Consider the following 72089-nt stretch of genomic DNA (forward strand, 5'->3'; position numbering starts at 1 on the left):
CCTCTAACCCTAGCCTGCCGTCACAAATCCCCCTTGATTCATTGGATTTTCCTTCGGTTTCATGCCTTATCCAACCTCATCTCTCTATAAGTTGTATGATTTTCATGTTTCTTGATATGAATCTCAAAGACCCGAACCAAATCTGGTTCAAAGTCTCTCTTTTCTTGACTATTCCGTCTATGTTCACTCCGAAATTTGTAAGCACAAATGTATTGGTATTTTTATTGTTTTAAATCTCTGGTTCAAACCAGATTTGATTCGCTTCTGTCTATTTTCATGAACCTAGCTATTTTTGGTTGAATCTGTTTAGATCTCTTTAGATTTGGACTGATTTTGTGTTTGTTTTGTATTTTTCCCTTAAAGTTTTCTGCTTTTATTATTGTTGTTGACCGATTTTGTTTACTATAAAAAGCTAGGGTTTTGGTTCTAATGCATTTCTACAAAAAATGTTTTAAACAATTAAGTGTTTTCATTTCTAATTTTTATTTACTTCTTCGAATAATTTTTTTACTTAATTTAATTAAGCTCCATATATTTGTGTTTGTAGTTCCTAGGGTTCGATTATTTGGCCATTTATTCTACTGTTCTTGTCATTTACTTTAGCTCTATCAATTAAAGTGTTAATTGATTTATTTGCCTAAATTAGAGTTTGAATTTATTACTCGTATTTCCTTATCAAGTTCCTACCTTATTTGTGTACCTGTACTACTAGCTGATTTTGTGTTACTGACTCCTAATTGATTTCAAAATTAGTTATTACTTTATTAGACCTCATTCTTAGCTACTAATTGATTCTGTGTAAGATTTTTCATAATTTAAGTGGTACTTATTTGATTATGTCCTCTAAATTGATTCATGTGGACCTTAATTGATTGATTAATTGATTTTCATACCTTATTTGTGTGTAATTAATTTTCATACCTTATTTGTTTTACTCTATTGTATGCTAGCCCTTCCCTTGCCCTGATTTTAAACACGAACACACTTTAGAACCCATTGAGAAATAACTTCTTCACTGAACAATTTCACAACTTTAAAACTTTATGTTTCTTAAAAACTTAAGTTCTCTCTTTGTTTTACTGTTCTGGTTTCTACACTATTTGGCCGGCTGAAAGCCAAGGCCTAACTCTCTGGAATTTGGCTACTGTTGCATCCCTATTTGCTTTCTTCTCGACTGGTATGCCTTAACTCCTAGTATTCCATTCTGTTCTATATGTTTTATTCAATTAGTCTATTTAAAATTGCAGCATGATTTTGTTTGCTATGTGACTGCCTGATTTTACTTAGTGATGCTGTTAAGCTAAGCTATCTTCAATAATATGAAAATCTTCCTAATTCAGCTCATGTTCTGAACTTTTCTAGAAACATGTGATCAATGTGTGCCTAATTCATGTGTCCTATTTGTTTTCTAATTGTTTCTGTGCTTAAGCTATGCTTGTTTAATATTAGCATCTAGCCTAATCAAAAATGTAAACTTGTTCGAACTATATACTGAACATGAATTTTGTTTGTTCCTTGGTGTAGTTCTATTGCTATTCTGTATGTACTGATTTCTAAACTTGTCCCCCCTACCTCTATGTACTGGTTTACAAACTTCTACTCTTAGTTATTTAGGTTCATACCACCCCTAGTGTGAGCACTAACTAGGTTCCTTGAGACTCCTCCGAACTCTGAAACATTGGGGCTGGTCTTCCAATCTTTTATGAACTGTTTCTTTAAGTGTGGTCCTAGTGTGAGCATTGTCCGGGGTCCCTGAGGCCCTTGGGAACTTTGACACACTAGGAACCTACTCCTATGTGCCATGGAAAGATCCACCTTTGTGCTTTAAAGTTGATATGTTTGAAGGCCTGGTTCCCAGGTTTATATTGGGCCTGCTAAGGCTCCCTATAGTGTAATAGATACTGTTATGTAATTTATTCATCCTCAGCTGTAATAATCTCTGTAATAAACAGATTTGGGGCTTATTAGTAAAATCAGGGGGGTTTCCTTATATCTTTGTAAACTCGGTAGAAATCCTACCTATAGGTTTATTGTATTAATTTATTATGTGAATGTCATACTTGTATAGATCCTGCCTATTGGATTTTTTCTGAATGTTTGTGACTCTGTATTTCCATATTTGGCATAATAGAGATACTGCCTATAGGTCCTTTGTTAACTCTGCATTAGAAATCCTGTTCATAAGATCTACACATATTTCCAATACCAACGTGCATTAGTGATCATGTATATAGGATTCAATTTGTGTGAATTAACAAACTTTCCTAGCAACTTGCTTAAAAAAATTTGCCCACGTATGATTAATAGATACCATGCCTTTAGAAAATAAAAATCAGTTTCAACTTAGATACTATGCCTATAAGAAAAAAATGGATCAATTTCAAAACCTAGAAATCATGTCTATAGGATTTAAACTAATAGATGGCATGCTTATATGGTGAAATCGGTTTATGAACTTAGAGACCATGCTTGTAAAGGTTTAAATCAAGTCAACACTTAGAGATCATGTCTATAGGAGTTAAATCAATTCTGCAAATTAAAAAGCATTCTTATAGGATCTAAAAGGGATAAAAGTGTCTTTATGTGTTAAAATTAGTGTTACACTTAGAAATCATGCCTATAGGTCTGTCATTAACAAACTCGTAGAAATCAGGCATATAGGATCATGTTAGTCTATTCTGAATTCGAGCACTCTTATAAATAATTTATGCAACGTATCTACAGGACTCGCTATTGATTATAGGTTTAAAACTATGATATTTTACTGCCTGAAAATGCCCAGATTCAAAGCTTCATAAAATTAGTAGGCAAACCAATAGGTCCTGATGCTCGCCTTAATAAACTGCTTCTTTATATTCTATTATGCTCATCTAGATATCCTGCCTATAGGATACTAAATTAACGAAATCTGATGATTAAATTGCGTGCATTTGTTGTCTATTTATGAAGGTCAATGTGTGCCCCCCTATTTGTTCTTTACATGAAGTCCTATTTCAATTTTTGTTTGTTGCCTAGCTTTTCTCATTTTAAGCAACATAGGTTAGTCTAGAACCACCCTAAATAGAGGTCCCAAATACCTTCAGTACCATAAATAAGGGACGGATAGTGCACGCATAGGGTACGTTTTAGAATCAATTTGTGCGTTTAAGTAACAACTTAAAGATAGTAAATGGGTAGTAAAGGAAATGATAGCTCATGCGCTAATGCTATGAGTAAAACCCGACTTGAGGGAGTTGCAAAGCATTGCATGGAATGATCTTAAAGGATTAAAAAACTTAGAACCACCCACTATACTCCTATGTAAAAACACGTTGAATATTGTGTCTGTCCAAATTGTTTCCTTCCCTTTTAAGACTAATTCGCTTAATTTAAGTTCGGCCAGGACCCACCATTGTGGACCTCGAGTGGTGTCTAACACCTTTCCCTCAAGTTATTTCGAGCCCTTACCCAATCTCTGGTTATGTAAACTGGTTATATGAGTTAATTGCTCTAGGTTCCCTAACGCACTTTAATTTGTCAGGTGGCGACTCTTTCAAATCCAATTCCTTACCCTCACGGAAAGGAGTTGTCCCAGAAAATGTCGAAACCCGATTTCGCGAGAAAATGAGGGCGTGACAGCATGGCGACTCTACTGGCGATATCTTTAGGCACTTACCATAACGAACTTGTCTGTGAATTAGTCTTTAATAATGTCTTTATTATTCTATTAATACTTGCACACTCCTTCCCATTCTATGTGGATTTATTTGCCTATCCTTATTCATTTATGATTCCCTCCCCTGCTTTATCACTTTTACTAAACTGACTTGTCTCCTTATTTTTCTTTTCTTATATGTATTTACAATTATTATTAAATACTGCATTTTATCATTATTCATCATGCAAATACTTGACAACATGTTATTTTCTTTTGCATAACTCTATGCTTAACATCATATTCCACTCGTGCATACTAATACCATAGCAGAACTTGATGAGGGTCCGCGCTCTTCCTAAAATCACCCTTTAAATCTAGAAAGGCTTATTTGCAGTAAAACTGGTCGATCGGTGGTGCACTCAATGGTTCCGCGTCTTTCCCTCTAAAGTTGTCCTCTTGAGGGTACCGATTTAGATTTCTGTAGAAACCTTGCTCTAATAATAACTGTACATGCATTATGGTCAAACCTAGCTGGGGTTAATATGTTGTCCACATAATAACCCTCTAAGAAAGCCTTGTCCAAAGTCCTCCGGGATTTCAATAATCCCAATGGATGCAATCACGATATGTGCATTATTTGGAGAGATAAATGTCGACATGCTAGTTGTTAATGTGTAAGTAGTCGAATCCGAAGGGGAAAAGGGTCTAACTCTGTTTATTTTGTAGAAAATGAGGCATGACGTCCCCAGGTTCAGCATGGTCCGAAGTATACCACCGCTGTTGTTAGACTAGTGGGAAAATCTTTTACCAAGCGATAAAAATCACGTGAAAAGGGTTCTTGGAAATCTGCCTTCCTTATTGGATATCCAACCAAACAACATGGTGATCGAAGCTGCTACTATGTTCTGGGTCGGAGAAAGAGCTGTATTCCGTCTTGGTGACATAGAAATGGCTCCTCTCATGGAGGAAATTGGAGGGTTCGCTGGATTACCATGGGATAGTCCCGGTTTACTAGTACCAAAAAACAGCAATCCTAGGGGTTTCTGAAAATTATGGGACTGGGAAAGAATGAGGACTTGGAGTGCTGGAAGAAGTCTTACATACCCTTTGACTTCCTCTATGAACGATATGGATACAAAAAATCTTATCGTATCTTTCATGACGAATACTCCATCAATTCCCTAGGTTGGACTTATCGCAGGGTTTTTGTATTCATCGTCTGCTTTTTGGGTATGATAGTGTTCCCAAGCCAAGGGGATAGAATTCACACCAGGTTATCCATGGTAACCAAAGCTTTAAGTTAGGGAATTAAGGTACAAACCTATACTATTGTCCCGATGATTGTAGCAGACATATACTGGGCTCTGGATCGTTGCAAGAAAGGGTTCAAACACTTTGAGGGTTGTAACATGCTACTACAAATTTGGTTGTTAGAGCATCTTCAGAGGGGCCAATACCGCCAAGAGTTTCCACAAAGACCATTGAACCATCACATCACTTTCCACCATCCTAAAAGAATGACCTTTATCCCAAACAGATTTGCACAGCCAGAGAATGCTATAGAATGGGCACAGTTTTCAACAATTTGACCGAGGACTAGGTTTACTAGATGTTCGAGTGGTTCCTTACCAATGAATTCATCATCAGATTCAGGGATGTTCCATACTTAGTGTTGATTGGGTTAAGGGAATACATCCCTATGTTCCTATCAAGGTCATAAGGCAAGCCGGTAGAAAACACGTAATACCACGAGTCTCCAATTTGAGTCATTATAGAGCCGATTTTCAGGCTGACGTTGTTCCATACAAATATGAGGCTCAGCACATGTGGAACTTGTAGATTATCATGGAAAATGATACCAGTGAGCCAAACCAATATCACGCTGGTCATGTGTACTTCTACCCCTTATGGTTAGAAGATAACATAGCAGGAATATTCGAGCCAAGGGTTGGTCAAGGAAACAAGGTCATAGATGAAGTCGTTGAAGTACAAGTAAAGTATGAGAGGCTACGCAAGAGGGTCCTTCAATACGAAGCCAAGCACCTAGAGAAACACAAGTACAATATGGAATCACTCAATTAGTGGAAAGAAATGGCTACAAGGTCGGCAAAAAGGTTGGAGTACTTGGAGTAGGGTCTAATGGAACTAGAAGGGAAGATGAGAAAAAGGGTCGTAGCTTGTCAAAATGCAGAGGGTAACGAAGTAGGACATCTAGCAAGGGCATACCTGCTGCTAGACATGCACGACCTGGGGAATCTGATTGATGGAGCCAAGAGGTCCAAATATGAGGAAGGTCCCTCCAAGACCAAGTATATTAGGTTTATCTGTTTTGAGTCATTTTGGAATTCAAATATAATAAGGCAGATGCCACTAGTAACTCATTTATTTATCATCATTTTTAGGTTCGTCTTATTTATAACATTAATAAAATGAGGCATTTATTAGCATTAAATATCTTCAGATCTACTTGTCGCTAGGCCTACCTCGGGCACAACGAGTTTCCCCAAATTAGGATGCGAATTTACGTTTCCGTAATATGTGTTTAAATCCTGCAAATGTTTTTTAGAATCCTTACTGACGTTACTACCTTTTGCTTTTCTTTATTTTAATTACTCACATCCCCTAAGGTTGGTTCGCACATACTAGCATCATCAGCATATCACACCAAATCAAGAAGTCCTCCTCATCCTCCTCCTCAAAGTAATCCGAAAAGCAAGGGAAAGACTAAGATGGATTATATGAGTGGTATCCGAAAAGAAAATGATATACATGCTAAGAATGTTGAAACTTCAGATGGTCGGAGTACTCCAGCCTAGAATGATTTGGTCCTACGACTGGAACAGAAAATACTGGAGTTGCAAGGAGAACTTGAGAAGGTCCACAACTTGGCAAACCTCTCCCTCACCCTAAAAGTCCCAGACGTTAACCAATAAAATGCTCAAAACCCAGCACCTCATCAAAACACAGCAAACCAATGTCCACAACATCCTCCCACACCCCATCAGTATGCAACTCCTCCCCAAAATCCTAATCCTCCATCAATACCCACTCTGCCTCAGCACCAACATCTTCCTAGTCAATACCCACAAACCACTTACCATACTCCTGAAAATACCCCACAACCTATCCCCGATCCGCAAAACTCAACCAATGATCACCACTATACTCCAACGCCCGACACCCACCAAAACAATCCCATATAGGTGGAAACCTTACTTCACTCTACTCAGCCAATCCCATATACTCCAGAATTTGCCGAGAAGAACCTGATCATTAAGAACATGGCCGAAGAGCTCAAGAAGCTCCCAAGACGAGTCCAGGGTGTTGAAGGAGGTAAAGGAATTGAAGGATTGAATTATGAGGATTTGTGTATTCAGCCAGGCGTGGAATTGTCGGAGAGATACAAACCTCCTAAGTGCGAAATAGTTGACGTAACGGGTGACTCAGAGGTACAGTTGAGAACATACTGTGATAAGCTCATGGGAGTTGGGAAATATGAAAGGATTCAGATGAAGATGTTCATGAGGAGTCTCACTGGAGATGCCCTATCTCGGTATATCAGTCAGAATCCCAAGAAGTGGGTTAAATGGGTAAGCATGGCGTCATACTTCATGGATCGATTCAGGTTTAATATAGAGAATGCACCGGATGTCTTCTACATACAGAATCTAAGAAGAAACCAACATAGAGTTTCCGCAAGTATGTTACTCGATGGAGGTCAGAAGCTGCAAAAGTCAAACCGGCATTAGAGGAAGAGCAGATGAACAAATTCTTTGTCAGGGCTCAGGATCCACAATAATATAAAATGTTAATGGTAATCGAAAATCACAAGTTCTCCGACATCATCAAACTCGGTGAAATGATTGAAGAAAGGATCAGGAGTGGGATGATAACCAATTTCGAGGCATTGCAGGCCACGAACAAAGGATTGCAGTCAGAGGGTATATCAAAGAAGAAAGAAGTAGGTGCAGTAATGGTGGCCCAAGGTCCAAAATTTCCACTCACATACAAAACACCTCCACCTACATACCAACCATCACCTCCCAGATATTCTCAACCTGCTACTGCCTATCATACTTATAACACCCAGCCAGCATATTACCATTCACCTCCAACCTGTCAAAACTATCAAAAACACAAACCCAATTTTTATCGTAGGCCGCCCAGACAATACACCCCTATTGCTGAACCAATTGACCAGCTATATGAAAGACTAAAGGTTGTCAGATATGTCACCCTCATTCCTGCTGTTGCCATGGAAAACTCATCCCAATGGGTCAACCTAAACAAAATATGTGCATACCATTCCAGCATGAAAGGACATACTATTGATGAATTCTGCACTTTGAAAGACAAGATTCAAACCCTAATTGATACCAAAGTCATACAAGGGATGGAAGTCGTGCCAAATGTCCGCAACAATCCCCTCCCAGATCAGGAGTAAATGTGATAGAAACTACTGAAGAATGGGATCCTAAGGATTCGATTGGGCTTATTCGAGAAAGTGATGACCCTAAACCTGCAGTCATACTCACTCCGATTGTGGTACAAATACAGCCACCAATCAAAGTCGAAGTAGCCGCATCAGTCCCATTTGAAATTGAAGTAACAACACCTGTAACTACACCAGCTCCATTTGAAGTAGAAGTATCCACACCCTTCACTGTGATAGTAGCACTCACATCTCCTTTCAATTCCAACGGCATACCCTAGGATTCTGTTATCGAAGCTAGGAGAAAGGGAAACACAAAGATGGAAGAATCGGATGCCGCACAGGGGATGATTAGAACTGGAAGGATCTATACACCCGAAAATTCGGGAAGAACAAGCAAGGAAGCTGCTACCAAACAAACCATCATTGAAACTGGTTCAGACAATCTTTGGAGGAAAGTACAAACAAGAGAATACTCTGTCATTGATCATATGAACAAGACTCCCGCCCAGATATCTATCTTTTTGCTATTGCAAAATTCTAAGGTGCATAGGAGTGCTCTGATGAAGGTGTTTAATGAAGCTTATGTACCCAACAACATCACCAGTGGAGAGATGGCCAACCTGGTAATGCAAGTACTCGAGAGTCACAAGATCACCTTCCACAAAGATGAACTACCACCTGAAGGATTAAATCATAACAGGGCACTGCATATCACAATATAGTTTGAGGACAAATTCATTGCAGACTCTTAATAGATGGGGGTTCAAGCCTCAACATTTGTCTATTGACTACTCTGAAAAGGTTGGGCATTTGTCCATTGACTACTCTGAAAAGGTTAGGCAAATATTTCTATAAGATACGAGCAGGTAGTATGAACGTGGAGGCATTTGATGGGTCTCAAAGGGCCACGATTGGGGAGATTAACTTTTCTCTGCAGATGGGCCCCACTTGGTTCGATGTTAAGTTCCAAGTATTAGACATATCTACTACATACAATCTTCTATTGGAAAAACCTTGAATACATGCTGTTGGGGATGTGGCTTACATGCTACATTAGGTCGTGAAGTTCGAATGGAACCATCAGGAGGTAATCATTCATGAAGATGGAAGTAACCCTATTTACACTAGTCAAACTGCCTGGTTGTCAATAATAGAAGAAGGCCGGGTGGAGAAACTTATCACCGCATAGAGTATGTCAATGCAATTGAGAAAGATAAGTGGTGGAGTAACAAAATAGAAAGCATACTGGCATTGTATGGGTATGAACCCGGCAAAAGGCTTGGGAAGAAACTCCAGGGCATTACCAAACCGATATAGTTGAAATGCCACGGCACAACGTTTGGGCTTGGATATCCATACACCTGGAAAAAATATAATGATTGGTCGCCACCATGACATGGTCCTTATTACCCTCTCGAGAAGCCAGTGCCATATCTGAGTCAGACTTTTCACCAGGTCGACAAAATATTAGGATCTACAGAGGAAGAAGCTTTGGCTGGGTTAATGAATTTGTTTCTAGATGACGAGAATATGGATTGCAATGTGATTGTTAAGGAGGAGGAGGAAGAAGGTCTCACCATTCAGACCGTGGAAAGAGGAGCTTTTCTTAGGAATTGGATTGCCACACCATCCCGGGCCCGTCGAGTTCATGTGTAGCTTGACAATTAGCCTGACCTGCTTTAATAGCCATTTTAGGCATTTAAGGTGTTTTGAGTATTTTGTTTTAAAGAAGTATTTTGTTTCAAAATAATTGCTCGAGTCATCGAGCCGTACCTGTTTTGGATATTTTCAAAATTTAATTAATGCATTGTTATTTAGTATTTATTATTATCTTTTAAATTTTTCTTCTACAACATTATTATTACTTTTCCTGATGAACCGATGATTGTGACATGTAAATAGACAATGCAACATAAGGATAGTGACTCAGAAGAGGAAGATGAAATACCTGAGGAAGTTATCAGAGAAGTTGATAATTTTTAGAACAAACCTAAGTCCAACCTGGACGAAGCCGAGGTAATCAATTTGGGAGACACCAAAACCGTCAAGGAGACCCGCATAAGCATTCACCTATCACCGTCAGGAAAGGAGGAATATACTCGTTTCCTGAAAGAGTATGTGGATATTTTTGCATGGTCATATGATGATATGACGGACCTGAGCACATCCATAGTAGCTCATAAGTTTCCCACCAGTCCAATGTGTCCGCCAGTAAAAGTAGAAACTCAGAAAGTTCAAACCAGACATGAGCCTAAAAATCAAGAAAAAAGTCACTAAGTAGATCAAAGCCAAAGTTCTCAGGGTAGTTGAGCACCCAACCTGGTTAGCCAATATCATACCGGTTCCAAAGAATGATGGGAAATTTAGGGTATGTGTCGACTATCAGGATTTAAACAAAGAAAGTCCCAAGGACAATTTCTCACTGCCAAATATACATATTCTAATCAACAATTGCGCCAAGCATGAACTCCAATCCTTTGTAGATTACTTCGCGGGTTATCATCAGATCTGGATGGACGAAGAAGATGTAGAGAAAATAGCCTACATTACACCGTGGGGAGTGTACTACTACAAAATGATGACATTCGGTCTAAAGAATGTTGGGGTACCTGCATGAGAGCCATGATGACCATCTTCCATGATAAGATACACAACGAAATAGAGGTGTATGTTGAAAATGTCATCATCAGATCCAAGAGGGCCACATATCACATAGCAGACTTGAGGAAGTTCTTTGATAGGCTACAAAGGTATAATTTAAAACTGAACCCCGCAAAATGTGCATTCGGGGTTCTTGTAGGAAAATTACTGGGACTCATCGTCAGCCACAGAGGAATCGAGTTGGACCCATCAAAATGGAAAGTTATCCAAGAATTACCACCACCAAAGAGCAAGAAGGACATGATGAGCTTCCTGGGGCACCTCAACTACATCAGCCGCTTCATAGCACAGTCCACGATAATATGTGAACCTATCTTCAAAATGTTGAGAAAAGATGTTGAAACCAGTTGGACTAAAGATTGTCAAAGGGCTTTTGACCAAGTTAAGGAATATCTATCCACACCACCAGTCCTAATCCCGCCGAAATATGGAAGTCCTTTGCTACTCTATTTGTACGTACTAGATAGGGATTTTGGCTGTGTTCTGGGACAACATGACAAGATAGGGAGAAAGGAGCAAGCCATATGTTACTTGAGTAAGAAGTTCGCACCTACGAAGCATGGTATTCTCTGCTAGAACGTGCTTGTTGTGCTTTGACATGGACAGGTCAGAAATTAAGGCATTACTTCTGTGTCTATACCACATACCTCATATCTAGAATGGATCCTCTGAAGTACATCGTTCAGAAGCCCATGCCTATCGGGAAGTTAGCTAAATGGAAAATACTATTAAGTGAGTTCGATATCATTTGTATAACTGAGAAGGCAGTCAAAAAAAAGCATTGGTAGACCATCTTGCTAAAAATCTTGTGGGAGGAGAATACAAACCACTAAAAACGTATTTCCCTAACAAAGAAGTGTCATTCGTAGGAGAGGACATTGCTGAAGCCTATGACGGTTGGAGAATGTTCTTCGACGGAGCTGCCAATTTCAAAGGAGTGGGTGTTAGAGCGGTTTTGGTATCAGAAATAGGTCAACATTATCCGGTATCCACAAAGCTTAGGTTCCCGTGCACCAATAATATAGCAGAATATGAGGCTTGCATCATGGGGCTCAATTTGGCCATCGATATGAATATACAAGAGTTGCTGGTAATTAGCGATTCGAATATTCTGGTACATTAGGTTCAAGGAGAATGGGATACTAAAAACACCAAGATACTACCATACTTGTATCATGTGCAAGAATTGATGAAGAGGTTCACAAAGATAGAATTCAAACATGTGCCCAGAATTCAAAATGAATTTGTAGACACGTTGGCGACTTTGGCATCCATGATACATCATCTAGATAAGAATTTCATCGATCCCATTCTAGTAAGGATCTATAGTCAGCCAGCTTACTATGGACATGTTGAAGAAGAGACGGGTGGAAACCCATGGTTCCACAACATCAAGGAATATTTGGTAAAAGGAGAATACCCAGAACAAGCAAACCATACTCAGAAACGCACACTGCGTAGGCTATCCAATCATTTCTTCCAAAGAAGAGGAATTTTGCATAGGAGAACACCCGATCTAGTATTATTAAGGTGTGTTGATGCAAAAGAGGCTTCCAAATTACTCGAGGAGATACATGCCGGAACCTGCAGACCACATATGAACAATTTTGTTCTAGCCAAAAAGATACTCATAGAGGGATATTTTTGGATGACCATGGAAACAGATTGCATCCAGTATGTCCAGAAATACCACCAAGGCCAGATACATGCAGACATGATAAGGGTACCACCAAATAAACTCAATGCAACAAGTACACCTTAGTGGCAACTGATTACTTCACAAAATAGGTGGAGGCTGCATCTTAAAAAGCTATAACCAAGAAAGTTATCGCAGATTTTGTCAGGGATCGTATTATTTGTCGATTCGGGTTCCCGAGTCCATCATCACTGATAATGCTGCCAATCTCAACAGTGATCTAATGAAAGCCATGTGTGAAACCTTCAAAATCAAGCACAAAATAACTACATCATACTGGCCTCAAATGAACAGAGTTGTTGAAGCTGTCATCAAGGACATCAAGAAGATACTAAGGAAGATGGTAGAAAATCACAAATAATGGCACGAGAAGTTACCCTTTGCCATATTGGGGTACTGTAGCACAGTCCGCACATCAACTAGGGCAACTCCCTATTTATTGGTTTATGGTACCAAAGTTGTCATTCCGGCCGACGTAGAAATTCCTTCTTTAAGGATCATACAAGAAGCCGAACTCAGTGATGCAGAATGGATAAAGAGCTGATATGAGAAACTAGCACTCATAGACGGAAAAAGAATGAATGCAGTTTGTCACGGTCAGCTTTATCAGAATAGAATGTCCAAAGCTTTCAATAAAAGGGTCAAACCAAGACAATTCACATCGGGGCAGCTAGTGCTGAAGCAGATCTTCCCACATCAAGATGAAGCCAAAGGGAAATTTTCACCCAACTGGAAAGGTCCCTAAATGGTTCACAGGGTACTAACAGGAGGAGCACTCTTACTTGAAGAAATGGAAGGAGAAGTTTGGCTAAAACCTAACAGTTTAGATGCAGTCAAGAGATACTATATTTAGAATGTTTACATTTCCTCCACTAATGTAACTGAACTACGCTTGACCTGATTCCCGTTTAAGAGAGGATATGTAGGCAGACCTATGGGTTCAGACACATCTTAATAAAATCTTCATTTCCCCAGAACCAGAAATTGGGGAAGAATTTTGAGGAGGACCCTCAAAATTCCGGAACAAGTCCAGTCGATGCCATCATTTGCAAGACAATCAAAAATTGGTTAAGTCACTAAGGCAGAATTTTTAGGAGGACCCTTAAAATTCTAATGCAAGGAAGCTGTAGTGTCTCTAAAAGTGTTACAGTCAATAGGTCACCTAATTTACTTGATATTATATACCACTATATTTCATAAAATGATTTTATTTCATCAATAAATGCACATTTTCGAAAACTTTAGTTCTGTGACCGCCACTTGTTACCTATGGCAACTCGAACAGGGCCTTCAGAGTAAATCAAAGCAACATAAGCAGACAAAGGCATGAACCAACCTCCCCATAAAACTTATGGTCTTTCTTTGAATGTAGGGACAAGGAATAACCACAAGTACGCACGCCTTAAAACCATTACCTTTCATAACAATCGGACCGCCAAGGGAAAATATATCTCTAGCTAAGAAATATTCTACTCCTATTTGTTATTTGTTCACTGCATAAGGCTAAGCATTGACTTCTCTTTGCATGAGACTACGTGTTGTCTCGAATCCTACATGAGACTAAGCCTTGTCTCAAAATCTTGCATGAGGCTAAGTCTGCCTCCATATTTGCATGAGGCTAAGCATTGCCTTCTCTTGCATGAGACTAAGCCCTATCTCAAATCATGCGTGAGGCTAAGCCCTACCTCCATATTTGCATAAGGCTAAACGTTGTCTTCTCTCTGCAGGAGACTAAGCCTTGTCTTAAATCTTGCATGAGGCTAAGCCCTGCCTCCGTATTTGCATAAGGCTAAGCGTTGCCTTCTCTCTGCATGAGACTAAGCACTGTCTCGAATCTTGCATGAGGCTAAGCCCTGCCTCCTAAATTTGCATAAGGCTAAGAACTGCCTTCTCTTTGCATAAGACTAAGCCTTGTCTCAAACCATGCATGAGGCTAAGCCCCGCCTCCATATTTGAATAAGGCCAAGCATTTCCTTCTCTTTGCATAAGACTAAGCCCTGTCTCGAATCCTGCATAAAGCTAAACCTTGCCTCCCAAAGTTGAATAAGGCTAAGCATTGCCTTCTCTTTGTATGAGACCAAGCATTGTCTCAAACGTTGCATGAGTCTAAGCTGCCTCCATATTTGCATAAGGCTAAGCATTGCCTTCTCTTTGCTTGAGACTAAGCCCTGTCTCAAATCTTGCATGAGGCTAAGACTTGCCTCCATATTTGCATAAGGCTAAGCGTTACCTTCTCTTTGCATGAGACTAAGCCCTGTCTCAAATCATGCATGAGGCTAAGCCCTGCCTCCATATTTGCATAAGGCTCAGTGTTGCCTTCTCTTTGCATGAGACTAAGCTCTGTCTCGAATCCTGTGGAGGCTAAGCCCTGCCTCCCAAATTTGCATAAGGCTAAGCACTGCCTTCTCTTTTTATGAGACTAAGCCCTACCTCCCTATTTGCATAAGGCTAAGCAATGCCTTCTCTCTGCATAAGACTAAGAATTGTCTCTCTCTGCATTAAGTGTTTCCCTATTCTAACCTTTGCATTATATTCTTCTCTCGGGGTTAAGCTCTGTTGATACCCAATTTTTTCCTATATATTTTTGTATATACTCAAATACTTTCAAAATATTATATGTATGTATATATAAACATGCCCAAAGGTTTTGGTATTTTTCCTCAATTTTAAAGGGTCTTTAGAATTGATTTATTATCTATTTTAAACAGTAAAAAAACCAAAATTACTCCCAAATTATCAGGTTTTTTGGCAAATAACGTATTTCACTCTCATATTTGTAACAAAATATAATTAATATGACTTTTTTGCATATTTTTTACAAATTTATTTGGCATTCCTAAAGCTAAATTGTATATAATTGCAATTATAGCCTATGTTACAATTAACCGCATTTTATAATTATAAAATCATTTCTGGTATTTTTGGATTAATATTTATATATTATTAATTAGTTTTGTGTTTTTCAATTTATTTTTAAATCATTTTAGCAATTTTATTAATTAAAAAGGGAAAAATGACTATTTAAAAGTTGGCCCCTTTTATTTCAATTCTAGCCCAAATTGACCCCAATTTTAAACCCAATTGCAATCCCCAATTAGACGACCCAATTCCCATTTAACCCGACCCAAACCCAATTAATCTAACCCGCCCGCTTCCCTTCTTTAAATCCTGGCCGTTGATTGTTTTAATCAACAACCCTCGTTCTTTCTTTCCTTTTTAATTCTGCCCCAGCCCCTAACCCTAATCATTTCTCCAAAGTAGCCGCCCCTGAATTCTCTTATCCTCTCAAATGCTCTCTAACACTCGAAACCCTAGCCGCCTCTGTCGTCGTCTCCGACTAGTTCTCACCGGAGTCCATGGTTTCTCAGGCCATGGACGGCCTATACTCTCTTCCCTTCACTCCCAAACCATGATTATTCAAGGTTCTTCGAGGATTCGATCTTCAACAGGCTTGTTCAGGTCCTCCGCCGACCTGAGTTCCTTTGGTTTCTCCAGCTCCGTTCCGGCATGTTCGAGCTTTGACAAGGCTTAGCATGGCCCAGACTCGTTCAGGAACAGATCGTTCCAGACCTTCTCGTTTCTAAGGTTTCTGAGAAACCCTAAAGAACTTGTTCGAGGTTTTTCTTCCCTTGTTTTCTTAGATCTGTAACAGATCTGTGTTATACTCGATGTTTTAATGCTTTCCCTCAATTTTCCTTCTCAAAATTAGTCTGTTCAAAATTAGGGTTTTCAAAAATCCTAAAACGATTCTTCTTCTTTTCCTTTCTGTGAATCTGTGTGTCCGTGACATATCTTATGTGTTTTCGTTTGTTCTTATGATTTGCCGGTAATACACATGTATCTCTATCTTTACTCCGTTATTACTTCTATTGGTTTCTACAAGTGTGATTTACATGTTTACCTTGCATGTCCTATTACTGATTCTCCTACTAAGATTGTTTGCCTTTAATGGATTCATTTGGTTTCTAACTTGCTTCTTTTACTGATGTTCTATGGCATCTCTTTTCTCTTCTGACTTCACTTGAGTTCTGAGCTTTCTCTTAGGCTTGTCCTTTGCAATTTTGTCACTCTACTGCTTCTAACTTGCTACGTGTGTTTTGTATTTCCTCAGGGAACCCTGAAAGAGTTCCCTAGGCTTATTGTAAGGGCTTGCCTTCTCCTTTCTGTGTCCTACTCGGACTAAAGCCCTGTGTTTGTGATTTTTGCAAGCTTTTGGTTCTAGGGTTCTACTCTGGAAACCCTAGACTCTCAAACTCGTATTGAGTTTATAAATTGAGCTGAAATTTGCTTTTAGCTCGGGGTTTTGAACTCGTCTATGCCGATCTTTCTTTCTTGCTTGATACTAGTATGTTTATATACGAGGGTCTTTTCTCTTCTGGATTCTATTAATTTGTGATTGATTTCAATCTCCTTTTATTAAGGCTCGATTGATTTGGTACTGATTTTTACAACTTAACCCCTTCCCCTTTTTTCTAACTAAGTTCACTCAAAGACTTTTAAAATTTCTGGCTGTTTGATTACTGTATTTTCCTTATTCTCTCAAAACCGTGTACTGTGGGTTCCTTGCCTTAAATAGACTATATGAACTTACCCCTATTATGCTACTCTGAAAAGGTTTTCATTATTTTCCTTTCCTTAATTACTCATTCCAGTTTGAAATCAAATCCCTTTGACTAAGGGAGATTCTGTTTGATTGGCAAAAAGTTTATTTCCTTGCCTTTTTGTTTACTCGTTTTTGCGCTATAAAAAAGGACAACCTTTTCAACTCTAGACAGCTCTCTCTCGAACAGTTCTTTCTGCATCTTGGCAATACACTTCACACCTCAGAAAATCATAAATATTTCTTTTTCAATACTGAATAACAATTCCCTCTACTACTTCTTTCTCTACTACTACTGAGCATTCTGCTCCATTCTCTCCTACCGTTTGAATATTCTGGAGTTCCTCTGAACTCCCAAGTGCTTGCTGAGGTTTTCGAGTTGCTCCTGTTAACTGTCTGGCTGTTTACTTGCAGTTGTTTCTCTGTTGTGCTGGAATTGCAACTGGTATGTGTTTCTAGTTAAATAACCCTCTCCAACTATGTGTGTTCATTTCTCTTCTTCTACACATTCTTCACTATGTGCTTATATCCTATAACTGTGGCATGTTCTATTCTTTCTTCTATGTCCTTGCATCGTCAGTCTGCTATGCTTTCTTATATTTTCCTTAATGTCAGTATATTGTTTTTTGTATGAAAATCCCTTCCCTCTATTCCCTTTTTCATGCTAGTACTGTTCTGGACCATGGCAGCATCTTATGTTACTGTCTATGATCCAGAACTAGACTCTCATGAGTCTCTACTCAAATGCTTTCCCATTCCCTCTCCCCTTTATGCATTGAACTTTAACTTGGGTCTGGTAGTGTCCTAATCACCACTCAAACCCTAAGTTTGACTCCCCAGAGTCCGCTCTTATTTGTTTAACCTAAGCAGGGGGCCAGAGGTGTGCCAGCCTATGCCATGGCTGGATATGACCTCCCTCTGCTATGTTTCTTCTCTCACTTTGCACTCATTCCTAGTTTCCTAAGTTCTACCCCCTTTTGGTAAGCCATACTTTGGGACCCTGGAGTTCCCTCTGAACTTGGATGCTTGAAGGCTGGTAATTCCACACTTGCACTATTCTGTTATGACTGTGTCCAGAGTGTAAGCATTGCCTGGGGCTCCTAGAGGCTCCCTGGAACTTTGAAACACTCTAAACAAGAGAAGGCCTTGGAATCTGGAATCCGAATTTGGTGAAACACATGTTATCGGATATTAAGATTGAATTAGGCTGCTCGGATCTAGTTGTAGGCTGTGATGTATTTTTGTTTACTTTCTTTCCCCTGATTTTGTAATAACTTTGTAATAGGAACTCGGGGAAATATTAGTAAAGGGTGTGGGAGGAGTTTACTTTAATGCTAAAGGGTAGATACCATGCCTATAGGACCAATGCTGTTATTTATTCACTTAGATATCATGCCTATAGGTTCACGCTTTAAATCGTATAGAGATCATGTCTATAAGTTTCGCATTCTTTTTCATTCAATCATTTAGAAATCATATTTATAGGATTTAATGTTCAACCATGTTACTAATTGCATATAGAAATCATGCATATATGACCTACTAATCAACTAATTGCATATAGAAATCATGCCTATAGGGAATGCATGAAACGTTAGGCAAACCGTAGGGTAATCAAATACTCATTTCCTTAACGTTTAAAAACAGTAACGAGTCTTAAAAATCAAGGTATAGATATCCTGCCTATAGGGTTTCAAACACGCTTAAATCTGCGTAAGTGATAACCAGGCCATTGGCTTCAGCGTTTTCAAACAAAGCTCGTCCACTCTTGTCAGCAATTTTCCTAAACTTGCATTTTCTTTTTACTTTTTTTGAAACATTTTCAACTCTCTGCCTGAATTTTTATTCGTCTCATGAAGCTCTCTTTCAAAACAGGTTTCAAACTCACTCTTCTTTTAAAAGCATTCTTACTTCTGAAAACTTTACTTTACAATTTCACCGTACTTCTACTTAAACAATTCTACTGATTTTTCAAGTCATCTCTAAATTCCTACAATTTTCAAGCTTCTATCTTAAACTCTTCTGCATTAGGTGCTTAATCGGTAACTTGTTTAAAATACCTCAACTGCTGACAATTGGATTTGGGCTGCCTAATGTAGACTTTTTATCCAAATCTACGTGTTGAACCAATCTGTCCGTTGTTTAATTTTTTAAAGACTTAATCAGTACACGCAAGACATGGTAAACTAGTTGCTATGTGATTTATGGGGATTATATGAGCCTTTTGTGTGTTTGTTTCATTCCCTATTAATTTGCTATTTGTTTTGATTGACTCCCTAGTATTTTATCCTTTTGCAACTCCATATATGCCTATACTTCCCTTCCTCCTCCCCTTAGGATTAGAAGTCCTAAAACCCCAGGACTGATAGGTTGGGACGGGTATTAGCATGCAATAAGTAAACGAGACTAATCGCGTTTAATACCTTAATGGGGTGGGAAGGATAGAATATGGATATGATGACCGGTGCGCTAATATCTCGTGTGAGAATGATTGCTGGGTATTGTACCAAGGTGATCCATATTGTATTTAAACCTAGGACCTTTTTTCTTTATTTATGCGATGTGATGTATTCTTAAAAGGAATGTTTTCTTCAATCAATCTTTTCTTTCCAAAACCACTTATGTCTTTTTTTCTCTCTCTTTTCTTTTAAAACTTTCAACTTATTTGTATTCCTTATGTGCAAACATTGTCTATTACTTCTACTCTTCTTAAAGTCACAACTAAGTACGGCCGGGAACCACACTAGTGGATCTTTAAGGGTGCCTAACACCTTCCCCTCGAGATAATCTCAAGCCCTTACCTGAACTCTGGTTTCTCTTTCAAAAATCTTATTCTTTTCTTTAAAAGTGTCCTAATGCACTATAATCATTAGGTGGCGACTCTTCAAATTCCATAACCCAATTCCTCAAAAGGGAATAATAGTTGTTTTGTCCATAATGTCGCAAAACCCGAAATTGCCTTAGAAAAAGGGGGCGTCGACAGCATGGCGACTCTGCTGGGGAAACCTTTAAGGCTTTTACCATTACATGCTTTTGTGACTTTATTGCTTCCTTAATTGCATTTACCTTCTGTCTTTAATTATTTCATCAAAATACTAACTTGGTTCTTCATGTTTTTCTTTCCTTTTAATTTCTTCTTTTACTGCCTTATTATTTCAATTCTGTTGTAATTTCAGAGCATTTATTGTAATCTTTACTTTATGAACGTGAAAATACATGCAATTTGTCTCATTATTATAACTGCATTCCTCAACATCATATTCCACTCGTGCCAAAACAAATCCTATAGCAACGCTTATAATGAGTGGTTGCGCCCTTTCGATATTATAAACCCCCTAAATGTGGCAAAGGCATATTTGCGGTAAAGCCAGTCGATCAACGGTGTAATCGACAGTTCCGCGTCTTTCCCTCTTGAGTTGTCCGCTCAAGGGTACCTTGTCTAGCACTTCAAAAAAAAGAAACCTTACTCTGTTTAACTGTGCATGCATCATGGTCAAACCTAGCCGAGTCAGTTATGTTGTCCGCATAATGACTCATTAAGATAGCCTTGTCCAAAGTCCATCGGGTTTCCCTGAAACCCAAATGGACACCTACATGTTCTGTGCATTTATTTGGAGAACTAAATGCTTTTTATGCTGATTATTGGTATTAAATAGTCGAGTTCGGTGGGGGTGAGGTCTTAACCCTTTTGTTTTGCAGAAAATGAATGACAAAGTTCCTGACTTCGGTATGTTAAACATGCCTTCACTCTTGCAGACTTGGTGGAGAAACCTCCCGTCGAGCAACCAAATCAACGAGTGGAAGGAGAGAGTCACCAAGGCTAGTGAGAAGATAGAATACCTGGAGTACAGCTTGCTGGAATTGGAAGGGAAAGTGAGGAAAAGAGTCATCGACTGTCAAAATGTTGAGGAAGGCAAAGGAGAACGTCTGGCGATAGCATTTTTACTGGAAAATCTGCGCGAGCTAGAGGACTTGATCAACGGGAACATTCAACCTGAAGAAGGTCCTTCTGGGGCCAAGTAGTTAGGAGTCTTTCTTTTCGCTTTTAATGTAATAAGGCCAATAGCCATTAGTGACATTTTTACTTTCCGCTATTTTAGTGTCGTTTTGGGATTCGTCTTATTTTTATCAATAAAATGAGGCATTTAGCATTATAAGTTCTCCAAGTTAATTTGTCGCTAGGCCTACCTCAGGCACAACGAGGCACCCAAATTAGGACGCGATTTATATTCTTGCACAATGTGTTTAAATATTGCAACATTTTCTTCTCATAACCCGCACTAACTTCTTACCTTTTGTTTTTTTTATTTTTTATTCCCCTCCCCAAAGGTTAGTTTGTGCATTCTGGCACCATCAGTATACTCAACAAGATCCAAGGGTCCTCCACCTCCTCCTCCTCCGAGTCCTACCAGAAACAGGAACAAAGGCAAAATGGGAGATGCAAGCGCTAGAAAGGAACTTGAGGAAACTTCTCAGAATGCTGCAATCACCAAGGAGACTGCTGCTCATCTGGAGCAAACTTTGCTAAGATTCCGAGAGGAATTGGATCAAGTTAGAAACCTGGCAAGCCTGTCAATCACTCTTGCCGCTCCTGATGTTAACACCAGAACCCCGCACCTCCACAAAACAGCCACAACCTCCGATGCAACCCACTCATAATACTCCACTGCTCATTCCTGAACCACAAAAGACTATAACACTCCTATCTTTGTGGACACTAGACCGCACTACAGTCAGCCAATCACAAGTGCAGCCGAGTCAGATGACAAGAGTTCCCTCATTCGAAATTTGGTCGCTGAGATCAAGAAGTTGACTAGCCGGGTTCAAGGTTTCGAAGGTAACAAAGGTGTCGAAGGGTTGAATTACGAAGATCTTTGTGTTCAACCAGATGTTGAGCTCCCAGAGGGGTACAAACCCCCCAAGTTCGAGATGTTCAATGGTACAGGTGATCCCAGGGTCCACTTGAGAATGTATTGTGACAAGTTGGTAGGAGTTGGAAGGGACAAGAAAATCCGCATGAAGCTGTTCATGAGGAGTTTGAAGGGTAATGCTTTATCATGGTATATTATCCTGGATGCAAAGAAATGGACTAGTTGGGTGAACATGGCGTCTAACTTTATGGACCGGTTTAGGTTCAACACTGAGAACGCACCAGATGTGTTCTATATCCAGAATCTCAAGAAGAAGCCCACAGAGACCTTTCACGAATATGTTACTCGTTGGAGGTCAGAAGCTTCTAAGGTCAGACCGGCCTTGGAGAAAGAACAAATGAACAGGTTTTTCGTTCGTGCTCAGGATCCGCAATACTACGAGAGGCTGATGCTAATAGAGGGCCAAAAGTTCTCCGACATCATCAAGTTGGGAGAAAAAATTGAAGAAGGCATCAAAAACGGTATGGTCACTAACCTCGAGGCATTGCAAGCTACCAACAAGGCTTTACAGTCTGGTGGCTTGTCGAAGAAAAAGGATGTAAATTCCATAATGGTTGTGCAAAGGAACAAATCCCCTATAAAGTACCAAACCTATCCCTCACCTTCACTCACATATCAACCTACCCTAAACTACCAAGCACCATCACCCACTTACCAAATTCCACCACCTACTTACCAATCACCTCCACCACCTACGCATCAACCCACTTCACCCAGATATTCTCAACCCGCACCCGTATACCAAGCATACAACTCCCAACCTTCTCACTACCCATCACCTCCTACCCGCCCAAACTTTCCCCGACCTAGAGTAAACTTCGACCGTAAACCTCCCAGACAATATACCGCCATAGCCGAGCCAATTGACCAATTATATTAAAAACTCAAAGCAGCCGGTTACGTTACCCCTATTCCGGCCGTAACTCCAGAAAATCCTTCCCAATGGATCAACCCAAACAAGACTTGCGCATACCATTCCGGGATGAAGGGCCATACCATCGACGAGTGTCGCTCGTTGAAAGACAAGATTCAGAACCTGATTGACAATAAGATCATTATAGCAAAGGAGCCCGCTCCTAATGTCCGCAACAACCCCTGCCTGACCAAAAGGGTGGAGGCATCCATATGATTGAGATTGAAGATGATTGGGACCCCAAGGGGTCAATCGGTTTGATAGTTGAAGGAGACGAACCTAAGAAGCCAGCAGTTACTCTCAATCCCATTGTTATTCAGATTCAACCCTCTAAGGGCGATGTGGTAAATATGTCCGTACCGCTCGAGTTTGAAGCCCTTTCCGCAAAGGCGCCAAAACCGATTAAGGTTAAGTTCGGAATTCCAAAGGCGCCTACACCTGTCGAAGTTACTGTGTTACCTCCCAAGGTGCCTATTCCGGTCTCCATGACAGACGTGACCCCGTTCAAGACAAATGCTATACCTTGGGATTACACCGCTGAGGCTAGAAGGAAAGGAAAGACATATACCGGGGAAGCAATTGCCGTATAGGGCATGACTAGGACAAGCAGGGTATACACCCCGGAGCACTTGGCTGAGTCCAGCAAGCAAGCCTCCGGGCGGGTTGTTGAAACCGGACCTAATGACCTTTGGAGGAAGGTACAGGCCAAAGAGTACTCAGTCGTCGAGCAACTGAACAAAACGCCAGCACAGATTTCTATTCTGGCTCTTCTGCAAAGCTCTAAGGCACATAAAAACGCCTTAATGAAAATACGGAGTGAAACTTATGTTCCCAGCAACATAACAGGAGGCGAAATGGCAAACATGGTGGGGCAGGTACTGGAAAGCCACAAGATCACCTTCCACGAGGACGAATTACCACCAGAAGGGCTTGGTCATAACAAAGCATTGCACATCACTGCGCAATGCGAGGATCACTTTATCACCAGGATTTTAGTCGACGGGGGATCCAGCCTCAACATTTGTCCATTGATAACTCTCAGGACATTGGGTAAGGGATTGTACGAGGTCAAAGACGGGGCCATCAGTGTCAAAGATTTTGATGGATTTCAGAGGTCCACCATTGGAGAAATTAGCCTATGCCTACAGATGGGACCCACCTGGTTTGATGTCGAGTTCCAAGTCATTGACGTACCAACATCCTACAATTTGTTGCTGGGACGACCCTGGATCCATGTCGCTGGGTTTGTAGCATCAACTTTGCATCAAGCTGTAAAATTTGAATGGAATCATCAGGAAGTTATCATTCATGGCAACGGTAGCAACCCTATATACAGTCGCCAAACCATTCCGATGATCGGAGGCAAAAGAAGGATAGGAGGATAAACGTACCACCACATCGAGCGGGTCAATGCTGTAGACAAAGACAAGTGGTGGGATAACAAGATCGAAATCATCCTGAATTGGAGCAGGTATGAACCCGGAAAAGGACTTGGCAAGAACCTGCAGGGTATCACCAAACCTATCAAGCTGAAGAAGCACGAATACCACTTTTAGCCTAGGGTATGAGTACACTTGGGAGGAGTTCAACCACTGGTCATCTCCATGGTGCGGACCATACTATCCGCTGGAGCAACCTATACCTCAGTTGGAGCAGACTTTTCAGCCAGCTGACACTTTGTATGGATCAGAGTAAGACGAGGCACTAGCAGCAATAAAGAACATGTTTCTGGAAGATGATATGGATTGTTGTGTTATCTTCGAGAAGGAAGGGGAGGAAGTCCCTTCCATTCAAGCTGTGAACTGAGGGGAACGCCTTACCAATTGGTCGGTCAAGACCACCAGTGCTCGGACATCTTCGGGGTAGCAAGGCTGAACGAGCATCATGCATCGCATCTTTATTTTCTTAGTTGCTTTTCCTTTCTGCATTGTCTTTACTTTCCAAAAGAGCTCTGATGTCTCGAACTATTATGAATTTCAATCAAAGCATTTCAAATTCATTATATATTGCACTCTTATTACTTTTCTCTATCATTTACTTTATTTTACACAGCGCTACTCTTACATATCTTGATGATGAACCAACAACTGTGACTTGCAACGAATTAATGCAACAAACGGATATAGATTCAGAAGAGGATGATATACTAGAAGAGGTTGTCAGATAGGTCGAAAACTTTGAGAATAGGCCTAAGTCTAATCTAGATGAGACCGGGGTCGTTAATTTGGGTGATACTGAGAATGTCAAGCAAACACGCATCAGCGTGCACTTGTCGCCGTCAGAAAAGAAAGAATACACAAAGTTCTTAAAAGAGTATGAGGACATCTTCGCCTGGTCATATGATGATATGACTGGTCTCAGCACATCCATTGTAGCTCACAAGTTGCCAACAGATCCTACATGTCCGCCGGTAAAGCAGAAGCTCAGGAAGTTCAAGCCAAACATGAGTTTGAAGATTAAAGAAGAGGTTAACTAAGCAAGTCAAAGACAGGGTTCTCAGGGTGGTAGAATATCCGACATGGTTAGCCAACATCGTGCCGGTACCAAAGAAGGACGGGAAGGTTATAGTCTGTGTCGACTACCGGGATCTCAACCGGGCTAGTCCCAAAGATGACTTTCCTTTGCGGAATATACACATCTTGATCGACAACTGCGCCAAGCATGAGCTGCAGTCATTCGTTGATTATTTCGCTGGGTATCATCAGATATGGATGGATGAAGAAGATGCAGAGAAAATGACTTTCATCACGCCGTGGGGAATGTACTGTTACAAAATGATGCCATTCGGTTTGAAGAACGTTGGTTCCACCTACATGAGAGCCATGACTACCATCTTTCATGACATGATACACAAGGAGATTGAGGTATATGTGAATGACGTCATCATTAAATCCAAGAAAGTCAGGGATCATATGGCAGATCTAAGAAAGTTCTTCAACAGACTGAGGAGGTACAATCTGAAACTGAATCCTGCCAAGTGTGCATTCGGGGTTCCTGCTGGAAAATTATTGGGTTTCATCTTGAGTCATCGAGGAATAGAATTGGATCCATCAAAGGTCAAAGCTATCCAAGAATTGCCGCCACCAAAGAACAAGAAGGACGTGATGAGTTTCCTGGGAAGACTCAACTATATCAGTCGGTTCATAGCTCAATCCACGGTCATTTGTGAACCTATCTTCAAAATGTTGAAGAAGGACGCTGCTACCAAATGGACTGATGACTGTCAGAAAGCTTTTGACAGAATCAAGGAATACCTATCAATGCCGCCGGACTTGGTTCCACCTGAGCCAGGAAGACCCCTATTGCTTTACCTTGCGGTATCGGATAGAGCATTCAGTTGTATTTAGGACAACATGATAAAACAGGGAGAAAGGAGAAAGCCATCTACTATCTCAGTAAGAAGTTCACACCGTACGAGGTCCAGTATTCTCTTTTAGAACGCACTTGTTGTGCTCTGACTTGGGTCACGCAGAAGTTGAGGCATTACTTATGTGCTTACACTACTTATCTCGCATCCAGAATGGAACCTCTGAAGTATATCTTCCAGAAGCCCATACCCACTGGCAAGCTGGCCAAGTGGCAGATCCTTCTAAGTGAATTCGACATTGTTTACGTAACCTATAAAGCAATCAAAGGGAAAGCCTTGGCGGACCATCTCGCCGAGAATCCCATAGACGGAGAATACAAGCCCCTAAAAACGTATTTTCCCGATGAAGAGGTATCTTTCATAAGAGAAGATATTGCAGAATCCTATGATGGTTGGAGGTTGTTTTTCGATGGAGCTGCAAATTTCAAAGGAGTTTGCATAGGAGCCGTCCTGGTAACAGAAAATGGTCAGCATTACCCGGTATCCGCCAAGCTCAGGTTCCCATGCACCAACAATATGGTCGAATATGAATCCTACATTCTAGGGATTAAACTGGCCATTGAATGAACATTCAGGAGTTACTAGTAATCGGAGACTCGGACCTACTCATACATCAGGTTCGAGAAGAATGGGCAACCAAGAATCCTAAGATACTCCCTTATCTGCATCACATACAGGAATTGAGAAAGAGGTTCAGAAAGACTGAATTCCAGCATGTTCCCAGGGTACAGAATGAGTTCGCCGATGCACTTCCCACTTTTCATCTATGATTCAGCATCCAGATACAAATTTCATTGACCCCATCTAGGTTAATATTCATGACCAACCAGCTTATTGTGCTCATGTTGAGGAAGAAGCCGACGAGAAACCATGGTTCCACGACATCAAAGAGTATTTGACCACAGGAGAATATCCAGAGCTTGCCAATGCTACCCAGAAACTCACACTTCAGAGACTATCCAATAATTTCTTTCACAGAGGAGGAATCCTGTATAGGAAGACTCCTGATTTGGGTTTACTAAGGTGTGTCGATGCAAGGGAAGCAACCAAGTTATTGGAGGAAGTACATTCAGGGACCTGCGGACCGTACATGAATGGTTTTGTTTTAGCAAAGAAGATACTCCGAGCAGGATATTTCTGGATGACTATGGAAACTGACTGCATCCAGTATGTCCAAAAGTGACATCGCTGTCAGATACATGCAGATATGATAAAAGTGCCTCCAAACGAGCTTAATGCAACAAGCTCACCATGGCCGTTCGCCACTTGGGGAATGGATGTTATCGGTCCAATCGAGCCTGTCGCGTTAAACGGGCACAGGTTCATCTTGGTAGCAATTGATTATTTAACTAAATGGGTTGAAGCAGCATCATACAAAGAAGTTACCAAGAAGGTGGTAGCAGATTTCGTCCGCGACCGTATCGTTTGTCGGTTCAGAATTCCAGAGTCAATCATCACCGACAACGGTTCCAATCTTAACAGCGACCTGATGAAAACAATGTGTGAGACTTTCAAGATCAGACACAAGAACTCTACGGCTTATAGACCGCAGATGAATGGAGCCGTAGAAGCGGCCAACAAAAACATCAAGAAGATACTAAGGAAGATGATCGAGAGGCACAAACAATGGCATGAGAAGTTGCCATTCGCCTTATTGGGTTATCGTACCACAGTCCGCACATCAACCGGGGCAACTCCCTACATGCTGGTTTATGGTATAGAGGCGGTCATTCCCGCTAAGGTAGAAATTCCATCATTAAGGATCATACAAGAAGTCGAATTAGATGACACAGAATGGGTAAAAGGTCGCTACGAGCAGTTAACCCTCATAGATGGAAAGAGGATGAATGCAGTTTGTCACTATCAGTTATACCAGAATAGAATGTCCAGAGCCTTCAACAAGAGAGTTAAACCAAGGAAGTTTACACCAGGACAGCTGGTGTTGAAGAAGATATTTCCACATCAAGACGAAGCCAAAGGGAAATTCTCTCCCAATTGGCAGGGTCCATACATGGTTCACTGAGTTCTAACCGGAGGAGCCCTTATTCTTGCAGAAATGGACGGAGAAGTTTGGCCAAAGCCGATCAACTCAGACGCAGTAAAGAGATACTACATTTGATCGTATGCTTTTCTTTATGATGTAATTTGAACTATGCGTGACCTGATTCCCGTTTAAGAGGGGATACGTAGGCAGCCCTATGGGTTCGGTCACATTTTAATAAAAATTACACTTTCCCCGCTATTGGAACTGGGGCAGAATTTTGAGGAGGATCCTCAAAATTCCGAAGTCAGTTTGTCGGCTTTCGCATCAACATCAACCCAGTAAACTGGGGCAGAATTTTGAGGAGGACCCTCAAAATTCTGGAATCGATCCGCTTTCAGTTATTCAGCACAGCCGTCAGCAGCGACAGCCCAGTGAACTGGGGCAGAATTTTGAGGAGGACCCTCAAAATTTCGGAGCAAGTAGGGTTGCCGTGTCTTGAACCACGTTGCAGTTGTTGGTTCATCCAAAATAAAATCATTTTTTTCAAAACATATATACTTACATTACATTTACTGAATCATGCATAAACATCATTTGCATCACCGTCGTTTAGCAATGCTACCCCAATGATACGTAATGTCAGGAGCCAAGGGATACGAACTAACCTTCCCCCTCTACAGAACTCACAATTTTTCTTTGGATGCAGGAACTTAGATCGCAATGCAAAACGCATTCACTCTTCAAAGTCGAAACCCTCGAAACAATCACTCAACTCACAAAGGTCTACTATCTACACCCAGCATTCCCTAGCAGTCATGATATCGCAACCGCCTATCAGCTAAGAAAATTACTACTATTTGCTCCTTTACATTCCTACACTGCATAAGGCTACTTTCCGCCTTCCGAGGTTAAGCTCTACCTCCGTCATCACCTGCATAAGGCTACTTATCTGCCTTTCGAGACTAAGCACTGTCTATATCTGCATTTTGCATAAGGCTACTTTTCTGCCTTCCGAGGTTAAGCTCTACCTCCATCCTGCATAAGGCTATCTTCTGCCTTTCGAGGTTAAGCTCTACCTCCATCTGCATTTTGCATAAGGCTATCTTATGCCTTTCGAGGTTAAGCTCTACCTCCATCCTGCATAAGGCTACTTATTTTCCTTTCGAGACTAAGCACTGTCTCCATCTACATTTTTGCATAAGGCTATCTTCTGCCTTATGAGGTTAAGCTCTACCTCCATCCTGCAAAAGGCTACTTATCTGCCTTTCGAGACTAAGTACTGTCTCCATCTGCTTTTTGCATAAGGCTACTTTTCTGCCTTCCGAGGTTAAGATCTACCTCCATCCTGCATAAGGCTTTCTACATTTCGAGGTTAAGCTCTACCTCCATCTGCATTTTGCATAAGGCTACTTTTCTGCCTTTCAAGGTTAAGCTCTACCTCCATCCTGCATAAGGCTACTTATCTTCCTTTCGAGACTAAGCTCTGTCTCCATCTGTGTTTTTGCATAAGGCTATCTTCTGCCTTTCGAGGTTAAGCTTTATCTCCATCCTGCATAAGGCTACTTATCTGCCTTTCGAGACTAAGCACTGTCTCCATCTGCATTTTGCATAAGGCTACTTTTCTGCCTTCCGAGGTTAAGCTCTACCTCCATCCTGCATAAGGCTATCTTCTGCCTTTCGAGGTTAAGCTCTACCTCCATCTGCATTTTGCATAAGGCTACTTTTCTGCCTTTCAAGGTTAAGATCTACTTCCATCCTGCATAAGGCTACTTATCTGCCTTTCGAGACTAAGCTATGTCTCCATCTACATTTTTGCATAAGGCTATCTTCTGCCTTTCGAGGTTAAGCTCTACCTCCATCCTGCATAAGGCTACTTACCTGCCTTCCGAGACTAAGCTCTGTCTCCACCTGCATCGGCTGAAATATCGCCACCTGAATTTTAAATTCACACTTTGGCTGAAAGATTGCCACCCTTTGCATTCACTCAGCTAAAATATCGCCACCCGCATTTAAATTCTCGTTTTGGCTGAAATATCACCACCTGCATTTAAATTTTCGCTTTGGCTGAAAGATCGCCACCCTTTGCATTCATTTGGCTGAAAGATTACCACCTTTTCATGGGCTGAAAGATCGCCAACTTATTCAAAGGCGTCATAGTTTGGAGGCACCATCTGCATAGCCCGAGAACACCATTTCATGGCCTGCGAATCTTTATTTTTATGCTCTTCATCGCCCAGGACACCATAGTCCGAGGACGCCATCTTAACCGTCCGAAGACAGCATTCATGGTCCAACGGGAACTTGCATCATATTTAAATTATGCACAATATACGCCACATTGTTTACTTGTAGGTATGCCGGCTAGCAAAACGACCGTCTCAGCAGGAGCGATCCCGCTCCGGTTCTCCACAACCTGTTCGACTTCAAAACCTTTCTCAAACTAGACCATCGCATCCATCTTTTCGAATCTCCATCGACACACTCCGTCGATGGTTCCTGAACTACGTATGGCCGGATTCCTGTAAAACCAGGGATATGTAGGCAGCTCAGAAACTAGAGCACGGTCAAAGCTCTTTTACAATCGCCATTTTCGGTCAAAATTGGCCACCTTATCTTTACCCGACAACTCTTTCATCCTCCTCGGGTAAAGAGGGGCAGTTGTTGATACCCAATTTTTCCCTATATATTATTGTATATACTCAAATACTTTCAAATTATTATATGTATGCATATATAAATATGCCCAAAGGTTTTGGTATTTTTCCTCAATTTTAAAGGGTTTTTAGAATTGATTTATTATCTATTTTAAACAGCAAAAAATCCAAAATTATTCCCAAATTATCATTTTTTGGAAAATAACATATTTCACTCTCATATTTGTAACAAAATATAATTAATATGAATTTTTGCATATTTTTACAAATTTATTTGGCATTCCTAAAGCTAAATTTTATATAATTGCAATTATAGCCTATGTTACAATTAACCGCATTTTATAATTGTAAAATCATTTCTGATATTTTTGGATTAATATTTATATATTAATAATTAGTTCTGTATTTTTAATTTATTTTTAAATCATTTTTAGCTATTTTATTAATTAAAAAGGGAAAATGGCTATTTAAAAGCTGGCCCCTTTTATTTCAATTCTAGCCCAAATTGACCCCAATTTTAAACCCAGTTGCAATCCCCAATTAGACGACCCAATTCCCATTTAGCCCGACCCAAACCCAATTAATCTAACCCGCCCGCTTCCCATCTTTAAATCCTGGCCGTTGATTGTTTTAATCAAAGGCCCTCGTTCTTTCTTTCCTTTTTCATTCTGCCCCAGCCCCTAACCCTAATCATTTCTCCAAAGTAGCCGCCTCCGAATTCTCTCATCCTCTCAAATGCTCTCTAACACTCGAAACCCTAGCCGCTTCTATCGTCGTCTCCGACTAGTTCTCACCGGAGTCCATGGCTTCTCAGGCCATGGACGCCCTGTGCTCTCTTCCCTTCACTCCTAAACCATGATTATTCAAGGTTCTTCGAGGATTCGATCTTCAACAGGCTTGTTTAGGTCCTCCGCCGACCTGAGTTCCTTTGGTTTCTCCGGCTCCGTTCCGGCATGTTCGAGCTTTGACAAGGCTTAGCATGGCCCAGACTCGTTCAGGAACAGATCGTTCCAGACCTTCTCGTTTCTAGATTTTCTGAGAAACCCTAAAGAGCTTGTTCGAGGTTTTTCTTCCCTTGTTTTCTTAGATCTGTAACAGATCTGTGTTATACTCGATGTTTTAATGCTTTCCCTCAATTTTCCTTCTCAAAATTAGTCTGTTCAAAATTAGGGTTTTCAAAAATCCTAAAACGACTCTTCTTCTTTTCCTTTCTGTGAATCTGTGTGTCCGTGACATATCTTATGTGTTTTCGTTTGTTCTTATGATTTGCCGGTAATACACATGTATCTCTATCTTTACTCCGTTATTACTTCTACTGGTTTCTACAAGTGTGATTTACATGTTTACCTTGCATGTCCTATTACTGATTCTCCTACTAAGATTGTTTGCCTTTAATGGAATCATTTGGTTTCTAACTTGCTTCTTTTACTGAAGTTCTATGGCATCTCTTTTCTCTTCTGACTTCACTTGAGTTCTGAGCTTTCTCTTAGGCTTGTCCTTTGCAATTTGGTCACTCTACTGCTTCTAAATTGCTATGTGTGTTTTGTATTTCCTCAGGGAACCCTGAAAGAGTTCCCTAGGCTTATTGTAAGGGCTTGCCTTCTCCTTTCTGTGTCCTACTCGGACTAAAGCCCTGCGTTTGTGATTTTTGCAAGCTTTTGGTTCTAGGGTTCTACTCTGGAAACCCTAGGCTCTCAAACTTGTATTGAGCTTATAAATTGAGCTGAAATTTGCTTTTAGTTCGGGGTTTTGAACTCGTCTATGCCGATCTTTCTTTCTTGCTTGATACTAGTATGTTTATATACGAGGGTGTTTTCTCTTCTGGATTGATTCTATTAATTTGTGATTGATTTCAATCTCCTTTTACTAAGGCTCAATTGATTTGCTACTGATTTTTACAACTTAACCCCTTCCCCTTTTTTCTAACTCAGTTTATTCAAAGACTTTTAAAATTTCTGGCTGTTTGATTACTGTATTTTCCTTATTCTCTCAAAACCGTGTACTGTGGGTTCCTTGCCTTAAATAGACTATATAAACTTACCCCTATTATGCTACTCTGAAAAGGTTTTTATTATTTTCCTTTCCTTAATTACTCATTCCCGTTTGAAATCAAATCCCTTTGACTAAGGGAAATTCTGTTTGATTGGGAAAAAGTTTATTTCCTTGCCTTTTTGTTTACTCGTTTTTGCACTATAAAAAGGGACAACCTTTTCAACTCTAGATAGCTCTCCCTCGAATAGTTCTTTCTGCATCTTGGCAATACACTTCACACCTCAGAAAATCATAAATATTTCTTTTTCAATACTGAATAATAGTTCCCTCTACTACTGCTTTCTCTACTACTACTGAGCATTTTGCTCCATTCTCTCCTACTGTTTGAATATTCTGGAGTTCCTCTGAACTCCCAAGTGTTTGCTGAGGTTTTCGAGTTGCTCCTGTTAACTGTCTGGCTGTTTACTTGCTGTTGTTTCTCTGTTGTGCTGGAATTGCAACTGGTATGTATTTCTAGTTAAATAACCCTCTCCAACTATGTGTGTTCATTTCTCTTCTTCTACACATTCTTCACTATGTGCTTATGTCCTGTAACTGTGGCATGTTCTATTCTTTCTTCTATGTCCTTGCATCGTCAGTCTGCTATGCTTTCTTATATTTTCCTTAATGTCAGTGTATTGTTTTTGTATGAAAATCCCTTCCCTCTATTCCCTTTTGCATGCTAGTACTGTTCTAGACCATGGCAGCATCTTATGTTACTGTCCATGATCCAGAACTAGACTCTCCTGAGTCTCTACTCAAATGCTTTCCCATTCCCTCTCCCCTTTATGTGTTGAGCTTTAACTTGGGTCTGGTAGTGTCCTAATCACCACTCAAACCCTAAGTTTGACTCCCCAAAGTCTGCTCTTATTGCCTATGCCATGGCTGGATATGACCTCCCTCTGCTATGTTTCTTCTCTCACTTTGTACTCATTCCTAGTTTCCTAAGTTCTACCCCTTTTTGGTAAGCCATGCTTTGGGACCCTGGAGTTCTCTCTGAACTTGGATGTCTGAAGGCTGGTAATTCCACACTTGCACTATTCTGTTATGACTGTGTCCAGAGTGTAAGCATTGCCTGGGGCTCCTGGAGGCTCCCTGGAACTTTGAAACACTCTGAACAAGAGAAGGCCTTGGAATCTGGAATCCGAATTTGGTGAAACACATGTTATCGGATATTAAGATTGAATTAGGCTGCTCGGATCTAGCTGTAGGCTGTGATGTATTTTTGTTTACTTTCTTTCCCCTGATTTTGTAATAACATTGTAAAAGGAACTCGGGGAAATATTAGTAAAGGGTGTGGGAGGAGTTTACTTTATTGCTAAAGGGTAGATAACATGCCTATAGGACCAATGCTTTTATTTAATCACATAGATATCATGCCTATAGGTTCACGCTTTAAATCATCTAGAGATCATGTTTATAAGTTTCGCATTCTTTTTCATTCAATCATTTAGAAATCATATTTATAGGATTTAATGTTCAACCATGTTACTAATTGCATATAGAAATCATGCTTATACGACCTACTAATCAACTAATTGCATATAGAAATCATGCCTATAGGGAATGCATGAAACGTTAGGCAAGCCGTAGGGTAATCAAATATTCATTTACTTAACGTTTAAAAACAGTAACGAGTCTTAAAAATCAAGGTATAGATATCCTGCCTATAGGGTTTCAGACTCGCCTAAATCTGCGTAAGTGATAACCAGGCCATTGGCTTCTGCGTTTTCAAACAAAGCTCGTCCAAACTTGTCTGCAATTTTCCTAAACTTGCATTTTTTTTTTGAAACATTTTCAACTCTCTGCCTGAATTTTTATTTGTCTCATGAAGCTCTCTTTCAAAACAGGTTTCAAACTCACTCTTCTTCTAAAAGCATTCTTACTTCTGAAAACTCTACTTTACAATTTCACCGTACTTCTACTTAAATAATTCTGCTGATTTTTCAAGTCATCTCTGAATTCCTACAATTTTCAAGCTTCTGTCTTAAACTCGTCTGCATTAGGTGCTTAATCGGTAACTTGTTTAAAATACCTCAACTGTTGACAATTGGATCCGGGCTGCCTAATGTAGACATTTTATCCAAATCTACGTGTTGAACCAATCTGTCCGCTGTTTAATTTTTTAAAGACCAAATCAGTACACGCAAGACATGCTAAACTAGTTGCTATGTGATTTATGGGGATTATATGAGCCTTTTGTGTATTTGTTTCATTCCCTATTCATTTGCTATTTGTTTCGATTGACGCCCTAGTATTTTATCCTTTTGCAACTCCATATATGCCTATACTTCCCTTCCTCCTCCCCTTAGGATTAGAAGTCCTAAAACCCCAGGACTGATAGGTTGGGACGGGCATTAGCATGCAATAAGTAAACGAGACTAATCGCGTTTAATACCTTAACGGGGTGGGAAGGGTAAAATATGGATATGATGACCGGTGCGCTAATATCTCGTGTGAGAATGATTGATGGGTATTGCACCAAGGTGATCCATATTGTATTTAAACCTAGGACATTTTTTCTTTATTTATACGATGTGATGTATTCTTAAAAGTAATGTTTTCTTCAATCAATCTTTTCTTTCCAAAACCACTTATGTCTTTTTTTCTCTCTCTTTTCTTTCAAAACTTTCAACTTATTTGTATTCCTTATGTGCAAACATTGTCTATTACTTCTACTCTTCTTAAAGTCACAACTAAGTACGGCCGGGAACTACACTAGTGGATCTTTAAGGGTGCCTAACACCTTCCCCTCGAGATAATCTCAAGCCCTTACCCGAACTCTGGTTTCTCTTTCAAAAATCTTCTTCTTTTCTTTAAAAGTGTCCTAATGCACTATAATCATTAGGTGGCGACTCTTCAAATTCCATAACCCGATTCCTCAAAAGGGAATAAGAGTTTTTTTGTCCATAATGTCGCAAAACCCGATTTCGCCTTAGAAAAAGGGGGCGTCGACAAGCTCTGCCCCCAAGCAAGAATAGGCTTTGTCTTGTTATCACCTCTGATATCATGTCTCGGCACTTCATGGGCTGATATATAGCCAACTTGTCCAAAGGAGTCATAGTCCGAATGCATCATCCTCATAACCTGAAGACACCATGTCATGGCGTGAGGATCTCTCAACACTGCACATCATTATTCAAAGGCGTCATGGTTCAGAGGCACCATTTTCATGACTCGCGAACATCATTTCATGGCCTGCGAATCCCCTATCTCATGATTCATGGCCCAGGACGTCATGGTCGTAGGACGTCATCCTCTCCGTCCAAAGGCAACCTTCATGGTCAAAAAGAGAATTTGCATCATGTTTAAATTCCCGTATTAATCTATACACTTGCATGAATCGTGTTTTAAGTTTTACAGTAAATCCAGGAGGTAACCGTTCTTCAAACAAGAGCAACCTTCGCTCCGGTTTCCACTCATACCATTTTTATCTTGTTGTTATCTCAAACATAACCGATTCTCATCAATTACTCGCCTTTACCCCATGACCGTTCAGATACCTGCCCTGTGATACATCCGTTATGCTTCATACTCATATTCATAACTCTGCATAAACCCATCTGATACTATCCTTCCCAAAAGGAACCCTTTCCAAAACATACGACCATTCCTATAACAATTCCATCGATTTCATTAACCGTTGGGTCTAGAACTACACATGGCCTGACTCCTATAAAACCAGGGATATGTAGGCAGATCAGAGACCAGGGTGTTGCCTATATTTTTCAAGCATTCCATTCGGTCAAAATTAGTCATCATTTCTTTACCCGACAACTCTTTCATCCTTCCCAGGTAAAGAGGGGCAGCTATTGATACCCAATTTTTCCCTCATACATTTTAAATATGCATATATATTTTTAAAAATAGTGCACATGCATTTACAAACATGCACAAGTATTTCTATAGTTTTTCTATAATTTTTAAAGCTTTATATCAAGTTATTTCTGCATTTTTTATATACAAATATCCAATAATTATCCCTCATATCATTTTTATGATGATTTAATCATCTAAATTTATCATATATGCCCATATAGTGCTCAAATATTTTAAATTCATTTTTTTATAAATGCATTTGCTTTTTAAGGCTAGAATTGCACATTTTGCAATAATAGCCCATATATATTCATAATTATATTATCTATACAGAAAATAATTTTCTATATTTTTATAATACTAAGTAATTATTTTAAATAAATTTTATGCACAAATGAAAATTTTAATCATTTATAAATTTATTTATTAAATTAAATGTGTATTTAAATCATAGCTCATCTTTCAATTAAATTTTCGGACCCCAGCCCAATAACTAGTCAGCCCAATTATCATAACCTATAACCCAATACCCAAACTTGACTACCCTACCCACTAATAACCCGCCCTAGCCTAAAATTAATCCTGGCCGTTGATCTCAGAAGATCAACGATCCAGGATCGACCTTCCTTTTTTAATTATACTAATCCTAAACCATACCCTCGTTTCCCCCCAACCCGCCGCCTTTGGATACCTTCTCTCTCTCACCCTCTTTAACCCTAGACCGCCGTCACAAATCCCCCTTGATTCATGGGGTTTTCCTTCGATTTCATGCCTTATCCGACCTCATCTCTCTACTGGTTGTATGATGTTCATGTTGCTCGATATGAATCTCAAACACCCGAACCAAATCTGGTTCATAGTCTCTCTTTTCTCGACTATGATATCTATGTTCACTCTGAAATATATAAGCATGAATATTTTGGTATTTTTATGGTTCTAAATCTCTGGTTCAAACCAGATTTGTTTCGCTTCTATCTATTTTCATGAACCTTGCTATTTTTGGTTGAATTCGTTTAGATCTCTTTAAATCTGGAGCGATTTTGTGTTTGTTTGGTATTATCCCCTGAAATTTTTTGCTTTTACTATTAAATTTGACCGATTTCATTTACCCTAAAAAGCTAGGGTTTTGGTTCTAATGTATTTCTGCAAAAAATGTTTAAATAGTTAAGTTTTTTCATCTCTAATTTTTGTTTACTTCTTCGAATGATTTTTTTTACTTAATTTAATTAAGCTCCATATATTTGTCTTTGTAGTCCCTAGGGTTCGATTATTTGGCCTTCTATTCTACTGTTCTTGCCCGTTTACTTTAGCTCTGTTAATTAAAGTGTGATTGATTTACTTGCCTAAATTAGGGTTTGAATTTAGTAACCGTATTTCCTTATTAAGTTCTTACTTGTTCTTACCTTATTTGTGTACCCGTACTACTGGTTGATATTGTGTTACTAACTCCTAATTGATTTCCGAATTAGTTATTACTTTATTTAACCTCTTAGCTACTGATTGATTTCGTGTGAGATTTTCCTTAAGTTAAGTGGTACTTATTTGATTATGTTCTCTTAATTGATTCATGCTGACCTTAATTGATTGATTAATTGATTTTCATACCTTATTTGTGTGTAATTAATTTTCATCCCTTATTTGTTTTACTCTATTGTATGTTGTAAAAACTATTCCCTTGCTCTGATTTTAAACACAGACATGCTTTAGAACCTATTGAGAAATAACTTCTTCACTAAACAACTTCACAACTTTAAAGCTTATTGTTTCTTAAAAACTGAAGTTCTCTCTTTGTTCAACTATTCTGGTTTCTGCACTTTTTGGTCGGCTGAAAACCAAGGCCCAACTCTCTGGAATTTGGCTACTGTTGCATCCCTATTTGCTTTATTCTCAACTGGTATGTCTTAACTCCTAGTATTCCATTCTGTTCTATATGCTTTATTCAATTAGTCTATTTCAAATTGCAGCATGATTCTGTTTGCTATGTGACTGCCTGATTCCACTTAGTGATGATGTTAAGCTAAGCTATCTTCAATAATATGAAACTCTTCTTAATTCAGTTCAAGTTATCAACTTTGCTAGAAACATGTGATCAATGTGTGGTAATTCATGTGTCCTGTTTGTTTACTAAATGTTTATGTGCTTAAGTCATGGTTGTTTAATATTAGCATCTAACCTAATCAAAAAATGCAAACTTGTTCGAACTACATGTTGAACATAAATTTTGTTTGTTCCTGGGTGCAGTTCTGTTGCTATTCTGTATGTACTGATTTCTAAACTTGTCCCCCTTACCTTTTATGTGCTGGTTTTCAAACATCTACTCTTAGTTATTTAGGTTTCTACCACCCCTAGTGTGAGCACTGCCCAAGGACCTTGAGACTCCTCCGATCTCTGACACATTGGGGGTGGTCTTCCAATCTTTTGTGAACTGTTTCTTTTGAGTGTGGTCCTAGTAGGAGCATTGCCCAGGGTTCCTGATCCCCTTGGGAACTTTGACACACTAGGAACATAATCATGTGTGACATGGATGGATCCTCCTTTATGCTTCAAAGTTGTTATGCTTGAAGGCCTGGTTCAGAGGTTGATATTGGTCCTGCTAAGGCTCCCTATAGTGTAATGGATAGTGTTATGAAATTTATTCATTCTCGACTATAATAATCTCTGTAATAAACAGATTTGGAGATTATTAGTAAAATAATGGGGGTTTTTCCTTATTTTTTTGTTAAACTTGGGTAGAAATCTTGCTTATAGGTTTATTGTGTTAATTTATTATGTGAATGTCGTACTTGTTAAGATCCTGCCTATAGGATTTTTTTCTGATTGTTTGTGACTCTGTATTTCCACATTTTTGGTATACTAGAGATACTTCTTATAATTCTTTTATTAACTCTGCATTAGAAATCATGTTCATAATATCTACACATATTTCCAATCTCAACGTGCATTAGTGATCACGTATATAGGATTCAATTTGTGTGAATTAACAAACTTTCCTTGCAATTTGTTTAATTTTGTTTTTACCCACGTATGATTAATAGATACCATGCCTATAGGAATTAAAAATCAGTTTCAACTTAGATACCATGCTTATAAGAATAAAAAGGGATAAGTTTCAAAACCTAGAAATCATGTCAATAGGATTTAAACAAATTGATGTCATGCCTATAGGATGAAATCAGTTTTTTAACTTAGAAACCATGCTTATAGAGGTTTAAATCAAGTCAACACTTAGAGATCATGTCTATAGGAGTTAAATCAATTCTGCAAATTAGAAAGCATGCCTATAGGATCTAAAAGGGATAAAACTGACTTTATGAGTTAAAATTAGTGTTACACTTAGAAATCATGTCTATAGGTCTGTCATTAACAAACTCGTAGAAATGATGCCCATACAATCCTGTTAGTCTATTCTGAATTCAAGCGCTCTTATAAATCACTTAGGCATCGTATCCACAGGACTCACTATTGAATGTAGGTTTAAAACTCTGCCATTTTACTGCCTGAAAATGCCTAGATTCAAAGCTTCATAAAATCAGTAGGCACGCCAATAGGTCCTGATGCTTGCCTTAATAAACTGCTTCTTTATATTCTATTCTGCTCGTCTAGATATCCTGCATATAGGATCCTAAAATAACGAAATTTGCTGATTGAATTGCGTGCATTTGTTGTCTATTTGTAGAGGTCAATGTGAGCCCCCTATTTGTTCTTTACATAAAGTCCTATATGAATTTTTGTCTGTCGCCTAGCTTTTCTCATTTTAAGCAACATAGGTCAGTCTAGAACCACCTTACATAGAGGTCCTAAATACCTCTAGTACCATAAGTAAGGGACGGGTAGTGCACGCATAGGGTACAATTTAGAATCAATTAGTGCGCTTAAGTAACAACTTGAAGATAGTAAATGGGTAGTAAAGGAAATAATAGCCCATGCACTAATGCTATGAGGAAAACCCCGACTTGAGAGAGTTACAAAGCATTGCATGGAATGATTCTATAGGCTAAAAAACTTAGGACCACCCACTATACTCCTATGTAAAAATAATTTGAATATTGTATCTGTCCAAATTATTTTCTTCCCTTTTAAGACTAATTTGTTTAATTTATGTTCAGTCGGGACCCACTGTTGTGGACCTCGAGGGGTGCCTAACACCTTTCCCTCAAGGTAGTTTCGAGTCCTTACCCGATCTTTAGTGATGTAAACTGGTTATATGAGTTAATTGCTCTATGTGCCCTAACGCACCTTAATCCATTAGGTGACAACTCTTTCAAATCCAATTCCCAACTCTCACGAAAAGGAGTTGTCCCAGAAAATGTCGAAATCCGATTTCGCGAGAAAAAGGAGGCGCTACTCCCGAAAGTTTCCAGAATGAAGCTAACCAACCCCGCAAGTCATAAAATCATAAACATACACGTGTGAAGCACCAAAAGGGTAAATATGGAGCAATTACACAAAATGACCGGTCGGGTCATTACATAACTGCATAAGGAAGTAAGGATATAAATACTCCCTCTTCTGAATAATGGACCACATGTTTATCTGAATAATTAAACTGCAGCCTCAGACCCTATATATATAAATATATATGTTCACAAATTGCGGCCTCAGGCCCAAGTATACGTATACATAACTATGGCTTCAGGCTCAAAGATGCATAAAGTATAAATTGCGGCCTCATGCCTAAATACAGGTATTCAACATTCAACGATATAAATTAGGAACTAAGCATTATATTGTAATACATGATACTAAAATAATGAACCATACAGAGTTATATGATGGTGGAATGCTAAATAGAACTAGATTGAGACATGTATTCATGAACAAATTATGAGAACTGAAACTTCAACTGTTTATAACATGTTGAGTAACCTAGATTGAGACTTATAGGCATCAAACACAAGCCTATATTTATTACGCACTAAGTTCACAACGTAAATATGAAAGTCATGAATGATTTACGAAGCTGGAGAATAGAAGTTCTGCAACTATTAAAAAAAACTTATATTTCTGAGGCAATTAGTAACGTAAAAGAAATCTTAGTGTAGGGAGAATCATTAACACTCCCAAACATAGAAAGTTAGCATCACATACCTTAACTTCCTTCTCTTGAGCACAATACAACATTCGCCAACCATTTCAACTTTAATCTAGATCAATACAAGTCAAAGGGATTCCATATTAGCAATAATACTCATGTTTTGGTCACTTAGGCATTTTATCAAACACTTTATGGACATAAAGCTTTATCACCCTCATTAATGGTGTTTCTACACCCAACAACCCATTCTCTTGCTCCTAGATAAATTCTAAAAACTTAAATTTTTTATAATCAATAAATTCTTCATCACACAGAAGATAAATAACGCCCTTAACCAATAATCAACAATCAACAACCCAACCCAAACATATAACCGTTCATGCTTTTCTATCAAATCCATCAACTCATATCTCATGAACTTAGAGTCTATAATCATTAGTCCAATTCTATAATCAATTAGATGATGAAGATATTACTTTTTGACGATCAATCCTCCTGAATCGAGTTCTAGGGTTTCTTTTCACAACAATGATGTCTCAATCAAATATCTATTGATTTGAAGGGTTTAACCATGTTACTAAGGTGTTAGAGAAGTGAAATTAAATTAGAATCACCATTAGAACTTACCTTCGATAATGGAAGGACCTTGGAGGAAGTTGGGTTCTTGAGAGCGTCCATTTCTAGAGCAATTTTACGTGTTTGGGGTGTGGAGTTGGAGGTAGGACTTTTAAAATGACCCCTTGAGTGCATTTCCATAGAGCTGAAGGCCCAACTGCACACCTGGACGCGCAGCAAGGGCAGTGGCAATGCCACAGGTGTGCTGTTGTGCACAGAACAACTGGGCGCGCGTACTGCATAATGTTTAGTAAAATGTGCATAACCTTTTGCACAGAGATCCGTTTGGACTGCACAAAATATCATTGAAAATATATTTCAAAGGGAAACAACTTTCATGCTTTGAGTTTTATCAAACTACTAGCAACATTCCATGAAATTTGGCGGAGAAAACAATCGTCTATAAATTTGATCGATTTTATCGAATCGCATGCACCTCACTCTGCGTCTTGATTCTATAACAACTATTTCCACCCATACTCATCCCAATTGGACTTCACATGTCTAAAATATCACATTTTTACTCATTTAACACATCCACACCTAATCCGAATTTACAAGATGTTACAGATAGTTCCCCATAAGGGTTCAAATTTTTGAAGGAAGAAAAGTTTTAATCTGAATGCAAGTGATAATTGTAAACTCCTATAGAGAAACAAATTCTCAATTACTCTTAGTGGTAGCACTATTCATATTTGAAGCTGATAGGAAGGCGTGATTTTTTTTACAGATTTTCCTTTTCTTTTTTTTCTTTTACTAAAATAATGAAAATATTGAAAATTAATTGTAATTTCCATTCAGAAGTATCATGACAACATGAATAATACACATCACAATTATTCAAAAAGTCTTCATCATTCACTTCATAATTGTGGTCACTAGTTCAATTGCATCACCCGTATTTTCCTAGACAGTCAAAACAAAATTAACAATTAAAAAGAATATAACCATACAATATCATATTGAAATCTTTAATATGGTTAATATTTTGTGTAATACGCTGAATCAACAATATGGCTCCCATCTGGAAATTCAGATGATTAATCCTGGTTAGAAAAGAGTTTTTATGCAATATGGTATAAAGTTGCTTGTTAATTCAAAGCTACAACTTACATACAAGTTTGTAAAATAATACCATATTGAATATGAAGAACTCATATTAACAAATTTCAGAAAATATGTATGAATACAGTACTTTTTCCCAATTATTCAGATTTTTATGGGTTTGAGACAACCCTCTATTCAAGTAATCTTTCTTCTACTCGAGCCTCGAAAGAGCCTAAACATATCGGTCAAATGAAGAATATATACTTGTGAAGTTAACACTATTCAACCATTGTGCAAATATCTATAGTTTCAAACCCAACTAGTAATACAACTCTATGTTACCTTAATATGTTTGCTCCCTAGATACTCAGAGAATAACTTCAAAACAATTAAAATTTACCTTTTCACAAATCAGACCATAAGTTAACTAAAGAAATGTTGAAGATTGTGGATTCTCGTAGCTCATGCACTACTTTCATAAACCGGAGAAGGTAGGATAGATTCGACACACCTTGCTATATCCTAAATGTTCAGTCCAAGGTTGGTTGCACCAATACATTACCAAGATGCCGCAATTGTTCTAGTTCCTACACTTCTTCCTTCATGTCGTGCATTTCTTCCTTCATGGAAAATAACTAAATGTAAGCAAGAGTTCGTTTCATAACAACAAGTGTAGCAAATATGAATTTTCATAAAAGAGCTAATGAAAGAAAATATTTATGATCACTTGGGCAGTAACATCATTAATTAAGCAAAGAGCTAATGAATGAAAATAATCCTAACCAAGAAATCAAATAATAAACTGAACAAGACTAAAGAAAGGAAAAACATTACCTGCTAGAAGCTTAAAACGAGAGATATATCGTATTAATATGCAATCTCAAGATATAACATGTATAAGGTAAATTAAGAAGCAACACTTAGAGAATAATCAGTTCCTATATATTTACCCGGTGGAAAGAGGCGCCTCCACATATGTGAAGTATAAGAACAATCAATATATGTGTGTTTGCCATGTGGAAAGAGGCGCCTCCACATATGTGAATAATAAGAACAATCAATATATGTATGTTTGCCATGTGGAAAAAGGAGCATCCACATATATGAATAATATGAACAATCAAACATTGGTATCTATCATTACTCACTACGGTTGATATAGTATTCATATAAGAACAATAAAGATAATCCTTAACTACTATATGTATGTAACGACCCGGCCAGTCGTTTGATGAGTCACCGCTCTGTTTCCCCCATTTCTTCTTCTTACTATCTTGTTCAACTGCATTATGTGTTATCTAGTTGGTTGGTTTGGGTTCGGAGAGGTTTTGGAAAGGAACGAGATACTTAGTCTCTTTTGAGTAAGCTTAGGTTGGAAAAGTCATTCGGATATCGATTTATATGAAAAAGGGATCGGATGTGAATTCCGATGGTTTGGATAGCTTTGTCAGGTGATTTGGGACTTAGGAGTGTGATCCAAATGTATTTTGGATGTCCGGAGTAGATTTAGACTTGAATTGGCGAAATTGGAATTATGACATTTTCTGGTTGATAGGTGCGATTTTGATATATGAGTCGAAATGGAATTTCGGAAGTTAGAGTAGGTCTGTTGTGTCATTTGTGACATGTGTGCAAAATTTCAGGTCATTCGGACGAGGTTTGATAGACTTTTTGATCGAAAGCGGAATTTGGAAGTTTTGGAATTTTTAGGTTTGAATCCGATGTTAATTTGGTGTTTTGATATTGTTTTGAGCGTTCCGAAGGTTGGAACAAGTCTGAATAAGGTTATGGGATATGTTGGCATGTTTGGTTGACGTCCCGAGGGCCTCGGGTGAGTTTCAGGCGGTTAAACGGATCAATTTATGTTGGGAAAAAGTTGCAGAAAATCAACTGTTGGTGTTGCAGACGTTTGGTCTTCACGTTCGCGAAGGGGTAGGATGTGAGGCTGGAGGGTTGGCCTTCATGTTCGCGATAGGGGTCCCGCATTTGCGGAGGGCTGGGGTCAGTGTGTATCGCGTTCGGGATGGTATTGTCGCGTTTGCATAGAGTTAATGGGAGCAGCTGGGTCCAGGTCATTTGTGTTTCGCGTTCGCGAGCTAGGTGTCACGTTCGTGATGGATTGAAAAGTTGGAGCTTCGGGTTCGCGTACAGGGCATCGCGTTCGCGATGAACGAGTAAGTGCTCAAGGGAATTTTATGCTTCGCGAACACGAGGCGTTGACTGTGTTCGCGAAGACGAGATTTAAATAGCTGTGCAGAATGTTTAAATGACCACTTCTGCGATTTTGGGTCTACATTTCACTATATTTGAGCGATTCTGGAGCTTTTTGAGAAGGATTGAAGAGGTAATCAAAGGAAAACACTTGGAGGTAAGATTTATGAACTTAATACTCGATCCTATTGTGATTTCTACCTAATTAAACATGAAAATTGTGGAATCTAAAGCCTAAAATTGGAGAGTTAGGGCTTGGAATTTGAGACTTTGATTTAAGGATTTGAGGGGTCATTTGTGGTTGGATTTTTATGTATTTGATATGTATGAACTCATGAGAGTGTAAGGATTCTAGTTTTATGATTTTTATCGAAATCAGAGACGTGGGCTCGGGGGTCGGGTTTGGTCAATTTCGGGATTTTTTTTATGTAAATTGGTTATTTTCGAGTGGGCTTTGCTCCCTTAGCATAGTTTGATGGTATAAATCTATTTTTGGATAGATTTGGAGCATCCGAAGGCCGATTCGAGGGGAAAAGGCTTCGTAGGCTAGAGTTTGGACCGGATAGAGGTATGTAATGATTGTAAATGTTGTCCTGACAGTATGAAACTCCGAATTTTACATCGTTGTGCTACTTTGAAGTGACACACATGCTAGATGACGAGTATGGGGTCGTGCACCGTTGGAGATTGTGACTTAGTCCATCCTGTATGACTGTTAAACCGCGTATTTGATTGAATACTATTTGTTATCCTTGTGTTTTGGAAAGTATTATCGTATTTTGGGTTGATTGTCATATTTGAGCCTCGTGCCAACTGTTATAGATGTCACACCTCCTTTTTACACCTACACCCCCGGAAAAGGGTATAAGGGGAGTTTTTCCAATTAAAGGACAATCGAAACGGGATTTATTTATCAAAAGATTCAGATTCGCCACTTGGGAGATTTATGGTGTCCCAAGTCACCGGTTCAAATCCCGAATCGAGGAAAAGGTTGATTCTGTTTAACAGTCCGCAAACCAGAAATCCGGGTAAGGAATTCTTTTAACCCGGGAGAAGGTGTTAGGCATTTTCGAGTTCCGTGGTTCTAGCACGGTCGCTTAACTGTTATAATTGGCCTATTTACTTGATTTTAATACATGTTTAGCCTATGGTGCAATTTTAGCCTTAACTGCTTTATTCATTTTTAGAGAAAATTGCGACGTTATTAAAACACGTCTCAAACTACGTCACATAAATGTACCCGTGGTCTTTGACATATTTTAACATCGTTGAGATTTGGATTTGGGTCACATAAATGCGCACCCGAGTTTGAATATTACAAATCACAACTATGCCACGGGAACCGTACTCGTAGCCATAATAATTTATTTAATTAACGCACCTAAAGCAAACTACAAGAGTTCAAGGCATAATAGATCATTCATCGTTGAAGCCTTGGTCATATTCTAATACTTAACTGAAGGTCCTACGTTATTGCTTAAAATTAAACAAACCTTCCAAAGCTTATTCCACTGGCCCAACATTAATCCAAAGCCCAATCTTAAATGACTACCACAGTAACCCAAATGCAACAAAAATTCAAACCAAATTTCGACAATCAAATCTCAGGGCCCAATTATGTGGGTAATCTAACTTAAAATACCGAATCTCACTTGTTTCTGCTCATATAATTCAAACATTAATAATCAAGCAATGTAACAGAAACATAATCACCAATTCATATTATCTAAAAATCAAGCATGAGATGGAAGGAGATAAGTGAAATAGGACAGGAGTCCGACCTCAAACTAGGCAGAAACACTTTCAAAAACTTGATTAAGCATGAAATACCAAACCAAGAATTTATAGTCATTATGCAGTCTAATACCTTATTGGTAAGACTGAAAGGCAATTCTTTCAAAGGCTCCCTGTTGGTTCCGACGTAAGCAGCAACGGCTTCCTCACTGAATGTATTGCGACAGAATTTAGCTCGTCAACTGCTCTACAATCAGCGGCAAGATATCCGACTGCAAAATTTCCAATCTACGAAATCTGTCCTAAGAAGCAGCAGCAAGTCCGGTCGGGAATCACGAACTTAAACCTCGACCGGCATCTCGCGCTCGTCAGCTCCAAACAAATCTCGCCCACGAGCTTCGAAATGGGCTTGAATTAACGAAACTTCAGCAGCAAAATGAGGCTTAAGAGTCGAAAATTGTTTTCCAATTAATAGAACTTCAACAACTATAGAAACAGAAATTCAAACTTTCAATTGATGAAATTTTTAGTGATACAAGGACAGAAATCAAGCGAATATTACAACCCAAAACTCGAGACAAACAATCAGGCTCAAACAGGATCAATAACTGCACTGTGAACGACACCTCGAACTCGATCGAACTCCCTATTTTGAAACGAAATTTCTCGCTCTGTCATCGTTTGCTCTCTGTTCATCTAGGTGTGCGTGTGTGTGGCTGCCGATTTTAGAGGGGGCTGAAGGTTGTGCTGAAGACGATGACGCCAGGGTGGGTGGTCGTTTTGTACTTTTGTTAAAAGAAAACCAGATCAGAAACGGGTGGGGGGAGGCAAGGTTGAAGACGATGACGCACAGGGGGGGTCTGTATGGTGCTGCGTCTTCAACGTTCTCTCTTTCAGCTTTTAGGCGTTAGAATTCTTTTGTTAGGTTTAAGAAGGGGCAGAACGGGGGTGGTTTGAAAAAGATATACGCGAGGGGGTGGGGGTCGTGAAGAAGACGACACAGGGGGGTGGGGTTCATTCCCTGCGCAGCTGCTCGTCAGCTTTTTTATTTTTCAGCCTTCCCCGTTCTTTTCGTTCCTTTTTTATTTTATAGTCTAGGTTTTTGGTAGGGTTTTAGGTTAAGGGGTATGGGCCTTGGAATTATGGGCTTGGTAATTATGGGCTAGGTCCAAAATTAGGCCTAAAAATGGGTTGCTCGAGCCCAAATTCTATTCTTTCGCTGCGAACGAGATTAAAAATACGGGCTCATTTATTAATTAATCTTGTTGTTCAAATAATTACTAAAATAAAACTAACCATTAAAACAAACTTATTTTTTCCATTTTCAAATATCATATTAAAATAAAAATACGATACTATTTTTATTTATTTTTTAGGATTTGTTTTTAAGATTAAAATGACTACAAAACATTAGTGAACCTATCTTTGTATTTTTTTTTGTTTTCTTGTAATAAAATAAAGTAAAAGAGTCAAAATTACTTAAAATATCTATATTATGCCTAAATTAAATATTTACGCGCTAAAATATGAAAAATCTTGGGGAGGGTCAAAAATCACATGTCTACAGTTGCCCCTCTTTGACTGGAAACGTATAGAGTTTTCAGACAAAGACTGACTAGACAGGTTTTTTGACCCGACCCTTATTTGGAGAGACTAAAACTGAGAGAGAAAGGGAATGTGACCGAGCCCTGGTATCTGGGCTGCCTACATATCCTTGGCTATAAAGGAATCAGGCCACGTGTAGTTCAGAGATGAGTAAGATGATGGAGTATACCGAGGTGGAGAGCCGGTCGAGGTGCCATTCCGTCGAGGTTCCAGTCCACAGCCCTACTATTACATCAAAATTAAAACATGAAAAAAGACTAGCTAAGCCTATCAACTACGAGTTACAAGATTCCTATCTATAAGTCTTCTGAAGCTTGATCTTGAGTCTTGAATGGTTCTTCATGCAGACTTTAGATTTGAACCTTGGCGCTTGTTAGCTGCAGGTGCTAGCTCGTTCTTCTACAGCTTTTGGGTCAGGACCGGACATGTAGTGCTTGTGACTTCCACCACGTCTTAAGCAGTTCACATCTTTCATCAACTTCTGCATTTGGATTCACTTCTTGCCTTTCACTCTTTTCTTTATTGTGACTAACTTTTATTGATCACCTCGGACTGTTGACTCGCATTCTTGCCGCGAGATTCTTTGGTTGCTGGCTTGAATTGCAATCTGAGATGTTTTTCCTTTTCTTCAGGTGGACGCTTGACTGTTGAACTCGAACCGTCTTCTCTTATTACTTGACACTGTTTTCCTTTGCACCTTGAACCATTTTCCCCTGAAACTTGAACTGTCTTCCTTCGAAACTGCTTTCCCTTGAAACTCGAGTTGTCTTCCTTCGAACCTGCTTTCCCTAGAAACTTGAGTTGTTTCCCCTTGTTCTCCAGTTGGGCGCCTGATTACAACAAAATAGGCAAAACAAAGAAATTTTCTACCCCAATTTGCACTAGGAAGATTTGTGGGTTGTTAGCAAAATTGTAAACCACTTGTACTATTGATGCAGTAATGAAATTAAACTAAATAATAGACTAGGAAAACTATAAACTAAGCTTGTCTAAAGTAAAAACTAATCCTATTCTCCAGGCGGGGCTCCCTGACTGCTAACTTGAAATGTATTACCTGCTCTCCAGGCGGGCTCCTGACTGCTGACTTGAAATGTATTCCCTGCTCTCCAGGCGGGCTCCTGACTTCTAACTTGAAATGTATTCCCTGCTCTCCAGGCGGGCTCCTGACTTCAAGATAGACAAAACAAAGAATTTGAAAGCTAAAATTTAAATTGTACTCCCTTGTTCTCCAGGCGGGCTCCTGACTGCTGCGCTTGAAAGTATTCCCTACTCTCCAGGCGGGCTCCTAACTTCAACTTGAAATGTATTCCCTGCTCTTCAGGCGGGCTCCTGACTTCAACATAGACAAAACAAAGAGTTTGAAAGCTTAAACTTAAATTGTACTCCTTTGTTCTCCAGGCGGGCTCCTAACTGCTGCGCTTGAAAGTATTCCCTGCTCTCTAGGCGGGCTCCTGACTTCAACTTGAAATGTATTCCCTGCTCTCCAGACGGGCTCCTGACTTCAACATAGACAAAACAAAGAGTTTGAAAGCTAAAACTTAAATTGTACTCCTTTGTTCTCCAGGCGGGCTCCTGACTGCTGCGCTTGAAAGTATTCCCTGCTCTTCAGGCGGGCTCCTGACTTCAACTTGAAATGTATTTCCTTCTCTCCAGGCGGGCTCCTGACTTCAAATAGACAAAACAAAGAATTTGAAAGCTAAAACTTAAATTATACTCCCTTGTTCTCTAGGCGGGCTCCTGACTTCAACTTGAAATGTATTCCCTGCTCTCCAGGCGGGTCCTGACTGCTGAACTTGAATGTTTTCTCCCTGTTCTCCAAGCGGGTACCTTATTTCAACAAAATAGACAAGAACAAAGAAAAATTTTCTACCCTAGTTTGGTAACTGGGCACATATGTAAGTGTTAAACTGAATCATTTTACCAAATATTACTAAGAATTTGAAAGCTAGGTCCCATTATGCAGGGGTCCTGACAATTCTTAACTAAACTACAATTTTAAATCTAAGTTATATCTTCTACAGGTGTGACTTCTGCTAAATCTTGCTATCTAAGAGAATCTTTAAACTACTCCCCATTATCCAGGAGGGTGCTGAAAATCAAAGGTCAAATTTTATCTTAAGAGTGACAACTTTCAAGGCTGAATTATACTACCCTACATCAGAGCTTACTCTAAATGTTGTTATCTAATCGAAATCTTAGAGCTAAGTCCCATTATTTAGGAGGGTCCTGGAAACTCCTAATTGAATCCTATCTCGAACATGTAAACTTCTAAGCTAACTTATATTCGTTTGGGATACATTTATGCTAGATTATGTTATTTCTGAACTTTAAAATAGGTCCCATTTTCCAGGAGGGTCATAAAAATCAAAAATCAAACCTGTTTGGTGACTGCCTTTCTCCACGGAGGGTTTCTCTAAAACAACCGAAATTTCCTGCCCCTGTTTTAATCAAAGAAAAAATTTGTCAGTTTAAAATGTGGTGGTTGGTTTGTGGCTTTGACTTTGAGGGCGATTGCTCCTTCACTTCCCATAATTACTGATTTCCACTCGAGGACCTTGCTTGCTTATGGACTAACCACTTTCTCTGTCATCCTTATCACAGAAAATACCCCTTCTTCGTTCAAACCCAATTCCCTTTATCTGTTGCACTGCTAATGAAATGACATTTACTAACCTTTGTGTTTCACCGAAAATACCTTTGATTCGTTCACCTAACACCTTCCATCTTGTTGCATTGTTCCTGAATTTATATGTACCAAACCTTTGTATTTCACATGAATCCCAAAGCACGTCAATTACCGTCCACTCAATGTGCATGTTGTTCTTTCCTGACTTAACCTACTGGCATTGGCCTTGAGGTCTATTGCTCCTTCACTTGCCATGACAACTTTGATTTCTACTTTGAAGACCTCGTTTGTCACTCGTTAAAAACTTTTTTTGTTGATCTCATCACAGAGAATACTTTTGACCCGTTCACCCAACATCCTCTATCTGTTGTACTGTTCACGAGTTGAAATATACCAAACCTTTGTATTTCTTATGGACCCCAAAACATGTTGATTGCTACCAACTCAGTGGGTTTGTTGTTCTTTCCTAACTTATGACACTTTGATGTGTTGGCCAGATCCCGTTTTGTGCAATTGGAAAGCTGGCGGCAAATTTTGAAGTCATTTCTTACTTGTTTTGACCAAACCGACTCAGAAAGAGGAAGTAAACAAGACAAAAGGATTAGAGTAAAGGACAAAGGAAAGAAATGATTCCTAACAAGAAAACTACAAAGTAGAAACCTATCAGATGTGGATACCAACTCTAATGACCATGACATGCACTTGTGGCCTATTTTGTTGAGCAAGTCTGATGTTAAACTCTTGTTACACCCCCTAAACCGTGAAACTAGGCTTTAATGCTCCGATTATCCAATCTGATTCACAATCCTTATTCGACCTGTGGTGCCCGAAGGGTTTTCACCATCAAGCCTCTCTCATTTTTGATTCTTTCTCTCCACTTACCGTTGCCTTATGGTGCCCGCGAGGGTTTTCACCAATAAGAATCTCTCATTTTCATTGTTTTTCTGCTTGGACCAGAGTGTTGCCCCTGATATGAATTACCTCTCCTTGCTTGACTTGGCATCTCTCGAAGACTGATCGGAAGGTCTTTCTTTGGACCGTAACGTGGGCTTTTGGATGGGGTTAGAAAGAAAGGGTATCAAAAGGCTCAAAACAACTCATCATGGGTTCAAAATTACAACTTTCAGAACCAGATTCCTTACAACAACCACAATTTCTGCCCTAGTTTCTTGCTTGGGGACTTTTGGATTTTTATTTTGATGAGACCGAACCGTGAGGCTGCATACGTATCCTTAAAAGGAATCAAGTCGAACGTAGTTCATGACATAGGAATTGCTCTGTTGTTGTGATTTTTCTTTTCTCTTTCTCTCTTCTTTTCTTTTCTTTCTTCCTTTTTCTCATTTTGTTGATTTGTTGTTTTTTTTCCTTTCTTCTTTTCCACGTTTTTTCTTCTTTTTCTCTTTTCTTCTTTTTTTTTTCTTCTCTTTCATTTTTTCTTCTCTTTCATTTTTTCTTCTCTCCCTTTTCGTTCTTTTCTTTTCTCCTTTTCCTTTACTTATCTTTCACGTTTGTGTTTCTACTCTCTGCTACTGATTCCGAAAGAGGGGTATGAAAGAAAATAAATGAGGCTCAAAGGGGTAACAAAGGATAAAGTGTTTAGATAGCAGAACAAAATGCCTTCGTCATTCCAATCTCCAAAACATGCTAAGTGCAAACTACACAATTTAAACAAACCAAGGAAAACATTTGTAACATCTTTTGATTGCACTAGATTTGATAACCATATCCACACATTCGTCTTCTACATCTGTTAATTACCAAGCCCCATTGGACAACACTCTCACTCTCATTACCACGAACGACCCCCTATAAATTTGGGGCAAACTTGCCGTTATCTTCACCCGATGCAGCATGATGCATTTTAATGGTGTATTTTTATGTTCTATCTGCCCCAGTTTCACACAACTCGGGCTTGAAGTGATCCCAAAATGCCTTCACTTATTTCCCTCAAATGTCCCTACATCTTCAACATTATTTTCATTGCTTCGTGACTAAACTGACTTTTAAAACCAGGCTGAGATTGCGCATGCATGTCATGTCACTAGAGTCAATCAGGAAAAGAACTATAAAAAGAAAAGAGAACTAAATGAAAATGACTAGAAATTATAGAAAACGGAAAATTGCATTAGACAGATGGTGAAAGGGTTTGGAAAACAAAACAAACAAACTAAACTGGGGTTACAAACCTAGACAACACTAGACGGGCTACTATGACTAAACAAACTAGGCAAAATAAAAGGATAGGAGGGTTTGAGTCACAAGACAATATCTGGATTACAACCCTGAAATAACCCGGACAACAGAAATGACAACAAAATAAACCACCAAAACTCCTCCCTAGCTAACCAAGACAGGAGCGTCTTTCCAATTGCCAATATCGGCATCTTAGCCACTGAATTCTGCATCAACATTACTAGGACCTTCACAAACTTCCATCACATTGTTCTTAACAAATTGCTTTTGTTTTCCCTTTGCTGGCTCGTTCTTAAGATCAACCTCTAATAGCACTAAAAACTTTACAGCGCGTGGACCTTCGAGGATCTTAGAAGAATTTTCATATTTCTTTTCAAAACAAATCATACTCACCATATGCATCTCATTACGAACAGGCGATGGACTTTGGCTAGTGTCTACTGCATCTGGATTTTGCACGACAATGTCACCTGTATCAATAAGCTTCTGAATTGCTTTCTTCAGATTCCAACACTTCTCTATGTCATGGCCCAGGGCATCTGAGCAATATGTGCACCTTTGAGAAAAATCAAACTTCTTTGACAGAGGGTTTGGCATTTTTATATGAATCGGCTTCAGCATGTCCAATTGCTTCAAATTTGGGAACAAACTGGCATATGATTCTCCAATAAGGGTGAAAGCCTTTTCTTTTTTCAGTAACCTCTTATTCTTAAGTGCTTGATTGGGCCGGAAACTTGATCCAGGGGGTTTTCGGTAGGCTCGTGGGGGTGGATAGGCATTTTGTGAAGCTGGGTACTGGGAAAGTGATGTACGATTTTGGGAGTTTTGTGGAGAGAAGTGGCATTGGGGAGGATCATCTGGTGCACAAGGATATCCACCGGGACGCTGTCGAGGCTGGAAGTGTTGATCGGGAAAGCCCATCGGAACATCTTTTCTGTTTCTCTTTCTTTCACCCAAGCTTACTGGGGTGTTCTGAATGTCTTTCGAACAACTCATAATTTTGCCTGACTTGATTCCCTCTTCCACTAGCTCCCCTATTTTTAACACATCTTTGAAAGGCTTTCCCAAGGCTGGGATCAAATGACTGAAATAGGTGGGCCCTTGGGCTTGTAGGAAAAGCTCAACCATTTCTTCTTCACCGATCGGGGTATTGACTCGAGCAGCTTGCTCCATCCATCTGAGCCGAAACTCCCTAAAGCTTTCCTCCGGCTTCTTTTCCATTTTAGATAGGGAGGAGCGGTCTGGGGTAACACCTGATCTGTATTGAAAGTATCGAACAAAATCTCGATCCATGTCACCCAATGTAGGCCACTTACCAATATCTTGATGATTATGCCATTCCAAAGCTACCCCAGTCAGGCTCTCACTGAAGTACGCCATCAACAAATCATCTTTCTCGCCAACACTTCTCATTTTATTGCAATAATCGCTCAAATGGCTACCGGATCCCCACACCCATCATACAAGTTAAACTTTGGCACTTTAAACCCCGCATGCAGATGAACGTCGGGGGACATATACAATTCTTTGTAAGACATGCTACCCTGGTCTCCCGTTCCTTACTTGTTCTTTAAAGACTGTTCTATACCTTTCAGCCTCTTGGGTATCCCATCTCGCCCTTTTCTTCCTGTGAACGTTTCATTTTCAACATAAGGTCATCCCGCGGGCCCTACTTGTATGAGTTAGGAACCTTGTGGGCAACCTCTGAGGGGTAATATTGGGCATCGTGAACTTTGAGTGGATATTCATTGTTGGGGATGGTGGATAAGACAGGAGGGCAATTTTTGGGAAAGGTAATTGGAAGATGAGTGACGGAGCTACTAGGGTGGTTGGGAAAGCCATGATAAGCGGGTGGATCTAGAGAGTATGGGGGATCATCTGGCACTATGACCGGTGTTTGGGTAAGGGTAGCATTTAGGAAGCTAGGTGGTGGCGGGGGTGGCACCTTCCTAGTCATCCAAGCCTGATACATGTCAGCCACATGTTGTTTTAACATCTTTACCTCTTCAACCAACCCATTGTCCTGTTCAACCAACTGCTTTCGAGCGCCGGTATCAACCAACTCAGTTCTGTTGTAGTCTGCCATTGCCTCTGACTTTATGTTGTAGAGAAGAGTTACTACTTCGAGAACTACAAACCAACCAACTTTCTGCTATGAAGATATCAAAAGGAACAAAATGGGGTCATCCCCATTAGCGTTAGGGCATAAACAGCTAAAATATCACATTGCGTGCAATGCACCAAGTCATAGTTATCGGTTCTAGAATGACTTCGAGGGTTATAAGGTCACTTGGCATCATCCCAATTTGTCCATTTGAATCATCTCTTTTCTTTTCTTTCCTCGCACTTCTTAGCTCGCTCATTTTCCTTCATTTCTCTTTTTTTTCATCATCACTCTTTTCTTTCTCTTATATCTCACATCCCACAATTTCACCTTTTTTTTCCTTCTTTGTTTTCCTTTTTCTTTTTTTTTTCTTTCTTTTAACATTAAAAAAATAATTCGATCGAACCCTATGTAGGTTGCCTGCATATCATGACCCCGCATGAATTAGATCTTTGCGTAGTTCTGGGAAGATCGAGAGTAAAGCACATAAACTAACGTTTTCTTTTTCATTTTTTCTTCTTTTTTTTTTCCTTTTTACTTTGATTACTAATCCGATGAGAAAAGAGAAATAGAAGAAGCAATTTTTTTTTTGAATTTTCTAGACTGTATGCTCTGTAACCTATTCTAAACTCAAGCTTAATGAGCATGTTTTTTTTTCTTTCTTTTTTTTTTGAAACAAATACTCTATTAAGGAAAATCCTAGAAGAGAAAACCCCTTTATTTATTCATTTTTTATGAAGAAAATCTAAAGAATAAATCACAGAAAACTATTTTGAATTTTCAATTGATATCCTGACGCAAGATTCCAAAACATGCAATGAAAAAGATAAAAAAAAAAATTTTGATTTCCTTTTTGATTGCCTAAAAGAGAAACTCTGAAAATAAACCAAAGATAAAGTATGTTGTTTTATTTTTCTTATACTAAAGGAAATATAAAAGCAATTTTTATTATTAATTGCCTAAAGGAAAAACAACCTCAAAGGAATTTTTTTCATTTATAGAATTAGTATTCTAAAGAAAACTTATAACGAAAATATAAAAACGCAATTTTTTTTTTACTTGTAACACATTTCCAAATACCAAATAAGGAATACAATAAAAAAAGACTAGGCAAACTTAACTAGACTATTACAAACTCTAACATCACCTAAAAGACCGAATACTACTATACATGACTAGAAAGTAAAACATGAACAATTGACTCAAAAATATAAAATGACTCCTCGAGCAACTTCTGAATGCAGTGGTCCTGGGGTATCTGTCATGCTCAAACTCAGGTGAATGGATCCACACCTGTATGAGAAAACTTAAACCAACACTATGTGAGACCATAACATTCCCTACTAGACACATGCAAGACATGATTGAGGCTATTTTTGCAAAATAACTTATTTGGCCAAAAGGTGGTTAGAAGTACAAAATTTGGCCAATACCCCGCAAAGCCAAGAACCTAAGATTTACTAGGAAGACCGGACCCTATGTGGGTTGCCTACGTATCCCGCCCCGAGAGACGAGAATCAGGTTCGCGTAGTTCGGGCAGATTGGATACGGGTGAGAATTAAAAAAACAAGTAATTTAGAGAAAACATATTTTTTGTCTTTTTTTTAAAAAAAATGATGAGACATGTAACTTTTTTTGGATTTTTCTTTTTCTTTTTTTTGATTTTCCGATTTACGGAAAATGATGAAAAAGTGTAAAATCTCTTTTTTGTTTTGAACTTTTTCATTTTCAATTTTTTTTTGCTTGAAAAAGTGTGAAAGAAAATTATAACTGGGCCCCACTTATTTCATCTTCACGCTTCACCCTCTCTTTTTCTCCTCTTTTTTCATTTTTTTTCATTTGCCCTCAACTAATATTGGTCCGCCAAATGACCCTTTTACCCTTGAATAAATGCAACATGTAGCACATAAGATGCATCAGGATGGTCTTTTATTTCGGGTACACCTATACTAGACAGACCCAACCCCTGTGTTGAGTCTCCAAAGTCAAATGCACATGATGCAGATTAGCGCTCCTACTAGGGATCCGGCATGAGGCTTTGTTATACTAGGTTTAAAACCTGGGTTTATTTGTTCTAGGTCTGGCTTACCCGAGCGGACAACTCGAGCCAGGGGGAGGGGGGGCTGCGTACCGGTAACCAAAAGATCATCCGGCTTTGCAACTTGTCCGAACCTCATTCTATTTCAAGGTATGACACTAACAGAATAAGGAGTCTCGACCAGCGAGCACATCCCCGAAGATGAGAAGATAAGGGTTTCGTAGCAGTTTATGTACAGTTCAGATAATATCAAAGCAGTAAAAAATATCACTTAGCAAATTAGGCCCAAACATGTAATAAAATCAGATAACAAATAAAGCCAAATACAACAATTCATCTAAGCTCGAATTTTAAACCCTGAACCAGAGATTCTGGGTTCACCTATCCCCAGTAGAGTCGCCAGAGCTGTCACACCTCCTTTTTACACCTACACCCCCGGAAAAGAGTATAAGGAGAGTTTTTCCAATTAAAGGACAATCGAAACGTGATTTATTTATCAAAAGATTCAGAGTCGCCACTTGGTAGATTTATGGTGTCCCAAGTCACCGGTTCAAATCCCGAATCGAAGAAAAGGTTGACTCTGTATAACAGTCCGCGAACCAGAAATCCGGGTAAGGAATTTTGTTAACCCGGGAGAAGGTGTTAGGAATTCCCGAGTTCCGTGGTTCTAGCACGATCGCTTAACTGTTATAATTGGCCTATTTACTTGATTTTAATACATGTTTAGCCTATGGTGCAATTTTAGCCTTAACCACTTTATTCATTTTTAGAGAAAATTTCGACGTTATTAAAACACGTCTCAAACCACGTCACATAAATGCACACGTGGTCTTTGACATATTTGAACATCATTGAGATTTGGATTTGGATCACATAAATGCGCACCTGAGTTTGAAAATTACAAATCACAGCTACGCCACGGGAACCGAACCCGTAGCCATGATAATATATTTAATTAACGCACCTAAAACAAACTACAAGAGTAATAGATCATTCATCGTTGAAGCCTTGGTCATATTCTAATACTTAACAGAAGGTCTTATTGCTTGAAATTAAACAAACCTTCCAAAGCTTATTCCAGTGGCCCAACATTAATCCAAAGCCCAATCTTAAATGACTACCATAGTAACCCAAATACAACAAAAATTCAAACCAAATTTCGACAATCAAATCTCAGGGCCCAATTATGTGGGTAATCTAACTTAAAATACCGAATCTCACTTGTTTCTGCTCATATAATTCAAACATTAATAATCAAGAAATGTACCAGAAACATAATCACCAATTCATATTATTTAAAAATCAAGCATGAGATGGAAGGAGATAAGTGAAATAGGACAGGACTGAAAGGCCAAACCAAGAATTTATAGTCATTATGCAGTCTAATACCTTATTGGCAAGACTGAAAGGCAATTCTTTCAAAGAGTCCCTGTTGGTTCCGACGTAAGCAGCAACAGCTTCCTCACTGAATGCATTGCGACCGAATTTAGCTCGTCAACTGCTCTACAATCAACGGCAAGATGTCCGACTATAGAATTTCCAATCCACAAAATCTGTCCTAAGAAGCAGCAGCAAGTCCGGTCGGGAATCACGAACTTAAACCTCGACCGGCATCTCGCACTCATCAGCTCCAAACAAATCTCGCCCACGAGCTCCGAAATGGGCTCGAATTAATGAAACTTCAGCAGCAAAATGAGGCTTAAGAGCCGAAAATTGTTTTCCAATTAATAGAACATCAACAACTATAGAAACTAAAATTTAAACTTTCAATTGATGAAATTTTCAGTGATACAAGGACAGAAATCGAGTGAATATTACAACCCAAAACTCGAGACAACCAATCAGACTCAAACAGGATCAAGAACCGCACTGTGAACGACACCTCGAACTCGATTTAACTCCCTGTTTTGAAACGAAATTTCTCGCTCTCTCATTGTTTGCTCTCTGTTAATCTGGGTGTGCGTGTATGTGGCTGCCGATTTTAGAGGGGGCTGAAGGTTGTGCTGAAGACGATGACGTCCAGGGTGGGGGTCATTTTGTACTGCTGTTGAAAGCAAACCATATCTGAAATGGGTGGGGGGAGGCAAGGTTGAAGACAATAACGCGCAGGGGGGAGTCTGTATGGTTCTGCGTCATCAACGTTCTCTCTTTCAGCTGTTGGGCGTTAGAATTCTTTTGTTAGGTTGAACAAGGGGCAGAACGGGGGTGGTTTGAAGAAGATAGACGCGAGGGGGGTGGGGGGTCGTGAAGAATACGACACAGGGGGGTGGGGTTCGTTCCCTGCGCAGCTGCTCGTCAGCTCTATTGTTTTTCAGCCTTTCCCGTTCTTTTCGTTCCTTTTTTATTTTATAGTCTAGGTTTTTGGTAGGGTTTTAGGTTAAGGGGTATGAGCCTAGGAATTATAAGCTTTGCAATTATGGGCTAGGGCCAAAATTAGGCCTAAAAATGGGTTGCTCGAGCCCAAGTTCTATTCTTTCGTTGCGAACGGGATTAAAAATATGGGCTCATTTATTAATTAATCCTGCTATTCAAATAATTAGTAAAATAAAGCTAACCATTAAAACAAACCTATTTTGGAATTTTCAAATACCATATTAAAATAAAAATACGATACTATTTTTATATACTTTTTAGGATTTTTTTTAAGATTTAAATGACTACAAAACATTAATGAACCTATTTTTGTGATTTTGTTTTGTTTTCTTGTAATAAAATAAAGTAAAAAAGAGTCAAAATTACTTAAAATATCTATATTATGCCTAAATTAAATATTTACGCGCTAAAATATGAAAAATCTTGGGGAGGGTCAAAAATCACATGTCTACAATAGACCTTATGTGGATTTTTACTACTATTTCTCACTATTTTGACTTCATATTTGTACTCAGTCATGTTGTATTCTACTGTTTTTCACAGCTCAGCAATATTTACTTCGCTTTGGCATTTTCAATGATATTTTGGGTTGAGCATCATGTTTTACTGTTGCCCGACTGGCTTGAGAGATTTCTAACTGAGTGAGGCCGAGGGCCTGTATGGTGAGGATATTATGGAATCGGGCTGCACGCCGCAACAGTGTTGTACTGATTCATGATTATGAGGCCGAATGCCTGATTTTTTACGCCACAAGGTGGCTTGTTATGAGGCCAAGGGCCAGCTTGATTATGCCGCAAGATGGCTTGATATAACGCTTGGGCTGTAGGAGCCCCTCCGGAGTCTGCACACCCCAGTGAGTGCGGGTGCCCAGTGTGAGATGTGATATAGCCCGAGGGTTGTTGTTGTTTCATGTTATTGATCGAGGGGATGATACGAGTGATTGTGAGGTAGCCCGAGGGGCTGGTTCTGTTGATAATTTACCCGAGCGGCTGATTTATGTTTCTATCCTTTTTTTCCTCCCAGTTTTCATGAGTTCTACTGATTTACTGCATTGTTCTAGTTTTATATTGTTTGTTGTAGCATTATGCTGTGTTTTACATGTTTTCTTATCGCTAAGTTGCCTTAATTTTATTACTTACTGAGTTAGCGTACTCACATTAGTCCCTTCACCCTGTGTCCAGATCCAGGAGTCTTGGGTCACGCTAGCGAGTGCTGATTTGCCTTCCAGCAGGCTTGTTCAGAGTTGACTAGGTAGGTGCACGACGTTCGCAGCCTAGTGCCTCTCCTTCCTATCCTTATTTCACTTTGTATTAGCTTTGTATCCGACTATATAGTCTTTCATACTCATAGACATATTGTAGATAATCATGACTAGTGACACCCCTGTCGGTCTGTGTTTGTTTCCGCATTGTTCTATTCTACTCTATTTTTGGGATTTTAGCTTATTAATGACTTTAAATGACTTATTATAACTGTTTAGTTAGTTTGGGGGTTTGTGTCGGCTGGCCTAGTTTCACAATAGGCGCCATCACGATCGGGTTCGTTTTGGGGTTGTGATAATATAGCTCATACATTGGAAGGGAACATAACAAGTATATTCATAAATGATGTCAATTATATTTTGGCAGAATAGCCTAGGAGGACCCTGTACTTGTCCAGTTTTTTAATGCCTTCGTACTTACACGTTTGTCAACCAAATCCCCTACCCTTAAACACTGAGTATTTTAATACCCGCTCATCCTATGTGGCATTTTTTACTGAAGTGTGTGTGCTACACTCGTTTAAGGAGCGTGAGGCCTATTAAAAAGGCACCAACAACTATTTTTTGGCTGTCATCTTCTTCCCGATTGTTCATCCTCCATTATTGAACAAAAGTGAGCTTTTCTTCATTACTTTTCTCTCTCTCCCCTCAATATTTACTGTCCAATTCTTTTTCTCTCTCTCTCTCTCTTCAATATTTTCTATCCAATTCTTTCTCCCCTCCCCTATATTCATTGTTTTTTTCTTCCCTTGAATCTGAAACTATGTCATGAATTTAGAATCATCTCGCCAACAATTCAGACCACTTTTAATTCAATTATATGTCCTTTTTGTAGAAGAGAAACCCATCAAACTATCAAAAATACCAACAAACCAAAAAAAAGGGGTCAACCGAAAAATCGTCAAAATTTACCACACCTCAAAATTAACCCATAAAGGATTTTGAAGCACAAATTAAACAACTTTTACCAATTAATACTTTACAAAGATTAGATCTTTTTGAGAAAATTTAACCACCAATTTCAAAAATCAAACAAGACATTTTTTCTAAATCAGTAAAAAAAGAAGAAGAAAAACAATGAATTATTTCCCCATTTTTGAGCTGGACAAAAATGGACCACTGAACTTCTTCTCTATCACCTAATGCCTTCAGCCATGGAAATTGACCACCGAACTTATTCTCCCACTTCTCGATTTGGAAAAAAAATAATTTTACTCAATTTATTTTCTTTATTCATTTTAATTTTATTTCTATGATATAAAAAGGGATGAATTGGAAGGGGAGAGGAGGTAGAACATGAAGATAGAGAAGCGAGATGGGCATGATGAAGAACGATAGTGTAGAGAGAGATATCAATATGATAGGGGATTAAGGGATTGATGTTTGAATTTTATTTTTAATCTACCATGTGATATGAAATCTCCACATTGTTATTTTTTGACATGGCAGCCAACGTGAAGGAGATCGTATTATACACACCGGTAGCCTCCTATCATAAGTGTTTATTATACATAATTTGAAGGAGTGTAAGTGTTCAATTGGTAAATTGTTAAGTTTGGGGACCGACCTGATAAAGTGGCATAAGTATAGGTGGCGTTTAGGCCATTCTACCTTATATTTTCACTAAATGAATGATATTTCACTTGTATGAAAGATAATCCTTGAACAATAATCCTTTTGTTCATCGATACGCTATTCAAAGAAAAACTTATTCAGCAACAACACCGCAAAACTCTACCAAAAAATAGACTAAATTAAACTTATAACAATTTTGACTCCACTAAAATTAAAGGTGCAAGAATAAGATTTAGATTTAGATTTAGGCTATAAAAGGATTTTCTAATAACATAATTGTAAAAAGGTGTCACAACCCAAAACTAACCCGTCGTGATGGTGCCTATCATAAAACTAGGCAAGCCGACTACTCAGACATTCCCAACACTCTAAAGATTTAAAAGATACGGAAGCAGTTAAATATAAGTAAAAAACCCTCCCGAAATCTCTCCCGAAACCAGGGCGTCACTGGGTACAAGAGCATCTACATAGGGATATAGTCTAATACAATGTCTAGAAAATCAAAACTGAAAAAGAAAATGAAGATAAAGGAGGAGAGTCAAGGTCTTATGATGCCAAGCACCTACCTCGATGATCTCCGAATGTACTCACCTCTTAGAATACTCATTCACTAAAATTACTCAAATCCGATACCAAAATTACTCAAATTCGATACCAAAATCCAAACACCCATTCGACCACGAGTCTACCTACACCAAAATTAGTCTAATCCGGTACAAAAATCTCGATCAAAACCTCTGAATTTAGCCTAACAACTCTTCTCCATTTTTTCCAACACCCCAAATCCAAAATTTAATGAAACAATCAAAGGCATAATCATGGAACTTAACCAAAACTAGGTAGGAATCATTTACCCCAATCACCCACTTGAAAATCTCTCCAAAAATTACCTCTCTCTGAGATCCCAAATCAATTTTTATGTTATGAACTCAAACCCTCATTTTTGAACATTTAAATCTGCTCAGTGACCTTTTTCATCGCGAACGTGACCTTCATCTCACGTTCATGTAGCACAATAATGTGTGCAGCCCAAAGCCTTCTACACGAATGTGATGCTCCACTCGCAAACGTGGTGCCTAAATTTACCCATAACATTCGCGAATGCGATCCCTATTTTGCGAACGTGCAGACCAAACGTTTGGGGTCCCAAATGCTTCTTAAAACTCTACGCGTACGCGACCCCTTTCACGCGTTTCCAATGCACCCACTGCCCAGACCTTCACGAATGCAGCTCCTTCTTCGCGAATGTGAAGAACAAATCCTCACCTGCAACCATCTAGCCTTTTCGAACACGGAACTCACCTCGCGAACGCAAAGAAGGAAACCAGAACTGGACATCAGAAATTCTTCAGCAGTCTTCCAAGTCCAAAATTAATTGGTTAACCATCTGAAACTCACCTGAGGCCCCCCGGGACCTCAATCAAACATACCATCAAGCCCCCAAAACATAATACGAACATAGTCAAGACCTCAAACCACTTGAAACAACAGCAATAACATGAATCACACCCCAATTCAAACCTATTGAAACTAAAAAATTCCAACATCTATAAACAATGTTGAAACCTATCAAATCACGTCCGATTGACCCCAAATGTTGCACACAAGTCACAAATAATACCATGTATCTGCTCCAACTCCCATAACTCCAATCCGAGCTCGGTAACCACAAAGTCCACTCTCGGTCAAGCTTAAAAATTTCTAACTTTTGCCATCTCAAGCCTAATTCCACTGCGGATCTCCAAATCACAATCCGTACATGCTCCTAAGTCCAAAATCATCAAACGAAGCTAACAGAACCATCAAAACTCTAATCCGAAGTCATTTACACATAATTTAATATCGGTCCAACCTTTTCAACTTAAGCTACCAACCTTGAGACTAATTGTCTCAATTCATTATGAAATAGAGGAACCGGGCTATAACTCTCAAAACAATCGACCGGGTCATTACATCCTCCCCCTCATAAACAAACGTTCATCCTCGAACGGGTCTAGAAACATACCTGGAGTCTCAAATAGGTGTGGATATTTGCTATGCATCTCCTGCTTGGTCTTCCAAGTAGCCTCCTTATATGGTTGACCTTCCACTTCACCTTCACTGAAGTTATGTTCTTTGACCTCAACTTTCGAACGTGTCAATCCAAAATGGTCACTGTATCCACATCATAAGTCAGATCACCATCCAACTAAACCGTGACGAAATCTAAAAGATGAGACGAAGCGCCGACATACTTCTGGAGTATAGAAATATAAAATACTGGATGCACACTCGACAAACTAGGTGGCAAGGCAAGCTTGTAAGCCACCTCTCCAATCATCTGAAGTACCTCAAATGGCCCAACATACTGAGGGCTCAACTTACCCTTCTTCCCGAAACTCATAACACCCTTCATGGGCGAAACATTGAGCAGTACCTTTTCCTCAAACATGAAAGTAACATCACGAACCTTCCTATCGTCGTAACGTTTTTGTCTAGACTGAGCCATGCGAAGCCAATCCTGAATCAATTTAACCTTTTGCAAATCATCCTGAATCATGTCAATACCCAATAGCCTTGCCTCACCCGGCTCAAACCAACCCATAGTAGATCGACACTGTCTCCCAAATAAAGCCTCATACGGAGCTATCTGAATGCATAACTAGTAGCTGTTGTTGTGGGCAAACTATGCGCGCGGCCCAAACTGATCCCAAGAACCCCCGAAATTAATGACATAAGCACGTATCATATCCTCCAATATCTAAATGGTGTGTTCGAACTATCCGGTGTTTGAGGATGAAATGTCATACTCAACTAAACATGGGTGTCCAACTCTCGCTGCACGACTCTCTAAAACTGTGATGTAAACTGCATGCCCTGATATGGAATGATAGACACTGGCACCCCGTGAAGGCGAACAATCGTGAGGATGTAAATCTCATTCTACCGCTCTGAAGAATAAGTAGTCCCAACTGGAATAAAGTACGTGGTCTTGGTCAGTCAATCCACAGTCAACCAAATAGAATAAAACTTCCTCGAAGCCTATGGGAGCCCAACTACAAAAACCATGGTGATCTGTTTCTATTTCAACTTTGGAATCTCTAGCCTCTGAAGCAATCCACCCGGTCTCTGATGCTCATTCTTTACCTGCTGATAGTTAAGGCACCGAGCTACAAACTCCACTATATCCTTCTTCATCCTCTTCCACCAATAGCGTTGCCTCAAGTCTTGGTACATCTTTACGGCACTGGGATGAATGGAATACCGCGAACTGTGGGCCTCCTCAAGAATCAACTTACGTAACCCATCTACATTAGGCACACATATGCGGCCCTGGATCCTCAATACCCCAATCATCCCCAATAATAATATATCTGGCATCACCATGCTCAACCTTGTCCTTGAGGACAAGCAAATGAGGATAGTCATACGGGCGCTCTCTGATGCGATCAAATAAGGAATACCTAGAAACCACACATGTCAGAACCCGACTGAATTCCAAAACATCTAATCTTACGAACTTTTTGGCCAAGTCCTGAACATCAATTGCAAGCGGTCTCTCACCAACAATAATGAACGCAAGGCTACCCATAGTCATTGCCTTCCTACTCAAGGCATTGGCCACTACATTAGCCTTATCGGGATGATATAAAATAGTAATATCATAGTCATTTAGAAGCTCCAACAATATCTGCTGCCTCAAATTTAGATCCTTCTGTTTGAAAAAATATTGGACACTCTGATGATCTGTAAATACCTCACAAGACACACCGTATAGATAGTGCCTCCAAATCTTCAATGCATGAACGATGGCAGCCAACTCTAAATCATGAACAGGGTAGTTCTTCTCATGAGGCTTCAACTGTCATGTAGCATAAGCAATCACTCTACCCTCCTACATCAAGACACACCCAATTTCGATCCGAGAAGCATCACAATATACTGTATAAGAGCTTGAAGATGAAGACAAAACTAGAACATAAGTTGTGGTCAAGGCAGTCTTGAGCTTTTGAAAGCTCTCCTCACACTCATCTGACCACCTGAAAGGCACACGCTTCTGGGTCAATTTGGTCAAGGGAGATGTAATAGATGAGAAACCATCCACAAAGTGACGATAATATCTGGCCAAACCAAGCAAGCTTCGAATCACCATAGTTGAGGACAGTCTAGGCCAACTCTAAACCGTATCCATCTTCCTTTGATCCACCTGAATCACCTCACTGGACACCATGTGCCCCAAGAACACGACTGAAATAAGCCAAAACTCACATTTGGAGAACTTGGCATAAAGATTCTCTTCCCTCCACCGTTGCAACACAATCTTCAGATGATGGGCATGCTCCTCCTGGCTATGAGAGTAGAGCATAACATCATCAATGACTACTATGACGAATGAGTTGAGATAAGGCTTAATACACTATTTATCAGATGCATGAAGGCTGATGGGGCATTGGTAAGCCTAAAAGATATCACAAGGAAATCATAATGACCATAATAGGTCCTGAATGTCGTCATTAGAATATCCGAGTCCTGAATATTCAATCGGTGATATCTAGACCTCAAATTATATCTTAGAGAACACCCTCGCTCCCAGAAGCTGGTCAAATAGATCATCAATGCGCGGCAAAGGATACTTGTTCTTGATTGTAACTTTGTTCAACTGCCTATAATCGATGCACATCCGAAAAGCACCATCATTCTTCTTCACAAACGGCACCGGTGTGCTGCAAGGTGACACACTAGGCCTAATAAACCCCTAATCAAAAAGTTCCTGAAACTTCTCTTTCAAGTCCTTCAACTCAGTTGGTGCCATACGATATGGAGGAATAGAAATGGGTTGAGTGCCTAGCACCAAGTCAATACCAAAGTCATTATCCTTATCGGACGGCATGCTCAGCAGGTCTGTTGGAAAGACATCCGGAAATTCTTATTCCACCGGAACAGAATCAATAGTAGGGTATCAACACCAACATCCGTCACAAAGGCCAAATAAGACAAGACATCTCTTCCCAACCATCTGTTGGCCTTCATATATGAGATCACTCTACTGGGAACATCGTCTAGGAAACCTCTCCACTCAATGCTTGGCAACCCCAACATCACCAATGTCATAGTCTTAGCATGACAATCTAGAATAGCATGACAAGGAGACAACCAATCCATACCAAAGATCACGTCAAAATCAACCATACAAAGAAATAAGAGATCAACTCTAGCCTCAAATCCTCCAATAGTCACTACACATGGTCCACAACAATAGTATTGCCCACTAGTGTAGAAACATGAATAGATGAAACTAAGGACTCAAATAACGGGGCATATCCAGATAACGAGCAAAATACGGTGATACATACGAATAAATGGAACCAGGGTCGAATAATACATAAGCATCTCTATGACATACTGAGACAATACATGTAATCACTCTATCTGAAGTAATGCCATCTAGTCTAGCAGGGAGAGCATAGCTGGCCGCCACCTAATCGGCCTCCCCCTCTAGGGTGACCCCTCTCTACCTAAGCCCCATCTTGAGCTAGATGGGTGAGTGGTGAAGTAACTGTTGCTGAAGTCATATTCTGACTCATCTACTGAGCTGGACCTCCCGAAAGGCGGGGACAATGTCTCTTTATGTGACCCAAATCTCCACACTCAAAACAAACCCTACCTATGAATGGTGTTAAGTATTAAGGCGGACCCCGAGAACCACAATAACTATCAGAAGGACCTGGTACAAATGAACCCTGAACTGATGGTGCACAAGACGAACTTTGAGCTGGAAGGGCACTAAGGATAACTGACCCTGATGAGCACTATATGAACCATGGCTGGATGATGCACCATGGTGAACTAAACGAGCCATTTGGGCATGCCTATAAAGACGTCCCCAACTATGGGAGAAATGACCCACAAAAGCAACACCGCTGAAACCACTGGATCTACGAGGCCCCTTGGCCTCCCTCTCTTTGTGTTACTAACTACGGACCGTCTCTATCTGCCAAACAATATCGACCAACTCGTTGAAAGTAGCCCCAGATACCCTCTACTTAGACATAAGCAACCACATCTGATACGTGAGTCCATCAATAAACCTTCTAATCCTCTCTCTATCAGTGGAAACCAACTAAACTGCATGATAAGCCAACTCTAAAAACCTCATTTCATACCGAGCCATAGGCATGCCCTCCCGATGTAGCTGCTCAAACTATCTGCGCAACTCCTCTTTGCGAGACTGCACTATGAATTTCTCCAAGAAGAGAATAGAGAACTCCTGCTTTGTAAGTTGTCACGACCCAAAATCAACCCAGTCATGATGGCGCCTATCAAGGAACTAGGCCAACTGACACAAACCCCAAACTAATCAATATTATCACTCTTAGAATAAGGTCAAATCTATTTAACAAATAACCTTTATAAAATGTTTAAAACAAAAACAATAATGTTGAAAGAAAAGCCCAACATCGGGGTATCACTAGTCATGAACATCTACTATAACTGTCTGACAACCACAAGACCAACATGGTCGGAAAAATCACAGAATACACTAAGGGAGAAAAGCAGGGTTGTTATCGCTAGGCAGCTACCTTGCTAACTCCGATGAACCTGCCACCGAGCTCAGAAATACATGAACCCGCACACAAGGTGCAAGGAGTAATGTGAGTACGTCAGCTCAGTAAGTAATAAAAGTAAATAGAGACTGAGCGGTAAGAAACAAATAAGATCCACATCATGATAAAACTCAGTAAGCACACCATGCTTTTAATCAGAATATGAGTCGAATTGTCTCATTTAAAAATCCAGTTTTGATAAAAATCATTTGAAGATGCTTTCCAACAGTTCCAATAGAGGTTCAATGCAGTTTTATAGTAAATCATCAATCAGTGCTCACACTCAGCACTCACGCTCAATATGTACCTTATAATGCCCATTGCGGCGTGCAGCCCGATCCATAAATATATGGTTGACCACACTCACTGGGGGTGTTCAGACTCCAGGGGGCTCCTACAGCCCAAACGCTATATCTCTGCAGCGTGCAGCCCGACCTAATATCACAGTGGCGTGCAACCCGATCCATAGATCGATGCGGCATGTAGCTCGATCCTTTATATATATATATATATATATATATATATATATATATATATATATATATATATATATATATATATATCGCTCCGGATCCATAAATATATAATCCTCACAACCAGGCCCTCGGCCTCTCTTAGTCATCAACCTCACAATCAGGCCCTCAGCCTCTCTCAGTCATCAATCTCACAAGCCACTCGGGCTATCAGTAAAACATGGTGCTCAGCCTTAAAATGTCATTTTTATGCATCTAAGGAGTAATAAATACTGAGTTATGAAATAAATAAAAACATAACAGGACCGAGTACAAATCTTAAGTCAAAACAGTGAGGAAATAGAAAGGAAAAGCCCCTAAGGGTCCAAACAACTCGGCACGAGGCCCAAATATGGCATTCAGCCCGAAACATCGTGATATTTTCTAAAACACAAGTGTACAAAATAGTTTTCAGTCAAATACGTAACTTAAGAGTCGCTACGGGGCGAACCGTGTCACAATCCCCAATTGTGTACGCTCCCACGCTCGTCATCTAGCGTGTGCATCACCTCAATATAGTGAAACGAAGTGACATCCGGCATTTCATACCCTTAGGATAAGATTTACAATCATTACTTACCTCAAACCGGACGAAAATCTACTCCGTAATGTCCTTGCCTCTCGACTCGGCCACAAATCGTCCCGAATCTATCCAAAATCAAAATCATAATATCAATACAAGCCAAGGGACAAAGCCCACACGAAAGTCATCAAATTAAACTCAAAATCCTGAAATTGGTGAAACCTGGCCCCCGGGCCCACATCACGGAATCCGATAAAAATTACAACACTAGAATCCCTATCCTCTCACGAGGTTATACCTACCAGAAACATCAAAATCGGACCTCAAATGGCCCCTCAAATCCCCAATTTTAACTCTCCAATTTCAAGCCCAAATTTCCCAATTTTTCACCCCTAATATCTTCAATTCCCATGTTTAATCAACTGAACTTCACCATAGATATGAGTTTTAAGTTCAAAAATCTAACCACAATAGGAATCCACTTGATTTCCTCTTCTAAACTGTCCAAAAGCTTCAATCCCGACTTGAAAAATGGTGGAATGGGCTAAATTTCGCGAAGGAGACTTATATACTTTTTGCCCAGCGATTTTCGCATCTACGGACAAAAGTTCGCACCTGCGGGCCACTTTTGCGCCCAAAACTCAGCACCTGCGGAATCCACTTATCCATTCAGACACCGCACCTGCATCCCAGATCTCGCACCTGCGTTCTCACAGATGCGGTCAAGATCTTCGCTTATGCGACAAACACTGCTTCTGCGGTCATCTTTACGCTCATGCGGCTCACACCTGCTGTCTCCAATCCAAATTGCGGTTATGACAGATAACAACAGTTGAAGCTGCTCAATTCCAATTCCCATCATTTCGAAAACCTTCCAAATTCATCCCGAGGCCTTCGGGACCTCAACCAAAAATACGAACAATTCACATTTCATCATCCAAACTCATACCAATCCTCGGAACACTCAAAATGAAATCATAACACCAAATCACACTCGGATTCAAGCCTAAGGATTTCAAAAACATTCAAATTCTACAACCGATCCAAAAACCTATTAAATCTCATCCGAATGACCTGAAATTTTGCACACACATCAAAAATGACATAATAGACCTACTTCAATTTTCGGAATCACATTCCGATCCAGATATCAATATTTTCACTGCCGACCGAAAAATGCCAAATTTACAATTTCGCCAATTCAAGCCTAAATCTACCACGGACATCCAAATTACATTCCGAACGTGCTCCTAAGTCCAAAATCACCCGACAGATCTAACCAATTCATAAAAGTCCAAATAGGATATCGAATACCAAGAAGTCAA

The 72089-nt window shown here is 39.5% G+C and overlaps 1 protein-coding gene and 1 long non-coding RNA gene across 3 annotated transcripts; one reads left to right on the top strand and one right to left on the bottom strand.

The window, feature by feature from the left end:
- The first annotated feature begins 10697 nt into the window (after positions 1 to 10697).
- On the top strand, positions 10698 to 12495 carry LOC138889407 (uncharacterized). The gene is made up of 4 exons (XM_070172712.1): positions 10698 to 11295; positions 11340 to 11465; positions 11603 to 11718; positions 11857 to 12495. The coding sequence occupies exons 1-4, from the start codon at positions 10698 to 10700 to the stop codon at positions 12493 to 12495; spliced, it is 1479 nt and encodes a 492-aa protein (XP_070028813.1).
- A 30730-nt stretch (positions 12496 to 43225) lies between these two features.
- LOC104229333 (uncharacterized) lies at positions 43226 to 48403 on the bottom strand. 2 transcript variants are annotated; one of them, XR_011406520.1, is made up of 3 exons: positions 47504 to 47576; positions 43937 to 44045; positions 43226 to 43284 (listed from the first exon to the last, which is right to left on the bottom strand). It is a non-coding gene; the product is annotated as an uncharacterized lncRNA (long non-coding RNA). The 2 variants fall into 2 exon arrangements; XR_711598.2 differs by lacking the exon at positions 43226 to 43284 and having other exon boundaries at positions 43687 to 44045; positions 47504 to 48403.
- Between the last annotated feature and the right edge of the window lie 23686 nt (positions 48404 to 72089).

This window comes from Nicotiana sylvestris, chromosome 4 (genome assembly GCF_000393655.2).
Source record: "Nicotiana sylvestris chromosome 4, ASM39365v2, whole genome shotgun sequence".
In the NCBI taxonomy this organism is placed as follows: domain Eukaryota; kingdom Viridiplantae; phylum Streptophyta; class Magnoliopsida; order Solanales; family Solanaceae; genus Nicotiana; species Nicotiana sylvestris.

What these genes read in the sequence shown, in the direction of transcription:
- LOC138889407 (XM_070172712.1), top strand. Translation starts at nt 10,698, where the DNA reads ATGACCATCTTCCATGATAAGATACACAACGAAATAGAGGTGTATGTT. An exon ending in GTTCGCACCTACGAAGCATG is followed by an intron (nt 11,296 to 11,339) that starts GTATTCTCTGCT and finishes TGACATGGACAG; the next exon opens with GTCAGAAATTAAGGCATTAC. An exon ending in TAAATGGAAAATACTATTAA is followed by an intron (nt 11,466 to 11,602) that starts GTGAGTTCGATA and finishes TGTCATTCGTAG; the next exon opens with GAGAGGACATTGCTGAAGCC.